The sequence below is a fragment of the Onychomys torridus genome, chromosome 5 (genome assembly GCF_903995425.1).
Source record: "Onychomys torridus chromosome 5, mOncTor1.1, whole genome shotgun sequence".
NCBI lineage: Eukaryota > Metazoa > Chordata > Mammalia > Rodentia > Cricetidae > Onychomys > Onychomys torridus.
Window position 1 is genome coordinate 21,818,053 of NC_050447.1, and position 69,747 is coordinate 21,887,799.

General features: G+C 50.4%; 2 protein-coding genes and 1 pseudogene across 7 annotated transcripts; 2 read left to right on the top strand and 1 right to left on the bottom strand.

Moving 5' to 3' along the window:
• The first annotated feature begins 4,852 nt into the window (after positions 1 to 4,852).
• Positions 4,853 to 39,864, top strand: Slc12a3 (solute carrier family 12 member 3). Of its 5 annotated transcripts, none has more exons than XM_036188422.1 (26): positions 4,876 to 5,151; positions 6,017 to 6,163; positions 7,398 to 7,473; positions 8,962 to 9,057; positions 9,267 to 9,406; positions 9,741 to 9,851; positions 10,728 to 10,839; positions 11,041 to 11,171; positions 14,653 to 14,737; positions 15,393 to 15,547; positions 15,777 to 15,884; positions 16,197 to 16,320; positions 18,422 to 18,523; positions 19,387 to 19,542; positions 20,141 to 20,240; positions 21,094 to 21,205; positions 21,602 to 21,742; positions 23,221 to 23,327; positions 24,497 to 24,579; positions 25,734 to 25,787; positions 26,413 to 26,544; positions 27,853 to 27,964; positions 31,238 to 31,324; positions 31,957 to 32,092; positions 33,189 to 33,256; positions 39,486 to 39,627. In XM_036188422.1, exons 1-26 carry the CDS (start codon positions 4,876 to 4,878, stop codon positions 39,625 to 39,627), a joined length of 3,093 nt encoding a protein of 1,030 aa, XP_036044315.1. The 5 variants fall into 5 exon arrangements, with proteins under 5 accessions (XP_036044318.1, XP_036044319.1, XP_036044315.1 ...); XM_036188424.1 differs by having other exon boundaries at positions 26,446 to 26,544; XM_036188423.1 differs by having other exon boundaries at positions 6,020 to 6,163.
• Positions 39,865 to 50,400: 10,536 nt separating this feature from the next.
• LOC118583601 lies at positions 50,401 to 50,870 on the bottom strand (annotated as a pseudogene).
• Positions 50,871 to 57,820: 6,950 nt separating this feature from the next.
• Herpud1 (homocysteine inducible ER protein with ubiquitin like domain 1) lies at positions 57,821 to 68,043 on the top strand. Of its 2 annotated transcripts, none has more exons than XM_036189113.1 (8): positions 57,821 to 58,149; positions 61,042 to 61,119; positions 61,207 to 61,281; positions 62,474 to 62,604; positions 63,881 to 64,003; positions 64,638 to 64,988; positions 66,507 to 66,612; positions 67,276 to 68,043. In XM_036189113.1, the coding sequence occupies exons 1-8, from the start codon at positions 57,979 to 57,981 to the stop codon at positions 67,438 to 67,440; spliced, it is 1,200 nt and encodes a 399-aa protein (XP_036045006.1). In that variant the 5' UTR covers positions 57,821 to 57,978; the 3' UTR covers positions 67,441 to 68,043. The 2 variants fall into 2 exon arrangements, with proteins under 2 accessions (XP_036045006.1, XP_036045007.1); XM_036189114.1 differs by having other exon boundaries at positions 61,210 to 61,281.
• Positions 68,044 to 69,747: the final 1,704 nt, after the last annotated feature.

The window sequence follows — 69,747 nt, forward strand, 5'->3', positions numbered from 1 at the left end:
CCCTCCCTGTCAAAGATTCCTATCCAGGAACATTCTCCCATGGAACTCTCCCATCATTGTGTGCACACACACACACACACACAGGCCTCATACAGTTCCACATAAATGCCAATGCTATCATCTGTCTTCAGGACACCTACCATCTTACTATCCTGAATTTCCTTCCAGGCCTGGCTGCCATCACTGCATCTTGAGACAGCCCCTGTCTGGTCTCCTCCCTTAGTCCATTCTTTATATCATGTGATCTATAGAAAGTCCAGATCTGACCATCACATTGCAACTTGTAAGCTGGTCTATGAGATCTGAGTTCCCTCTTCTATGTACACACCCTGTCTGCTTGGTCCTAACACCCAGGCCTCCCTGTTCTGTTGGAAGCCCAAGCTGCATTTTGTTCTGGGGCCGTTGCTGTCTTCTTGCCTAGCTCCCCACATCTTGCAGATCCTGCTCACATATGGGTGGCCAATCTCCAGGTTTGCATCCTCAGAGAGACCTATTGGCCTGACCTAAGAAAAAGCTTTACTTTTCTTCATAGCACGTTCTTTACTAGGTATATCCTGACAGTTGCTTGTGTGTTTGTTGTCTGTCTCTCCCTCTAGAATGTGAGCTCCCCGAGGGCAGGACTTTGTCTTGTTTGGGGAAGGGGGCCTTGCTCAGCACAGAAAATAATATGTGGTAGTTGCCTAATAAATGTGATGGAATGGAGAAATGCCCCTGCAGCCTGGATTCCCACCATTTCTTCCCTGTCTTTCCAACCCATCCACCTCTTCCCCTGTCCCTACCTGCCTTTCCTTTCCCCCTCATCTCCTGTGAGGTCCCCTCTGCTGATGGCTGCATGCTCTGGACTTCCAGGAGGTCTTAATAGAGATTCCGAGGGCCCTCTGTGGCCCTGAAGATAGCAGGCCCAGAGTTAGGAGCCTGCAGCCTGCCCTCTTGTCCTTGTGGCTCAGCCCCTAAGGAGAGGAGTTTTTTCCTTATGTCTTGAGCCTCTCTGGTCCTTGGCTGCCCCATTCCTCCTGAGAGCCAGGCTGAGGCTAGGCAGGAGAGATCTGCCTGGCTCTGGTACAGGTGAAGCTCCCGCCTTGCTGCTGTAGTAGCTAAGGCTCACTCAATGGGAAGACTTGCTTAAAGGCCCCCGAAAACAAACAGAATAGAAACTCCTTAAGGCCCAGTCCTAGGACTGTGCTCAGAGTAGGGGTCCTTTGTCCGCTCAGAAGCTGAATCCAGGAGGGTGGGAACCATGTGTCCCTATCAGGAGGAGCCCCCCCTCCCCAAGGGTTGATCAGATGGACTGCGTTCTATATTAGTCACAAGCCTTACCTTCTCAGGGTCTGTGCTTTGGCACAAGGTGCTAAACAGTCACTAGCTATCCTGATAATTGAGCCCCTCAAGGGATCCTGCCTAAACCTCATCCTACTCCAGAGAGTGCAGTGGGGCAGAAGGTTCTAGAAATAGCCTCACACCCCTTCCAGCTGGCACAGGTGTTTGGAGAAAGGAAGAAGTGAGAAGCCAAGGTCACTAGGCAATTTCACAGCCTCTTACTCCTGGCCCTTTCTATCCCGAGATCTTTATCGGAACTTTCCACAGCTGCCAGGGCACCGGAGTGTTGGAATGATGTGGGGAGGTTAGGTGACTGTGATTTTTGCCAAATAGCTGGCAGTTTAAAACCCAGAGGATAAGATCTGCCCCGAGGGTTGGTGGACCTGTTGGGAGGGAGTGGGAGGTTTCACAAATCTCACAGTCCCTGGCAAGAAGGCAGAAAACTGACCCGGAGGGGTCCTTGGCCTGAATCCTTTCTTCAAGCCTTCAACCCTGCTGGGAGTTGGCAGAGAAAAGGGGCACATGTGTCCGTCTTTGTATGCTCTCCTCTGCTCACGTTAATATCCCATAGAGGCATGATCTGTGCTGTGGGGATCCCCAAAGAGCCCTTGCACACCTCTCTCAGGGAGGTCCTGCCAGCCAAGGATTGTCCTCCTGGATTAGCCCTCCCAGGCTCTAGTCAGCCGTGTTCATTCACTATACAAACAAGCATTTATTGAGCACCTGTCTGCTATTCTGGTTGCTTGAGATAGTTGCTGAACAATGGGGCAAGGTCCCTTTGTGGCTTCCATTCCAAGAAATTGGAGGGAGCATGTGCCCCCTTCACAAAAAAGAGCACGGAGTCTGAAAACTTCTCCAGCTCATAGGGTGACTCTGTGACTGTCTCTAACTGGCCTCAGCAACCTCTTTCTGACCCTCCAGCCGGTCACACCTGTCCTAGTCTCTCTGGCCCAGAGCAGCAGCAGCCAGCTAGGCCTCTTGAAAGCACCCACCAACTAGTGTTCACTTCCTGTTGGAGGTCCCAGAGTCTGGATGCCTTGGGCAGGTCCTCAAGGGAACATGGGTAGGCTCTGAGAGGCCAGGCCGAGTGGGAGGGAGTTGGGAGTACTTCCAGTTTCCTCTGGAAGATGTTGGAGCCTGAGCTGAACCAAGGTGGAGCCCCAGTGCAAGAGCAGACAGCAGCCTTCTGGCCTCCAACTCATCCCAGGCCTGCAGGAAGAACAAGGCAGTTAAAAGGCCTCCTCCAAGAAGCCCTCCCTGGCTGGCCAGGCCTTGACCCTTCTCCAGAGGCCCACTCCTATAGTTATCTGCTAAATCATAGCTGGTCTGCTCTGTTTCTAGGTTTAGCTTTCTGAGAGCCCTGCCCCACTATGAGTAGAGACAGGGCTTCTCTAAATCCCTGGCTCCACTACCACACAGTATAGGGCAGGGGCTGGGGGTGGGGCCAGTAAAGGTCTGTTGGACAGAGACAAGAGACCTCCAATCTTATTTTTAATTTTTATAAACTTTATTATAAACATCTTGCAGTCAGGCAGTGGTGGCTACCTTTAATCTCAGCACTTAAGAGACAGAGGCAGGCGGATCTCTGAGTTCAAGGCCAGCCTGGTCTACTAAATGAGTTCCAGGACAGCCAGAGCTACACAGTGAAACTGTCTCAAAAAAAAAAAAAAAAAAATTAATTAAAAAAAACCCAAAATGAATAAATTCTTGCAAGTAAATAAAAAACATTGCACACCCAAATTGACCATAACAGAAGTTGATACAACCTAATGAACGTCTGTACAGTTAGAATTGGTATAGAAACAGAAGCTGTGGAAGGTCACATTAACTTTTACTCCTTTAGTGTTGAATATATTTTTTGCACTTATCTGCCACCAAAACCAAAAAAATCTGTGACAGAGTTAGAACTAGAAAAACATTAGCCAGGGGTTGGGGATTTAGCTCAGTGGTAGAGTGCTTGCCTAGCAAGCACAAGGCCCTGGGTTCGATCTTCAGCCCTGAAAAAAAAAGAAAAGAAAAGAAAAGAAAAAAATTAGAAAAAAACATTAGCTTTCCCCCTACCCCCGCCTTTCATATCCTGTGTCCTTACCTGCAGTCAGTCCTTCCTCACTCCCTTATATTAGTTTTTCCTGTTCTTTCATCGTGTTATAGTGTACCCACAAGTACTTTTGTCTCTACATGTACATATATTTTTGGCTAAGTTCCACATGAGGTAGAATATGTTATATCTGAGACTGTGGCTCTCACCTAATATTCATTCTAAGGCCATCCATTTTCCTAAAAAAAATTTAACTTCATTTTTTTTCTTTAGAGCTGAGTAGTATGCATGCACATACATGCACACACACAATTTATGCACATATATATGTTATATATGCATATAACAATTTTTGTTATCCATTTGTTGACAGACGAGGTTGATTTCAATTCTTTGTTATAATGAATAAAGCAACAATAAACATGTGAAGTCTTTTTCAGTTCTTGTAAGGGGCTGGGTCACCTCACTACAGAAGCAGACTGAGAAGTGAGCATTCAGGGCATATGTCTGGGAGGGCAGAGGGAAGCAGGCTTTGGTGGAGGCCCTAAGCCTCAGATGATCCAGGGCAGGATGTCAAGCTTCTATGCCTCACATCCATCAGTCATTAAACACCCAACCTCTTGAGGAAAAGACGACTGTCGGGCTATCCGTGGAGGAGCTGATGCCGAGAGCCTTCACAGCCATATGCCCACTGTTTCTTTAGGAGATAGAGCATCCACTAATTCGTGTCTCAAAACTCAGGGTCCCTTTCACACATGAGGGCACTATTCCTGCAATGGCTTAGGAGCCTTCAGTGACTAGACCTTCTACTACATGGAAACACTACAGGGCGCCAGGGAGGGAAGGTACAGTTGCTCTGGCCCCTGTAGGCCAAGCCTACGGATGTGTAGCTCAGGTGTGACATTATGCCTGCCCTAGAGGCCTGCACCAAGCCCTCCAGATTTGTAAGCCAAGAGATGGCTGCAGGTCTGGCTTGAAGTCACCCATACACTCATATAAGCCATAATCATAATGGCTTATATATTGAGATGTATCAGGAAAGACACCGAGGGACAGAGATCAGAAGACAGACTCCTTTTTTTATATGCATGTGCTAAAATGACTTCCATTCAAAATAGTAAATATATGGAAAGAAATACACTATGGCCCAATGAGAGAGGGCTGTTAACCTGCGATGTTGGCCGTCTCTGGGTCCTTTCTAATGACTGCTGCTTCCTGGGACCTAGCTGCAGAACCTCTGCTACCCTAGACTCAGAAGAGCCAATGCAGGATGCTCAGCGGTGTGGCTCTGGCTAGCCCAGCCCTCCTGCTCCAGAGTGACCCCTATGTCAAAGATGAAAGAAATGGGGGCAGAGCCGCTGCTAAGCTCCGCCTCCCACCCCTGGCAGAGACCCTGCTCACTAGCCATGGGCGGTCTTGGCCCGGCTCCTGCCTTCTCCCAGCTGCTGCCCAGCCAGCCTATAAAGCCACCCTCGGCGTCCTTGCCTACTCTGTCCCCTCCCTTGATACCCAGAGTCATCATGGCGGAGCTACCTGGGACAGAGATGCCTGGAGATGCTCTGTGCAGCGGGCGCTTCACCATCAGCACACTGCTGGGGGGTGACGAGCCCCCACCAGCTACCTGTGACAGCAGCCACCCCAGCCACTTGACCCATGGCAGCACCTTGTACATGCGCACCTTCGGTTACAACACCATCGACGTAGTGCCTGCCTATGAACACTATGCTAACAGTGCTCTGCCCGGCGAGCCCCGGAAGGTGCGGCCCACCCTGGCTGACCTGCATTCATTTCTCAAGGTAAGCACCAGTTCAAAGACTGGCTACTTCCCGGGCCTGCGACATTGGCCTTGATTACCCAACGTGTTCTGTTACCTGTGTTGTGAAGATGGCTAGGCATCTTCCTCAAGGATCAAGATATCTAAATGAAACAGCCGACTGAGGTGCCCTGAAGCTCAGGGCACACCTAGTACTCAATGCCCAGGCACTGGCAACCCAAAGATAACATGGCTGCTCATGTAAATGCAGGTTGCTCACCCCTGAGAGAGACTGAGCAGGGGGCATGGTAGGCTCTCTCAGATGTCAGCCTGTTGGCTTTGCTGTCTGGGAAGCCGGGTAGCCCAATCCTTGTGACCTCACTTTCTCACTGACAGTTGGACAGAATTATGCTAGGTTCAGGAGCTGGGACTGATCTAACTCTCAGGTCTCTCGTCTCTGCTTCCAAACAACCCTCTGAAGGGGCCAACAAACAGGGATGCTGAGATGAGGTGCTGGGAAGAAAGGGCAGAAAGCCCCAGAGTGGGCTGCAGGGACTAGGGATGTGAACCAGAAGACCTGTATTATTGGGGTAGAATCCTGGGTTCAAGTCCATCTGTACCAGAGAGCCAGTGTGTGGCCTGGATCAAACCGCCTCACCTCTCAAGGGTCAAATAACCCTGTCTCCCTTCTCAGACGGAGTGCTTGTCAGTTCCCAGCCTTCTGCCCAAGACCGGGAGGAGCACTCTGAATGCTCAGCTTGCTCTCCGTGGTGTCCTTCAAGCTTCCAGCGGCATTGTGCCCACGAAGCTGTCCACGGGCTGCCTGTGTGTCAAACCCCGGGCTGGCAGGGCTGAACAGACACCAAGCCCCCAACTCCCATTTCCCGACTCCTGCTGCTCTTCCCTAGCAGGAAGGTAGCCACCTGCATGCCCTGGCCTTTGATGGACGGCCAGGCCGCGAGCTGACTGATGGACTTGTGGAGGATGAAACAGGCACTGACATCGAGAAGAGCCCTGGGGAGCCTGTGCGCTTCGGCTGGGTCAAGGGGGTGATGGTGAGTGGGTGTGGACTGGAGCTTGATGTGTAGAAAAGGTGGAGGTAGAGCCCCGTTCAGCCCCAGCTTTGACTCTCAGACGCTAGTGGGCAGGTTCGACCTGGGGCTCAGTTTGGGCCTCCATTTCCCCAACAGCACAGTACCCTCCAATTGTATTTGGTGTAGGCGTCCCAAACTTGGGAAGATCTCTGCTTAGCTACTCACTGATCTTGTAACCTTAGGAAAGTTCTTAGCTACTTCCTGCCTCAGTTTCCCTACCTGTAAAATTGAGCATCAAATTAGTTTATAGCTGTGAAAATTCTTGGATCAATGACCGCTGGGGAATTATTAGAAAAAATTCCCCACAGGGCCACCAGAGGGCAGCACTAACACACAAATCTACAATCTCCCCCCCCCCCCACCACCACGCGCCCACGCCCGAGTGCATCCTAATGGAAAAGGAGTGTTTGCTAACACTTGGAACATAAATAAGCCTTCAGACAGTAAAGAATCAAGTGACTTTGACTTTGAAAGATGCTATAGGTCTCTACAAAGGTGATGGGATGGGGTGTAGGAGAAAGCTTCAATTCTACCCTGGGAGGCAGGAGGCTAGCTTCTGGTCCTAATTCTGCAAACCCATTATGGTTGTTTCTCAGAACCAGAGCTTTCACCCGCCCCTGGGGGTTCAGTCAGGGTTGGAGCATGCCCTGATCTGTGTTGTCCAGAACCAGACACGTGCTGGTCTTCATCTCTGCAGATGAGAGAAATCTCATGGGTGTGAAGGACACATGTCCTTACCTGGCCCTTGTACTCGACAGAGCCAAAGTCCACAGCAGGCACTCCCACTTGGAATTTCAGCCCCAGTGATGGCCTCTGGCTTTGCCTTTAATATGGAGCAACCTGGGCTTTGACTTCTGCTCTCTGTGGGGCGCTGCTGACACTCCCATAGTACCATGCCCTGGGCCAATAGCTGCCCAAGGCAATGGCTGGGACCTGGCAGACACGGAGTCTTGGGCTTGGAACAGGGTGAATGATAGGAAGGCTGAAACCCATTCCAGGCCTCCCTGGCAAGGTGGGAGGAGGTGGGATGAAAAGATGTCCTCCCCTCCCCCTTCCCCTAAGTCAGGCAGTCTGAGCCCACAGGAGGGAGAGCACACAAAGCATCAGGTGTTCCCCAGGCCTGGGAACAAGCACTTGAAGGTTTGTGCTTGGGCATGTGACCTTCAGGAAACCTCTCACACCACCCTCCTCCCAGATCCGATGCATGCTCAACATCTGGGGTGTGATCCTCTACCTTCGACTGCCTTGGATTACGGCACAGGCGGGCATTGGTGAGTAGACCTGGCACCAAGCTGGGTAGCCTTGTGGAGGTTCCTAACCTTCTCTGAGCCTTGGTTTCTTCCTGAGTAAAATGGGTCTGGTAATAGTACCTGCCTCACAGAGCCTTTTCGAAGTTTACAGGGCTCAGGAAAACAGCATAGGCCTTGGTACCTAACAGTACTGAGGACATGGCAACTGTTGCTTCGACTCTATTGTCAAAGATGAGCGCCTTCACTCCCATGTCCGGAAACCATTCACACGTTGGCAGCTTGCCGCAGGAGGCAGATAGACCCACTTAACTCCATCTGGGCAAGTGTGTGTGTGTGTGTGTGTGTGTGTGTGTGTGTGTGTGTGTGTGTGTACTCATGCACACATTTGTATTTGAATGTGCAGAGGGCAGAGGATAACCTCAGCTATCCGCCTCAGGAACCATCCACCTCCTTTGAGTCAGGTCTTCCGTTGGTCTGGATCTCACTACTTAGATAGATTAGACAGACTGATGGGTCAGCAAGCCCCAGGCATCCTCCTGTCTCTGCCTCCTCAGTTCAGCTAGAGTGAGGACTCACAGGAGCCACCACACCTAGGACTTTGTGTGGATTGTGGAGATCAGACTTAGATATTTGTGCTTGTAAGCCAAGCACTTTCCTGAGTGCTTCGCTATCTCCTAGGTGTCCTGGCTTTTTGTTTTCATTTTGAGACAGAGTCCTCTATATCCCAGGTCTCAAACTCACTCTGTAACCATGGATGACCTTAGATTTCTGGCTGCCACATCCCAAGTGCTAAGATTAAAGGTGTGTGCCATCAGGCCTGGATTATGTGGTACCAGGGCTCAAACCCAGGCCTTGTGCTAGGCAGGCCCTCTCCCAACTGAGCTACCTTCTAATCCTTATTACTGGTTCTTTGTTTTTCAAGACAGGGTTTCTCTGTGTACCCCTGGTTGTCCTGGACCTGGAACTTGCTCTGTAGACCAGGCTGGCCTCGAACTCAGAGATCCACCTGCCTCTGCCTCACGATTGCTGGGATTAAAGGCGTGTGCCACCATACCTGGCTCTTATTACTGTATCTTATTACTTATTACATAGGTATCTCTATGTAAACTTGGCTTATTCTAGAACCCTCTCTGTAGACCAGGCTAGCCTTGATCTCCCAGAGATCTGCCTACCTCTGCCTCCCGAGTCCTGAAATTAAAGATGTGTCACCATGCTCAGCCCCTGTGTCTGTCTTGACACAGGGCCTCCTGCTATACTGCCCAGGCTGTCCTTGAACTCTCCACCTCCCAAATGCTGGGACGACAGGTCTGCACCTTGGCCTCTGGCTGAGACCCATTTTTTTCAGGAGGCAAAACAGGCTCAGAGAAGGAAAGGGACAAAGGTCACATGGGGGCCTGGGGGGCTCAGGTCACATGGGGATCTAGGGGGCTGACTCAGGTTTCTCCATGGATTCTCACCTAAGAAATGTGTTGATTGAGTTTTGGGGTGTTCACATTCACCCCTACACAGTGCTGACTTGGCTCATCATCCTGCTGTCCGTCATGGTGACATCCATCACAGGCCTCTCCATCTCGGCCATCTCCACCAATGGCAAGGTCAAGTCAGGTGTGTTCTCCTGGGGGTCATCGTCACCTGGATCTCTGGGCTGCCACCCTACCCCTGTCATACCCCGTGATGCCCATGTAGTCCAGACAGGGACTTGTGGGAGCTCTCTACCTCTCAAGTTGGTTTGGGTTACCCGCTCTGTGGCCCTTTGTCCTGCCTCCCCTGCAGTACACTGTTCTTTCTCTGGCTCCCTGCTCTGGCCCTGCTAGGTGGCACCTATTTCCTTATCTCCCGGAGTCTGGGCCCAGAGCTGGGGGGCTCCATTGGCCTCATCTTCGCCTTTGCCAATGCTGTGGGTGTGGCCATGCACACTGTGGGCTTTGCAGAGACCGTACGGGACCTCCTTCAGGTGAGGGGCCAGGCCTGGGGCAGAGAAAGCCGGGCAACCTCCCCATACTGCTCCTCACACTGGACTAGGCCTTCCTTCTGCTGCCTAATCTAATTACTATTGACCAAAGCTATGTCTGGTCACTTTGGGTGAAAATAAAATTCTCATTAAGCACATACCATCCCTATAAGACCCCTTTTAGGGTACATGTTACCTTTGGGCCATGATGTCCAGGCCCATGTGGTAGTCCTTTGGGGGAGGTGGAGCATCATCGAAAGGTATGCCCTAAGTAAATGGAGGGGGGTCTGGAGGAGAACAGGTGAATACGAACACGCAGCTAGCCTGCTCCCCGCAGGAGTACGGCACACCCATCGTAGACCCCGTCAATGACATCCGGATCATCGGCGTGGTCACTGTCACCGTGCTGCTGGCCATCTCACTGGCTGGAATGGAGTGGGAGTCCAAGGTGAGGAGGACGTGGCGGGAGCGAGAAGGTGGGCCTGGGTCTGGTTTTGCCTCTTCTTTATGTATCAACCAGGACTGGAGTGCTGCTGCTGCTAGGACAAGTAGACCCTAAGACAGGCTTTGTTCTGTCTCCTGCAGCCGTCCAGAGTGTGGGTTCAGGCTAGCATGGTGGTTTACATGGGGGTGGGGAGAGACATGCAGATTCCTTCCAGCCTGTGACCTTCCATCCCTGAGTGTGGCCCTTGTTCACCTGGTCCACAGTGGCCGGCATCATCACTCCTGAGATCCAGGCAGAGGGAAAGGAGAAGGCTGAAAGGAAGGCAGGGGATTCCCTACCCCATACTCTTAGGCTAAAGCCAGAAGTTGAACATATCACTCCTGCTCACACCCCATTGGCCAGAACCTGGTCTTATAGCCGCACATAGCTGCAAGGGAGGCAGGGAAATGTGCTCTTCAGTCCTGCTGACTCTTGTATCCACGTATGCAGCCAAATGTCAGAGGTTTCGTACCATGAAACAAGAGAAGAATTGCTAGACTACAGCCAGCAGACTGGACCAGAAGGGCGCCTTCAATTTGGGAGGGTTGTGGCCCTGTTGCCTCTCTTCTCCATGTTGCTCTCTGGCCTCCTGGCTCAGGTGGTTTTGTGGTTCACTCATCCTCCTCTTTAAGAGTCTGCTGCTGGGAAATACTGCTCCAGATTACCTTGCTAATGTAGCCCCCAACCTGTTTCTAATCTCAGGCCATCCTTCACTGTCATATCCCTGACTCCTCACTGTCTGACCTAGGGGAGGAAACAGTTGTATGGCTAGAGTGAAGGATCACAGCAGGCCCCTGAAGGCTGGCATTGCCATCTGACCTCTGGTGTCTTTTGCTCTAGGCCCAGGTGCTATTCTTTCTTGTCATCATGGTGTCCTTTGCCAACTATCTGGTGGGGACACTGATCCCGGCTTCTGAAGACAAGGCCTCCAAAGGCTTCTACAGCTACCATGGTATGTGAGGTCAGGAGCCCTGATGGTGGTTCTGTGGATGAGGACAGTTGGTCTGTGTATTTGACTCATTCAATGGGCACAAGAGGCTGGGATCTTCTCCCGTGGCCAAAGGCTTCGTTTGGGGAGCTCACTGCAGGTTTGACAGGGCCCCCAGGTGGCCAACCTTCCGGGGTGACTCTGACTTAGGCATTGGTTTTCCAGGGGACATTTTTGTTCAGAACTTAGTGCCAGACTGGAGAGGCGTCGATGGCAGCTTCTTTGGGATGTTCTCCATCTTCTTCCCTTCAGCCACAGGCATTCTGGCAGGAGCCAATATCTCTGGGGACCTTAAGGTGAGCAAGCCTATCCTCACTGTCTGGCACCGTAGAGGACATACATGCTTGAACCCTGATGCCATCCCCAGGACCCCAGCTCTGCCCTGAAGACAGACTCATTTGTTCACAACAGGCCTTTAACTAAGAGACTTACTATGCCCTGTTGTTGTTACTTTGCAAGTTCTGAGCCTCTTTCAAATCCCTCCTGCAACACATCTTCCTGGCCTTCCACCCCCCCCCCTGGTGTGTTCCCAGTGTCAGGTGTGGGCCCAATGTCTCTATCTCTATTTCCTGCTTAGAGTCAGACACAAGCTAGGTACTGGGTGTGTTTGTTGATTGACTGGTAGTGAAATGGGCTCAAAGCAGCAGTGTGGACTCAAATGTGCAATGCGCTCTGCAGCGAGGCAATGGGATGGCTCTTGCCAGCAGAAACCAAAGAGATGGTGGCGTGCCAGGCAGGGAGCCAATGAAGTGCCTGGCCTGGCAGTGAACTCATAGCCGACCTTGGTCTCCTTCCTTTGGGGGTGTTCCTCAAGTCATGCTTCTCACAGAATTAAGAATTGGGCAAGCTGGGCATGGAGGCCCAGGTCTGGAACCCCAGCACTCATAAAGCTGAGACAGGAGGATCAGGAAAACTGAAGAACATTCTTGCCAGCCTGGGCAAAGCCAAGAGCAAGCCAGGTTGTTCCTGGGGGACAACACAGAAAGCAGCCTGCTCAGCTGGCTAGACATGGATCTCCCAGTGAGGCTCGGGGATCAGAATGCTTGCTTACCCTATTGCTTTCAAGAGAGCAGCTGGCAGATGCCTGGGGTGCCTACCCTCAGGGGTGCCTACCCTCAGGTCGTTAGGTCTTGTCTGTGTTTAGACAGTCTGAATCCTCTTCAAGCCCTGTTAACTGTCACTGTCACTGTTACCAAGCTTTGGTCCCCAGTGTTCAATGTCAGGGCCAGCATGTATCTGAGATCTGGGTCGGGTGGAGCCTTTGCTGTGTCCTGGGTCCTCAGGCCTTAAGTTGGCTTTTGGACTTGGCTGTGCCCTTCCTGTGGAATTGTGCTCAACAGCAGAGCCCCCACTATGAGACTCTGGGTAGTCTCTGCAAGCCTCAGTTTCCCCTACTGTAGAGTAGTGTGTAGAGCAGGTGTAGACTCAGGGAGCTGATTCACATAAAGTGCTTAGAGCAGAGAATGTGCAAGCGGGAAGCTGGCTGTCGTCTCTGTCCAGTTATCATCATGTAGACTAATAAGCCAAGCATAGAGAGGGGCAGGGGCTGGCTATAGCCACACCATGGAAGCTTATAGACTAGAGAGATCTCACTTAAACAGCTATTTACAGCTTGAAAAATTATTACTGTGTGTGCTTGTATGTAGGAGGTGTGCGTGCATCAGTGCAAGTGTGCACGTAGCACAGCACACATGCAGAAGTCAGAGGATAACTTTCAAAACTTTGTTCTCCCTTTCCAGAGTGAGATCTGGGGATCAAACCCAGGTCATTAGGTCTGTACAAGGGCTTTTACCCACTGAACTGTATCACCAATCCCAGTTTATGAACCTTCACATATTTTGTGTGTATATGATGTGTGTGCATGTGTGTATATGTGTGCACACTCATATGTGTAAGCTTAAGCATGCACATACAAGGTGTACGTATTATATTCAGGGGATGACCTTGTGTGTTGGTCTTTCTATCTTGCTGGAGACGGCTTATTCACTGTCTACCCTTGCACACACTGGGCTAACTGGCTCATAACCTGGACATTCTCCTGTCTCTACTTCCCATTGACTGTCTCTGCTTGGGTCCTGGAACCTGACTAGGGGCGGGGAGAGAATGAAGGAAGGATGGACACAGACACACATACAGGAAAGCTGGGTCTGGTGGAGGTCTGCACTCCATTGGAGGTCACCTTCCGTCAGCAGCAGCCCAGAACGTGTTCATTAGGTACAGCACACAGGAGGGGTTACTAGATTTGGTAGATGTCTCTGAAGGTGAGCAGTCTCAGGCTATAAACATCCCGGAGGAGGAAGAAGCTGCAGATGCAAGCTAGTCTTTGTACACACTGGTCACTCACTTGCACTTAGACTCTCAAGACAAACTTTGCCATCACGCTTGAGCCTCACCCACGGAAGGCTTTGCCACTCCCAGGAGGCTGAGGCATCGGAGTCCTTGGCACATTCACTCAAGACTCCACTCACTAAGGGCTTCCTCCACTCCCTACAAAAATGGCCTTACCTCTATTCCAGACACCTCCAAGGACCTCTTCCCCAATAAGGGCACATTCTGAGGTTCTGGGTGGATATGGATTGAGGGGGATAGAGGATGCTCATCACCATAGTTACTGGGTTAAGACTATAGCTGAGGCCTGGGAAATCCTTATGGGTGAGAAACCCCAACAGCTCCACACTCAGGCGGCCATGGCCTGTTGGAATTGGGGCCAGGGCTTCACTGTGTACAACTCAGATTATTGTAAGGCTAGGGTCATAGGATCCCCTAACAGAGACCCCAGCTGATTCAAGTCTCCCCAAACTGCAGCCTCCTTCCATTTGTTACCTCTATTCTCTTTTCGCCAGCCGCCTGCCACCCCCTTTCCACAATGTCATCTGTCTACTGGGCCTCACAGAGCGCTGGGAGGTTTGCAGACAGTTATTTCATGGCAGACTTGGCCTCCCCCCTGGGTTGGCGTCTGTGCCTCCTGGGTGGGGCAGTTATGGCTTTTCTACAGGCCTACTGTGGAAAAGTAGCTGGTGCAGCTGCTCTGGTTCCAGCTCCTGGAGTCCAAGGCTGTGGGTGTGTGGGTCAGGCACCAGAAGCTCTGTAACCCTGCCCTCCTCAGGCCCTACCACCCTCAGTTCCTCACTAGCTGGGCAGAAGTTCTGTTTGAAAAAGTGCCTAGGAGGAGGCTATGACCTGTGTGTGGGTGGATGGAGTGGGGGTGTGGAGTAAGGAATGTCATTGTTGTTGGGAAAAAATCTCCTTCTTGGAGCAGGAGAATGTTTAGGGAATGTCTTCTGTGACTTTATTGCTGGAGAGCCAGACAAATTAATCAGTTAATGGTGATTTACTGTGACACTTTGTGAGGTGAACAGGGTCCAGGTCTGGGTGATTGATTCATTCATCAATTTCCAGCTGTAGGTGGCTGCTGCCTCTGCTCACAGATGAGTCTGAGGTGGTGAGCCAGGCATAGGTTTACACACACACACACACACACACACACATACACACACACACACACCCAAGCCCAAGTGAGCCTTGCTAAGGGTCCCCTGCGGGTGGGCTATGGAGCTGATGAGGTTTCTCACCTTCATTGGTTTCAGCCCTGGGACCACAAGCTGATGGCTATCTCGTAGGTCCTCAGTCATGGGCCCTCTTCTTCCGGGACTGGACAGGTTCTGAGGGTCCAAGCTCAGGGTCTGCTGCTTACCCCACCCCTGCCCAGCCTTTGCCAAGGCACCGAGGCCCAAAAGAATCCCACAGGCTCCCTGATAATACCATGCCTTCCCTCAGGACCCTGCTGTAGCCATCCCCAAAGGAACACTCATGGCCATTTTCTGGACCACCATCTCCTACCTTGCCATCTCGGCTACCATTGGTGAGTAGCCAGACTGCATAGATGGTGGGAAAGAGAAAAATGGATGTGCTCTGTAGTCAGGCTGGAGGAAACTGCTGTGTGGGGCTGGCTTCTAACTAGGCAGGGAAGCCCTTGAACCCTGATTCTTGGGCCTCTGTCACCTCCACAGTGGTAGAGCATCTTCATGGTGAGGGAGGCCAGACCAGGTTGACATCTTCCTTGCATCTCTGGGTACTCTGGCTTCCAGCGTTCACCTTGGAGGCAAGCTGTTCACAAGTGGCCAGGGGACTTGAACTATTTTATAGGCGCACGGGGCTTAAGAGCCAGGTCTCTTCTTTAAGGACATTGGGCAGGCCGCTTCAGCTCTTTCTGCCTTGGTTAAAATTGCCCAGATTGTCAGGTAAACCGAAAACAGTCCCATACTTGCCGCTATCATTAATACTGTCAGGTAATAAAGGAGGAGCCAGCCCGTCCGCAGTGACCCACCCTCTGCAGAGGAGGCCAGCCTTTGGGGATGGAAGAGGAGGAGGGCAAAGCAAAGGACAGAAGGGAAGAAAAGAGGCAGGCAGGCAGGCAGGCAGGCAGGCATGCACGCATGCACGCACGCACGCGCGCGCGCACACACACACACACACACACACACACACACCTTCAACACACACCTTCCTCCTCTCAGGCTCCTGTGTGGTAAGAGATGCCTCTGGGGACCTGAATGACACAGTGGCTCCTGGCTCAGGCACCTGTGAAGGGCTGGCCTGTGGTTATGGTTGGAACTTCACAGAATGCTCCCAGCAGCGCAGCTGCCGCTACGGTCTCATCAACTACTACCAGGTATAAGCGGTGGGCCTGGCTACGGGACACCCAAGGCTGGAGAGGTAGGAGACCATGGAAAGTTATTGCCCAAGCCTGGGGCAGGGCCTCCTGCCCAGGTGGGGCTCTCGTCCCCACCTCCTGCCTATGAGTAGGCCTTGGGTCCCCACTGGGGGTTGAGATGTCAGGACCACAGTGGGGAAGGGGTGCACAGTAGGGTTTCTAGCTCAGCCCCCTGCGGTTCCCACAGACCATGAGCATGGTGTCCGCCTTTGCGCCCCTGATCACAGCGGGTATCTTCGGAGCCACGCTGTCCTCTGCCTTGGCCTGTCTTGTCTCTGCCGCCAAGGTCTTCCAGGTAAGGGTGCAGGAAGGGGCCACTGCGAGTGGGCTGTGGGTTGTGACTGGGGAGCACCGAGTAGAAAGATTCCTCACGTGATATGGGTCATGTGATATGGGTCTGGGTGGAGGGAAAGGGAACAGGCTAGCAAACTCTTAAAGGAAACAGCCCTGTCTCCAGGTGAAGAAAGGTCTGGGTTTTACCCTGTTCCCAGAATAGAAACTTGCTGAGGTCAGAGAGGGACCACACAGGGTCAAGAGCATAAGGCCCTGGGATAGGGAAAGGGTCAGGTCCCAGCCAGAGCTTGAGAGTGGTGTGCACTGTCCACAGTGCCTTTGCGAAGACCAGCTGTACCCGCTGATTGGCTTCTTCGGCAAGGGTTATGGCAAGAACAAGGAGCCTGTGCGCGGCTACCTGCTGGCCTACGCCATCGCAGTGGCCTTTATCATCATTGGTAAGAGGCTCCTTCCCCGGCCTTCTGTGCAGGTCCTAGGGCCCGCTTCTCTTAGCCCAGCTGTCACAGGGCACTCTGTGAATGGTACTTGTTTGTGTTGGGGATGGAACTAACCAGGGCCAGGCACATACTGAACAATTGCTTTGCCACTAAGGCGAACTCCAAACACCACTTGAGTATCTCTTGAGTGGGTGAAGGCCTACCTTGAAGGGCCTTTGGAAAGGCCTCATGATCCGTTCCCACCTCCAGACAGGTAGTAGACCATTCTGCTGATAGGCCTCTCCTGCCTCTGCATTCCAGTGTCCTGACAGCTGGGACACCATCCCACCCCTAGGACACCTGTGGGCATGGGCCAAGCTGAAACAAATGGCTAGCTCAATCAGTACCTTTGCAGATGCATTGAGAAAGCCAGCCTCTCACCCAGTCAGGACCCTCCCAAGGAGAAAGTGCCCAGACAACAGGGCAACCTAACAGGTTGACTGGCTTTTGCTGGCTTTACCCTGTTCTTGCTGTGTGGCTATGTTAAATCATTTCTCTGAGTCACAGTTTGCTTATCTGCAGAGTAGGGGGCATCCCCTGCCCTGCTCCCAATGCAGAATCCAGGCCATATAAGCTGTGGAAAGCCCATTCAGAGGCATCTTCCTGTTACAGCCAGGTGTCTGCTGCTCAGGCTGGCCCCAGCAGTCAACCACTCATTAGACTTGCTCTAACAGTCTGGTTGCTGTCAGCCAAGGGAAGATTCTAGACACTAGATCCTGCATTGTATGAGGAGGTGTCTCACCTAGGGGATAGAGAAGTCTAGTCAGTTGGCCTCAAGATCCACCCCTATCTCCTGCTGCCCAGGTCCAGTCCTGTTCCTTGTAACTGCAGGCTCATGGGTGGTACCTTTGCGCTGGGGGCTCTGACTTGGCCAATCTGAGGACTATGATCCTAGATACTCAAAGGGACCCAATGGGGCTATGTGCAGAAGTACCTGGTCCAAAAGAGCTGTTTGTCTTTCTTTGGGCCCCTAGGAGACCCTAAGAACACACACAAGTTTATCTGGGTGTACTGGGGTGAGGGAGACAGGGAAGATAGGAGGGAAGAACTGCAAAACAGTCTCAGGCAGTGGTTCTCAACCTGTGGGCTGTAGCCCCTTGGGCCGAAAGACCCTTTCACAAGGGTTGCATATCAGATATCCTGCATATCAGATACTTACATTGCAATTCATAACAGTAGCATATTGGTGAAACTATTAAGGCCACTCCACGTAGTTAAAAGGGAGGTTTATTTTGTGGGGTAACTTACAAATGAAGGGGTAGGTTGCAGGGTCTGGCAAAGGTATAGCACAGTCCGGCGGTGTTCTCTGGAGAACTCTGCTCGGTCTACCTCCTGCGTCCAGCGTCCCCGAACCAAGAGAGCGACCTCCTCTGGATCCTCGGTCTTCCGCTCCCCCCTCTGCCCTGCCTTGTGGGTGTGATCATTACTGAAGCCTCAATGGGGGTTGGAACTTCCAGGCCAATGCTGGGATGGCTACCCACTACAGTAGCAGGATTACAGTTATGAAGTAGAAACAAGAATAATTTTATGGTTGGGGGGTCACCACAACAGAAGGGACTGTATTAAAGGGTCACAACATTAGGAAGGTTGAGGGCCACTCTCGGGGTCCTGGCTCACATTGCCAGATGTATTCCTTATATTAATTTGTGTCCCCAAAGAGTCATAACCACTGCCCTTGGTCACCCAGTCGCCTGACAGAGTCCATCCCCACTGTCTTTCACCTTCTAAATATTTTTGTAATTACATTTGGGGGAGGGGCACATGTGAGGTCAGAGGACAACTTATAGGAGTTCTCTCCTTCCACCACGTGGGTTCCAAAGCTCTAGCTCCAGCCCGCAAGCTTGGTGGCAAGTGTCTTTCCCAGCTGAGTGATCTTGCCGGTGCCCTCGCTTTTCTAAGACACTGACCCTTTGAACTTCGAGGGAGAAAGGACTCACTTCCCGATGAGGAGGTTGAGCTGACTGAGTGGCAAGGCCTGGCTGTGCCAGGGGCTGCTGTAGGTGCCAGGCAGCCGCTGTGGTGGAGTCCAACATGCTGCCCCTTTCTCCCTGGGTTTTTGAAGCTGAGCTCAACACCATCGCCCCCATCATTTCCAACTTCTTCCTCTGCTCCTACGCCCTCATCAATTTCAGCTGCTTTCACGCCTCCATCACCAACTCACCCGGTAAGCAGAACCGCCTCCTCCCCCCCAACCCCAGGAAGAGGTGCAGAGGGGCAGTGGGCCTGGTGGGTGGAGGCGGACAGTCCAAAGACGCCTTAATTTAAACCCACATTTGTTAGGGCAGTCCGTACCCTAACAGAGTCAGCCATCCTTTACCGAGCACGGTGCATCCTTGACAGGACATGGAGGTTGTTCTAGTTCCACCCGTTCATTTCTCGGGAGTCAGAAGGCTGCCCAGAAAGGGATGAATTTCCCAGTCACAGAAGGTGCAGCCCTTGGTGCACAGCTCACCTCTAGGGGGAGCCGTTCAGACTGCAGCAATTCAATTTCACAGATCTCTGGGCTGCTGCTGAAAGCCTTCTAGCAGATGGCAGCAAGGAACGTAGAGGAAGAGTTTTGCTACTGAATCCCAGATCGTCAATGGGCCTGCTATCCCAACACTTTCCATACAGGCCACAATGTGCCTGGCACTCTCAGAGATGTGCCATGGTACAGTGGTCACTAGGGATGGCCCTAATCTGGCACAAAGCCAGGCAGACTCAAGTCTGCCACCATCCTTTCAATCCCCTGGGCTCTTCAGAACTGTTGCTGATGTTGGAGCTATGCTTGGCCTGGGCTGGAAGTTCCCTTTCTGGTGTAGCTTGTCACCATGGTGACATAAATGCCCAACAGGCAAGGTTGTGGGAGGTATGCCTTAGGGCCTCCCTAACCCACCCCTGGAGTTTAGGCTGGGGGAGCCCTAGGGATTCCTGGCTGGTGGGTTCAGGCCAGGACCACAGCCCTGGGTATGGAGACATGGGCATTGCTGCAGCTCTGGGAAGAAGTCTCCTGAGCATGGGCATGTGCACTGACCTGGTCCCACCCAGGGTGGAGACCCTCCTTCCAATACTACAGCAAGTGGGCAGCGCTGTTTGGGGCGGTGATCTCCGTGGTCATCATGTTCCTGCTTACCTGGTGGGCGGCTCTCATTGCCATTGGAGTTGTCCTGTTCCTCCTGCTCTATGTGATCTACAAGAAGCCAGGTGTGTGGCCGTGGTCCCCCTGGGGCTCAACTCCCTGCCTGGGCAGCCACGCAGTCAGACCAGCCCCTCATCCCAGCTGGAGCCTTAAGTGACACTCAGACTAGCCTCCACCTCAGCCTTCCTGAGCCAGAGGCTCAAAGGAATATGCTCACTCTGGGCCAGACTCCTGTCAGATTCCAAAGAGGGGCTACCTTCTAGTGTGTACATGCAGGCCAGGGTGGCCAAGGGTGGCTGTGTGAAAGTGGGTACTGAGCAAGATGGTCTACCTGCATGTAGCAGGGTCCTGGACTGACTTCAGTCTGAGGGAGGCAACCTTAGAACTCTACATCTGAGCCTGGCCTCCTAGGTGGTCTCGGAGGCCTGCTCTTTGAGTGGGAGTTCAAGACCTCGCTACATAACCTTAATCACGTGGCCATGTGTGCAGCGCTTGGTTCTAGACCTGCACATATTAGGTAGGAACAGAGCTGCCAGCTGTCTGTCTGTCCGTGCCTTGCTCCCGGGGTGCTCTGGGCCTAGGAAAGGTAGACACTCCCTCTTCCCCCACATGACTGGTTGCTCCCTGCAAGTTTGAGTCTTGCTTTCTCCTTTTTGCCCTCAGAGGTGAACTGGGGCTCCTCGGTGCAGGCCCACTCCTACAACCTTGCCCTGAGCTACTCCATGGGCCTCAATGAGGTGGAAGACCACATCAAAAACTACCGGTGAGCAAGGCCACCCGGGAGCCTGGAGCTAGCCATGGTCCTCTGCTCTGATAGATCCATTGATGGTAGAGAGCAGCTGACCGCCGGAGGGCTCGACTTGGCATTGCCCAAGGGGGACAAAGCAAGGGAGGGGTCCTTGTGCCTCAGTTTCCACTGTGGAAGCTGTTCTGTTGTCAGGGTCTCTTGGACCAATTATTGTGATACAATACTGGGGTGCTGGCAGTGACCAACCTGCCCAGGGTGCTCCTCAAAGCTGGTGCCCAGCGGTGAGGGGGGTCATTCACCTCCGTGCTTCTCCCACCTGACTGTATTATAATCTCTAAGATTTATTCATGCCCTGTGTACTGTGACTCAGACACTCATGACAAACTCCTGAGATCTGCAACAGCACTAACCTCAGACACAGGCAAAGATAGATGAGGCTTGGAGATGTTAACTAGCCCTGTTTGCCCAGCTGGTAAAGGAACCAGTGGGTCTGGCTCTGACTGGCAGGGGTGCTTAAAGACAGTCCTGTGCTGCCTCTCAACACAAAGGTACAGGGAGTTTGTAAACAATGGTTTCCTTATGACTGACCTTTACTCTGCTTTCACCATGCTGGGCTTGGCAGGGCAAAGGAAGTTTGTAGGCTGGTGAGTCTGATGGTCGGTCGACGCCAGAAGAACAGGGAGACTTAGTATCATGACCTCAAAAATACCTGAAAGACCCCCAGAGTCACAGCTGGAAAAATGTGTCCCAGTGCACACAGCCTCACCCAGGGCCATCGAGAGTCAGGAGTCCAGGACCACCTACCTTGAGCACGGAAGCCCTGAGGGCTCTCTCCTGACACCTCATGCTGTGTTCCCTCTTTTCCTAGCCCCCAGTGCCTGGTGCTTACGGGACCCCCCAACTTCCGGCCAGCGCTGGTGGACTTTGTGAGCACATTTACCCAGAACCTAAGCCTGATGATCTGTGGCCATGTGCTCATTGTGAGTGCTTCTGGGGGAGTGAGGAGTGGGAGGGACGTCTGTACACTGATGGGAATTGGGGTGGGGGAGACGGGGGTATGGGAATTGGGGAGACAGGGGACCTGGATGCAATGTCTGCCAGGGGATAGGAAGGGCAGGGAAAGGGGATCCAGCAGAGCCAGGTCCCTCTTTCAGGAAGCCCAGGCTGGCTCAAGTTCACCATGTAGCTGAGGCTGACCCTACCTCCACCACCCAATGCCATAGCGCTTCGCTTCGATTCCTCTTTTTCTGTCTTTCCTCTAATCAAGAACACCTCTAGGTGCTTCTGAGTCTCAGGGGAGCCTCTAGGGTGGGAGGAAGGCTGAGTCAGGCTGCTTGGTGGGGACAACCCCGATACCACCTGCCCCTCACCCACAGGGACCCGGAAAGCAGAGAGTGCCTGAGCTCCAGCACATTGCCAGTGGGCACACCAAGTGGCTGAACAAGCGGAGGATCAAGGCCTTCTACTCAGACGTCATCGCTGAGGACCTCCGCAGTGGCGTCCAGATTCTCATGCAGGTGCACTGGCAGGCTTCCCAGGGGCTGCCTCAGTGAGGCAGCGTGCAAGGCCCAACGTCCTGGGACTCTACCACCAAGTTACATCCACAGACCCCTTTTTACTTAGAAAATAGTGTTTGAGACTGAGTCTCACTAAATTGTCCAGGCTGGCCTTGAGCTCACTCTGCAGTCCAGGCGGGCTGGGGCGTGCAATCCTCCTGCCTCACCCCCCTAGGTAGCTGGAAGTCTCGGCCTATGTGACTCTTCCCTCTTACTTCTTCAGATATAGTTTTCATTTAGTGAAGTAAAAACTACACAAATGTTTGTGTATGTGGACGCCACACAGTGGTGTGTAACCATCCCTCAGATTAACATCCAGAATGTTCCACTGGGCAATGAATTTACTCCTCCACGTTTTCATGTGAAACGTCTGAGAACCCTTTTCAATGGTTTTAACTGTTTCTCAACATGAAAAAAAATGTGTGAGGTCTCTTTGGGGGAGGGGTTCAGAAAACTTAGATTTTAGAAGCAGATAGAGAGGATGACAGTGAAGCATACACTTGGTTTTCTTTCTTTCTGTTTGGTCGTTTTGTGGGTTTCTTTGTTTTGTTTTGTTTGAGACAAGTAACTACTATGCAGAGCATACAAGCTTCTGACTCATGTTGCCTGGTATGCCCCAGATTCTGTGGGCTCAAGCAAAGATCCTCTTGCTTTAGCTTTGGGGAGTGGGGGGATGGGGATAGTGGTATTTGGGGATCAGGTACAGGGCCTCCTGAGTGCTAGGCAAGTGCTCTACCATTGAGCAGACCCCTTGTCTGCCTCAGACTCTTGGTAGCTGTTACTAAAGGCATGTATACCTCTCTCTCTCCCTCTCCTTCCCTCTCTCTCTCTCTCTCTCTCTCTCTCTCATATACAGGTATATATGAATTTGCATTTATTTGTTTTGAATTGTTCACTTTGAAATGATTAATTTCTTTTGGAGACAAGGTCTCACTGTGCAGCCCTAGCTAACTGGAACTATCTATGTAGACCTCCATGCTATCCTCAAATTCACAGAGATCTGCCTGTCTCTGCCTCTCTGGTGTTGGGGTTAAAGGCGTGCACCACCATACCCTACCCTTAAATGGTCAGTTTGTTATATTGATTTCACTCCAAATCTTTTAAAGAATCTTGTCATGAGGGTGTGGGGAGAGAGGTGGAGAGAGAGCCTGTTAGGATGTGAACTCCTGTAATCCCCACACATTGGAGACAGAGACAGGAAGACCAACAAAAGAGAGAGAAGGGGGAGAGAGGATATATAGACTAGGTGGCCCAAGAGTCCTCTGACTTGACACGCTTTCTGGCTGGACAGAACTCTGAGCTCCTGAAGCATGGGAGGTAAAGGTGGCTGGGATGAACAATAGCCCCATGCTGGTGATTTGTCATAGAACAGAGCCCTTGCTGATCCCAGGGCCTGAGTACCAGATCATCTGACTGATTCTCCACCCCTATTCCGGCAGGCCTCGGGGCTGGGGCGAATGAAACCCAACATTTTGGTGGTTGGATTCAAGAAAAATTGGCAGTCTGCTCACCCGGCCACAGTGGAGGACTACATTGGCATCCTGCAGTGAGTGAGCGTGAAGGTGCAGCCTATGAGCTGTTGGTTTGGGCCACTGGGGCTCCCTGGGCCTGGGGAAGCAGAGCAGAGGCAGTGTAGACAGACACCTGTAGTCACCTGGTGAAGGCTGAGGTGGAACTGACAGAGGGTGCCTCACCTTGGCCTTCACAGACACTGAAGTGAGCAGGCAGCACAGAGTGGAGTGGGCCAGATTTGGGACTCTAGGGAGCAGTGGAGACTGTGGCAAGCTCTGGGCAAGCATGCCCCTCAGAATGCAGGCCCAGGGTTGCTGGACCAGTCAGCTTTCCAGAGTAGCTGAGAATAGTGGTTGTTAAACAGAAATAAATCCTTGAAGGCTCACAGTTCCCCACTCGCGAGCTCTTGGGTGGGACGCAAGCAGAGGTGGGAAACCGGCCCAAGGAGAGTCCTTGAGGGCTTCGAACATGAACTCTGAGCCTCAGCACCTCCAGCTCTTTCCTTTGGAGTGTAGGGAACACCCGTCTGGATTGCTTTTCCACTGCTCTGCCACACAGAGGGAAAGTACCATCAAAACACAAGCTGAGCCTTGAGGCTCTGGGACCTACATCTGGGCCTGCTGTTAACCCTCTATGGGACTCAGCTGTCACCCCAGCTGCTTGACACAATTGTGATATGGGGTTGAAAATCTGGCCCCCAGGCTCACTGCTGCTCCAGTGTCCAAGGCAGTCCAGAGATGTGTAATTGGAGGAATCTGTTGAGGGAGCTTAGCCCTGTGGGCCAGACGACCCTCGGGGAGGCCTCAGTATTGTCACGTGAGGGAGGCTATTCCTGTGTGCACATCTGTCCATCAGTTTACAGTTCCGGCCATATAACCCTAGTGCCAGCTACTCAGTTCTTTACTGTCTGACTATGAGGAGGTTGCTCTCACCCCAGGACAGGTTTTCCTGTGTAAGTGGAAGTTAGAGTCCCCAAGCCTCACTCGTGGCAGCGAGGTTGACAAAGTCAACTGATAAGAAGGAATGGGTGTGACATGAAGTAGGCCCAACTTGATTTCCCCAGGAGTGTCACAGATGACTCTCCAGTTTTGCCTGTATACAATACACATAGGGAAACTGAGGCCCACAGACCAACACTAGACATTGGGTCTCCTGGGAGCCAGGTCACAGGGCCAGCAGCTTGATCCCACATCTCCTTTCCAGTGATGCCTTTGACTTCAACTATGGTGTGTGTGTCATGAGGATGCGTGAGGGCCTCAACGTCTCTGAGGTGACGCAGATGCACAGTGAGTACACGCTGCACCTAATCTGCTCCTGTCAAAAACCAATGGCTCTTTTAAGCAGTGCAAGGAAGAGAGGGAGAAATTAGTGAAGTCACCAACTTGTAGATAGCCAGTCCTTTATGGTTCTTTGGAGCCCATTTGTTTCCAAACAGAAATGAGACCCAGTATAGGGAAGCGACCAGGTCAAGGTCATGCTTCCAGCTAGGGGCAGACAGGGAACTAGAACTCCCCCACGTCACTGTCGTGCTCGGATAACCATGTGGGTGAAGAGGATCTGAGAGAAAAAAGGCGAAGAGGAGGAGGCCACCCATATAGAGACACCACAAGGAAAATACGTAAAGGCCATGGGCACTGGGCCTCCTCGAGATCTCCGTATGTCCTTGGGGCTCAGAAGAGGAACACGTTTTCAGCATTTGGAAGCTGTACCTGGCTGTGGAGAGTCTCAGTTAGTGATGGTTAGATGTGGGAAAGACAAAGAGAGGTCCGGACCGGCAGACACGCAGGCAAGACTCTGTTCTTTGCTGGCAGGGACATTGTCGCCAGGGGCCAAGGACATGCCTTCCCACAGCATCTAAAGAGTAAATATTTATGTAGTCACTGCCAGAGTCAGCAGCCAAGCTACTGTGACTGCTCTAGGCAGGTAACCAGCGAAGCCTCTCCCCACCCAGGGTGCTGCCTCTGGGGACAAAGCCGGTGCTTGTCATGGTGGGCACACAGGTCACCTCAGACAGGAAAGTGTCCTGAGGAGATGGATGCAGGGTGCTCAGAGGCCTCTCTGAGGACAAGACCTGCCTGCTGCTGAGGAGGGTGGAGCTGGAGAGAGTGGCTCAGGTGGAGCACCCTCCACCCTGAGGTGATGTGACTGCGGAGGAGCAGAAGTCAAAACAGCTGGCTTGGGGGGGGGCGGCGGCAGGTGGAAGCCAGGGCAAAGGGAAACAAGCAGCGGTCAGTTACCCCAGGGAAGAGTGAGGGGGACTTACTTTTAGCGTTAGAGGAACTCCAGGAGGTGAGGGTCCCAGCATCCCAGGCAGGAGTACCTGTAGCCCAGCTATCCCCAGCTATTTTTTTTTTTCAGCTGAGGATCGAACCCAGGGCCTTGTGCTTGCTAGGCAAGCGCTCTTCCACTGAGCTAAATCCCCAACCCCATCTTTTTACAGTTAAAAAAAAGTTTGACCCAGCAGAGGAAGGCATGGGAGCCAGTGGGCAGCAGGGCTAGGCCATCTGTGTCTGTCACGGGTCAGTTCCCTGACTCAGAGGATCAGGGTTCTCTTGTGCTAGGGGGATGCTAGCGTCAGAACATCTGGGCACTTGGCCAAGAGTAAATGGCTTTCTCTTGTGACAGCAGTGTCCTAATAAGTGAGGCTGGGATACTGTGGGTTTTGAGTTTCCGTTGAAGATGGCCAGCCCAGTGATGACTCTGGGGCTGTGGGCTCAAGGTCCAGCTCTCTCTCCTCTCAATCATCTGCAGAGAGGACTGCATGTTGCCCCCTTCTTTCAGGGGCACCTGCACTGAGGGAAACTGGCAGCAGGTGCAAGGATGTCCTGCTGCATTTGTGAGGGGGAGAAGAAGGGCAGGTTCCATCTGAACAGGGATGCTGCAAAGAAGGAAGAGCGTTCTCCAAACAGTAGTCCCCCAGGGTCCTCAGGTTCCGGGGGAGTGGATCTGGGAGCTGGCAATGGGCTCACACAATACTCTAAGAAGCATGGGAAAGGACATTAGCTGTGTCCGGCCAGGCCTGCAGAATGCCTCTGGCCACTGCACGCCCACCTTGGTGACAGTGGCCAGCCCACCTCACTGGGAAAGCCGGCTGTTTTCAGGGAGGTCCTGGAAGTGAGCCTGCTGGCCCAGACCTGCCCCTTCTTCAGCAGCCCCCGAGGCATTGGTACAGGAGGAGCAGGCCAGCACCATCTTCCAGTCGGAGCAAGGCAAGAAGACCATCGACATCTACTGGCTGTTTGATGATGGAGGTCAGGTCCCCCCAGACCCGTCCCTGTCCCCTGGGAGTTTCTGTCTTCCAGGTCTCTGCATCTTATGACCTGCCCTTCTAGGCTGTACTTGCCGAGGCCTCTGGTAGGACCCAGACGCCAGCAAAGTGGACAGAGGCCTTAGCCTGTCCTGATTTAAAAACAAAACCCTCGGCTTTAATGATGCTACCTTTGATAGAGTCAGCAAGAGACCACAGGCCTACCCCCAACTGAACGTATCAGCCATCTGTGTCTGTGGGTTCCAGGTCAGTCCTGGAACCCATTCTAATATAGATCAAAATAAGGAAGAAGGGAAAAAAGCCAATTATGTCTGCATCAAATATATACAAACTAACTTCCTGTCGCCATTTCCTTCACAATAAAACCCAGGAGCGATTTTCACGGTACAAGGTTTGAGGCAGGTGTGATAGGAGGTGACCTAAGGGATATGCAAGGCCACGTGTAGGTTCCACATAGATTCTGCACCACACTGTAGAAGGTCCTAGAGCTAATTCCCCTGTGGATATCCAAGAGCACCTGTGTAGTTCATTGCTGAATGACACTCAGGCAGGCTGGAATGTATGAATCTATGCCCGGCAGCAAGTGTTCTTGTGGGCTAGCCCAATGCAGCCTTTTTCTCCAAAATAGGGAAACTGAGGCACAGAGTAGCATATGCTGACCGCATGGTGGCTGGGCCTTGGCCAAGTATGGAGAGATGACAGGAAGCACCGGCTCCTACTCACGGGTCGGATGTTCAGTTTTCAGGAAATAGACCGTTCGGATGTTCCCAGGCGAACTCATCACCCTCATGCACCAAGTGCTCTGTGACAGCTTGCTATTTAAAACTACCTCATTGGTTGGATGTGGTATCACATACCTACAATCCCAGCACTTGGGAGGTAGAGGCAGGAGGATCAAGAGTTCAAAGCCGGCCTCAGCTGCATTATAAAACCTTGTCTCAAAAAGGCCAAATAACCAGGAGGCAGAGGCAGGCAGATCTCTGAGTTCAAGGCCAACCTGGTCTGCAGAATGAGTTTCAGGACAGCTAGAGCTACCTACACAAAGAAACTATCTATCTATCTATCTATCTATCTATCTATCTATCTATCTATCTATCGCCTCCCACATTAGCCAAATAAACCCCAGCCCCACTGAGCGCCATGGTCAGTGGGTTTAGTCTGGTGAGTTCCTCCACTGTGAGGAGCTAAGGTCCAGAGTGGGGAGGGTTTCGCTGCGGCAATGTGGGGTGGAAACACACAAAGCTCTATCCTGAGTCTGCTCCTCTTGGCTCCTGGGGATTGTCCCTGACAGGCCTCACCCTCCTCATCCCCTATCTCCTGCACCGCAAGAAGAGATGGGGCAAATGCAAGATCCGGGTGTTTGTTGGGGGCCAGATCAACAGGATGGATGAAGAGAGAAAGGCGTAAGTGGGGACCACGGGGCTGTACTGACCTGCCATCTTGCCTCCCTGAGGCTGCCTGACTCCCTATCCCTGTACCCTCTACCTGTGCCCCTGGGTGGCCCTGAGATTGTCCCAAAGCCCAGGCCAGCTCTCTCCAGCCCACAGCAATGGTGTCTGGGGCTCAGGCAGGAGCTCTCTCCATTTCCAAAATGCTTGGTTTCCTATGCCACCTTGAGATGACCCAGGTGCCCTGGTGCTTGCTATGATAGGGGCAGGTGGTAAGTACTGAAACCACGAGACTTTTTACGGACAGACTCACGTGCAAGGCAGGACAGAGGTAAGTGAAGCAAGATTAGAACCCTTTCTGACACTGTCCCCTGAGTAGGGTGTAGGCTCACAGAGAGACATGAGATGGCCAGGAGATGCAGTAACAAATAATGGGGATCACACTCAGTCTCTTGGAGAGAAGGGACTTTTAATTTCCTCTCGGGTCTCTGGCTGATTTGGCAGGAGATTTTGGTGTAAAGCTAGCCTATCCTTGAACTCATTTGCTCTGTTTAAGCAAACAGAGCAAGCCTGACTCATTGGCCTGGCAGGCAATGCCATCACATGGCCAGAATTTGGTGACACTGTCACCTTTATTTCAGTGTTACTTCTTTCTGGCAACAAGTGTTGTTTTCTGTTTTAGTTAAGATAAAATTTGCTTCTGAAATGTATCTTACTTTACCCTTTTTTAATGACTGTAACAAAACACCCGAGGCAGGCTGTCTTATAAAGAAAAGAGGTTCCCTTGGTTCACGGTTCTGAGGTTCAGTCAAAGGGCTGCATCTGGTGATGGCCTTCTTGCTGGCAACGACTTGAGGTGTTGGTGACAAAGGACATCACATGGCAAGATACAGGCAGGGTGTGTGTGTGTGTATGTGTGTCCCCCTTTTTCTCAAGAAGCCACCAAAGTTCAGTTCAATCATGAGATGCAAACCCAACAACCTGGTCCAATCCTAAACACCAGAACAGGATTCTGTTTCATGATCTCACCCCCACACACTGAGGATTAAATCTTAACCTGAGCTCCTGGGGTAAACAGTATGCAAATCACAGCACTAAGGCAGACTGTGACTTGTCTTAAATAGACACAGAAGTACACAGAGGTGTGGCCGCGGAGGTGTCCAGCTGGCATGAGATGTAGGGAGGGGCTGGGCGACGCTGACTTTCCAGCGAGGGGAATTGAGATTAAAGGTCGTACACGAGACCTGCTCAGGCAAATCCAGGCAGTTTGCCCAAAGAGAAGAGCCTGCTGCAGGCTCTAGCACAGGTCCACATGCCCCAAGGACAGGATGGAAGGCGACCCCTGACCTGCACCACTCCTCCTGCACCAAGACTCCACCTCTGTCCTTTCTTCTTCTAGTCCCCCTCTGAGTTTGGGGGGCCCAGCAGTACGGTACTTGTCTCCTCCCTCCTCCCCCTACACTCAGTGAGAACTTTACCAATGAAATATCCTTCCTTGGCAAGGCCAAGAGCAGTGTTGAGGACAGCAGCACCTGGCTTTCAGGACCTATAAAGAGTAAACAGACCAGAAGGCTCTGCAGCAGTCTTGGCTTCCTGTCCCAGCTCTGGGTGGCAGCTGGGTTCCGTGAGGTTGGCTTAGCTCAAGGTGGCCCTGTCAGGTAACAGCAGGTCCCTCTCACAGCGGTGATAAAAACCCTTCTGTCCCAACTGCCACTTATGGGTTATGCGATCTGCTGTCTCTATGACCCCAGGCCTGCTGGGCCCCTGATGTGTACCAGGATGAGGCTACACAGCTCAGCTTTTACAACCCTACTTCTGGGAATGTAGCGCAGCTGGCTATGTTTGCTGAATGTGTGCAAAGCCTTGAATGCAACACTCAGAAAGTGTGCTGCGAAGTGCTGGGGAAGCAGAGGCAGAAGAGTCAGAAGTTCACGGTCATCCTTGGCTATAGTGAGTTGTAAGCCAGCCTGAGCAACAGGAGACTTAGTCTCAAAACCTAAACCAAGTTGGGCAGTGGTGACACACGCCTTTAATCCCAGCACTCTGGAGGCAGAAGTACATGGACCTCTGAGTTTGAGGCCAGCCTGGTCTACAGATCCAGTTCTAGGACAGCCAGGGCTAACAAAGAAACTCTGTCTCAAAAAACAAAACAAACAAACAACAAACAAACAAACAAACAAAAAAAGGCCTAGCGGGCTGAGGGGGCTGGAGAGATGGTTCAGCAGTTTATAGTACTCACTGCTTTTATGCAGTACCCAAGTTGGAGTCCCAGCACCCACACAGGCAACTCGCACTGCCTATAACTTTAGTTCCAGGGGATCAGACATCTTCTGGCCTTCTTGGACACCCTGACACACATGGCATACACACACAGAAAGACACATGTAGATGTGTAAATAAAAAATGAATCTAGAAAAGAAATGTAAAGTCCCACTCCGCAGTTCAAGAGCCAGCAGGGGTCATGGTGTAGGGGTCCCAGCCTGGGCCTTTAGACTCCCCCTTCCTGGGATGTTCCATACTCTCCCAGTCATTTCATCCACCGCATTTGCTCACTGGCTTCCCCCTCCAGTGAGTCCAGCAGGCCTCAGCTTGGTGGACACATCACATCTTGGGGGCATCACCCAGTCCATGCTTTGCCTAGAGGTTGTGACCCAGAACTGGGCTGGAGTTCACAGGTGTGTTCTGCAAGATACTCCAAGATACGCCAATGTCCCCACCAAGAACAGCATGGAGATCCATGATGTTACAGTTCAGCCCTCTCATGTGACCCAAGGACATCTCCATGTGATTCCAATGTGGACACTGCTCCGTTCCAGCTCCCTGGGCCTATCCCAACCTTCACCATGCACCAGGCAGCCAGACGTGAAGTCGTTTCTGACTGCATAGACCTCAGGGGGCTTCTCCACCAGATGCCACCCTGGTGCCATACAGCATGTAGCTCTTGGTTTTCTTCTTAGCTCTTGTGTGTGTTGTGGTCTTGGTCCCTCCCACCTCCCTTCAGTTCCCCTCTTCATCTTCCTCCACCTTTGCCCTTCAGTTCTCAAAGTGTGGTCTGGGACCTAGCAGCATCCTAGACTTCTCCTGACCAGAGGACACTTGGGAAATCCCGATCAAATATTTTTCATGTTGCTTGTCACTCTCTGACTTACTCCACCCACATTTCTGTCTGGCCACCTTGCCTCCTGTGCGAGCCTCAGCTCTTCTGCTCACTGCTACACAGACATCAGGTGCGTAATGAACATCAGAACGAGCAGATACTGGTTCTAAAGTTCTGCATCCCTCTTCCAGGATCATTTCTCTTCTGAGCAAGTTCAGACTGGGATTTCATGAAGTTCACGTCCTTCCGGACATCAATCAGAAGCCTCAGGCTGAGCAGTGAGTTCCGTGTTGGGAGTTCCAGACAGAAGGGCCGGCTCTGGCCCTGTAGATCCCTCTGCTTGACCTCCCTTCTTCCAGCCCCGCTGGTTCCTGTGCTGCTTTTCACATGGGCCAGACACACCGTGCCTCAGGACCTTTGCACGTTTGTTTTTCCACCCAGCGCCTTCTGTCTTGTGTATACAACTGGCTTCAGAAGGACACATTTCCTTCAGCTAGCTGAGAGGCCTTCCTTACCCGCTATTGCCTGTTGCAGGACTCAGGGCACATCTTCCTAAAACAGCTGCTTATTTGCGTTTATTCGCTTACTACCCACCAGCTGACCAGGAGTTCAGTGAGGACGGGCTTCAGTCTTTCTTGCTGACAGTGGGGTAGCAGTACGTGGTGCTGAGTAGGGTCAGGAGGGGAGGGTCCAGGTTAGTGGACGACGTGTGAAAATTTGCTGAATGCCAGGCCTAAGTGTCAAGGGCTGAGGCCACATATAGGCCGTGCACTATACATGACAAAGTTGGATGGTGCGGCTTGGGGAGTATGTCCGTGGGTGGTATCCCTACCTTGAGCTTCCTCCAGGTTCCTGGCTCCCCCGGAAACAAAGCCCTGTTGCCCAGCCTCACCTGTACTTTCCTTTCTAGCACCAAGCGGTTTGAGGACATGGTCGCACCCTTCCGCCTGAATGACGGCTTCAAGGAGGAGGCCGCTGTGGCTGGGATGAGGAGGGACTGTCCCTGGAAGATCTCAGACGAGGAGATTAACAAGAACAGAATTAAGGTGCAAGAGAGGAAAGGGGCTCACCAGGCTCATTCCGTGAGCTTCGGGAATCCCCACTTGGCCCACCCCTGCCATCCCTCCCCCGTGTCTGAGATGTCCTTGGGTCACATGAGAGGGCTGAACCGTAACATCATGGGTCCCCATGCTGTCCTTGGTGGGGAGATTGGTCCTCCCAGTGTGTAAATGGTGCTGGGTCAGAGTCCTTCTTCCAGAGCTGTGTATACGGCCGGGGGAGGCTCTTTTGTCATTGGCTGCAGTGGCATTTTTAGGCGGGATGAATAGATGGAAGGGCCAGGCACCCAGGGGCAGATCTCTTTTCCTCTCAGTACTCTACATCAGTGGTCCTGAATCGGGGGCCCTTTGCCACCCTCCCCCAGGTGGGGACATTTGTCAATACTCTAGAGATATTTTTGGAGGTCACAACTCAAGGGATGCATGCTACAGCTATTACATATTCCATAGAAACCAGGAGCACTGAGAAATGCCTATAAGGCACAGGGCAGCCCTCACAACAAAGAATTGGGCATCCGTGATGTCCACAGTGAGACGGTGTGAGCCCCAGACCGGGCCAACTCACTCGCCTCGGGTCCCTTTCTCTACACTGAGTATCCATCCTCTTTCAGGTCCCAGGTGTTGACCTCATTTCTGAGGGACCCAAGATGGCCTTAGGTTTAGGTGTGTCCCCCAGCCAGCCCCACACACCCAGGGACTTTGGAGATTTTCCCAGCCTGGCACCAGCTGGCTCTTCAGAAAGTATTGAATAAGCAAGGTGTCTAAAGCTGGTGCTCTCAAAGTCTGTCACTGGGGGCCTACACCTGCTCTAAAAAGTCCCCTGGTCTCTATAAAGTGGGTCTTTGGTGTACATGCCCTTTGCCTGGTACTGAGCCAAGAGTTAGCTCATTTGATCTCCTCCACATACCCCCGGGGTGCACATGATCATACCCATTTTTCAGAGGGCCACAGCTGAAGCTCAGGGAGGCTCTCCTGGGGCTGGGGAGTCAGGAATTGTTTAGGGGAGTAATCCTGCATGCAGTTGATCTGGGGTTGGGGTGCTGTTGAAGAGGTAGGAAGTGACCTTGGCTTTCTTTGGCCCCAGTCCCTTCGGCAGGTGAGGCTGAATGAGATTTTGCTGGACTACTCTCGGGATGCCGCTCTGATCATCCTGTAAGTCACATCTGGCTGGCGGGAGGAGTGGCCTGTTGGGATGAGGGTAGTGGCCCAAAGGGGCCCAGAATGCTGCAGACTCAGCCTGGTGGATTCTCAGAAAACATGGCCAGTCCAACGTCTGACTCACGGCACTGGCCCGAGTGTCTGCTGGCAGGTCACAGGCCTCATGTGTCCCAGGCATTGCTGATCTTCCTTGCTGTCTCCTGTGTGCTCCTTTTCCTGCCAAACAGGCTTGGCAAATGGAGGCAGGTCATCCCAGAAGCCAGTGAGTGTGTCTCCCAGTTTGGAAATTGCCCAACCCTTATTAGCTATTTGCCATCCCTTAATGATTGGAGTGTCCAATCTGGACAACAGGAATGGAAGCTTCTCTGGCCACACTGTTCCCCCTGGACCCACACTCAGCCTGCGCGGCCCTCTGATGTTAGCCAGGGCTGAGCATGTGGACAGGGACAGTGGCAAGGAGGGGTCTCCATGTGGCTCTAATCTCCCTGAGGCCGGTAATAAGAACATGGCCAGCCAAGGCCTTCACATCTGTAGCTTAGGGTAACACAGACTATGATAAGGCTTTTCCCACACTTGCTGGGGGCCAAGCACTCTGTTTGCTCAGACAGGACATTTCATTTGTAGGGGCTTCTACCACATGAGAACATAAAGCCCCAGCCTAACATAGGGAGCTTGTGTTGAAACCCCAGATGGGACTCACAGCAGGGATCCTTCTACCTCTGCCTCCCTGGCAGTTAGCAACAATGGACTTGTCAAGAGGTGGCCTTCTTTTCAAGGTGTGTTCTGATATGGGAACTTATTCCTAGAACCCTGAGGTGTGTTAAGGAGGAAGGCCAGATAATGAGATGGTCACTGTCATGCACAGATGATGGGTGCCTGAACTTTCAACAGTGTGCATGAGTCTAAACATCCTGGCAAACCTGCCAAGTGTTATCTGCCCTGGAGAGCAAGCCCGTATCTGCTAATACACGTGCTACAATAGGGTTTCTATTGCTGTGATAAACACCACAACCAAAAGCAAGTTGGAGAAAAAAATGTTTATTTCGACCCACAGCTTATAAGTCTGTAGGGAAGTCAGGGCAGGAACTCAAAAGCAGGAACCTAGAGGCAGGAGCTGATGCAGAGACCGTGGAGGAGTACTGCTTACTGGCTTGCTCTTCCTGGCTTACTCACTTTGCTTTCTTATAGTACCCCTGACTACCAGCCCAGGGATGGCACTGCCCACATGGCCTAGGCCCTCCCACATCAATTATTAATCAAGAAAATGCCTTGCCTGCTCACAGGCCAGTCTATGGAGGACATTTTCTCAATTGTGCTCATCTCAAAAAACCGACTCTACTTTGTGTCAAGTTGACCAAAGACTAACCAGGACAAGCAGTACGAGTGTGGCAAAGGATGTTTATCTCCTGCAGAGAGGCCTCAAACTTAGCACTCTATTGCATTTAGAATGCACAAGACTCGGGAGTGGTCCATTCCCAACCTGGTTGCCCCCTAGACTCCATAGGCCATATCTGACATTGGATCCACAAGAAGACACTGCCACCAAGGAGCCCCTTGAAGGTGACATGAGGAGATGGAGTCTCTACTTCAGACAGAAATACTCCCTTTTCAGGAGACACCAGCATTGTTCCCTGCAGAAGTGTAAGTGCCCCTTTGAGAAGATCAACGTGGCAAATGGGCAAGGACCAAAAATGCCCCAGCCTTCTAGCAGATAAACAGAAGAGTGACAGGCGAGGGCCGAGGGCAAACACTGTGGGACCAGGATTAAGCATGCCATCAGAACCCCGATTCCCGAGAGTCTGGCCCTTCAGCCTTGTCTGCAGGCCCACAGGGGTCAAACGGCACCAGCCAGTTCCTTAGCATGGAAGGCAGTGGTGCTCTATTTAACTCTACCACAGAGTTTGGTCAGCAACTAAAGGTTAGAGTGATGAGAAACCCGCTGAGTATGATGTCCCAGGCCAGACTGTGGGGACAAGGGTCTGTCTTCTTGGATGGTACTCAAACTGTAGTTCTAGACACTCCCTCAACCGAGGTTCAGGAATCATGTCTGTCCTTGACTTGGAACTGTAACAAAATACCACACACCGGGTCTCTTGTAAGCAACAGGAGCTGGTTTCTTGTAGTTCTTAAGGATGGGAGGTCCAATACTAGAAAATTTGGTATCTGGTAAGGCCAGCCTTCTGGTCATAGACTCACAGGTCACTGTGAGACCCTTGTACTTGTGTCCTCACATGACAGAACTCTCTAGAGCCATGTTGTAAAGAGAGCACTAACCCCTTGGCCTAATCACCTCCCTAAACCCCCAGCTCCTAAACCTCTCACCCATTGTCCTCTATGTGCAGAGGAAAGCATGTCTATGGGGTGAATTTTAGCTGCTCATGCCTATTCAGACCACAGCAAATGGCTTACTGACTTTGTTCCTGCAAGTTACTTCATATGTATCCAAGGACAGAGAGGCATGAAGAATCCTTAGTGATTCATGGTGTCAGACAGATTAGCACCAAAGCACAGAGATCTGAGCTGAAGCAATTGCCAGTCCTTCCCTGGGCCACCCCAGAGGACACCAGAGCCCACACATGCTTTTCCTCAAGGGCTGGCTCCCTGTATTCAGCTCTCAGCCAGCCAGTGAATGGGGTCCTACACAGGAAGTTTCCAAGCTGAACTCTGCCTTGAAATGCCCTCCTGTGTGGCTCATAGCATTGAAAAGGAGTCCAGACTGTGACACCCAGTGTGGACCAGGTGTGGACCCCCCCTCATGTGGGGCCCTATGTGACAACACTCCTGGTCCGGTGACACCCATTGTGTACCAGCACTACCCAGGCCTGCAGGAGATTGTTTTTTTGAGAAATCGCTGAGGAGGAGATTTGCTTTGTCACCAACACCTCTCAGAGAATGTTCCTAAGGCAATTGGGCCCAGGGTGTAGCCCAAGTCAGAGTACAAGGCGGTGGAGGTGGCTTTATTCCCAAAGCTCCAAGACCTCTATCCAGGTGGGGATGTGGGGTGTGAACTCTCCAGAGTGCAAGGATGGGACAAGCTGCAGCTTCCCCAGGGCTTTAAAGATGCAGGCTTGCAGTTATAACCAGCTGTTAAGTCCCTGTGTAACCTTGGGAAGGACGCCCATGTCTCTCTAACCTTGGTTTCCCTAATGACCACTGAAGCATGGTGCTGTGACCCCACATTTATTTGCTATTAAAAGGAACCTATCTCTCAGGGGCCCCGTGGTGATAAAGTTTACCCAAGAGGCACCTCTCCCTGCCTTTCCCTTCTACCCCAAAATTACAGAAGTCAAACATCCACCAGCCAGTCTTAGCAGGATTAGCTGAGAGCAACAATGGTGTATCCAGTCACCCTGGAGATGACACCTGGACAAACCCCACCCTAGCCAGCAGCTGCAGCTGTCAACAGGGCCCCAGCTCTTGGACCAACTCCATGGGGCGGACAGAGAGCTGTATGTGTGTGTGTGTGTGTGTGTGTGTGTGTGTGTGTGTGTGAGAGAGAGAGAGAGAGAGAGAGAGAGAGAGAGAGAGAGAGAGAGAGAGAGAGACAACTCTCCAAGCTGGAGACCAGCCCAGATTTCTCAAGGTGTAGTTGAGGTCAGCCCCTTTAGACCTGGGAACCCTAGAAATGCAAATTATACAGTCTCTCCCAGAAGGGGACTGGGAAAGGGTTCACCACCTCTGTCACCAGATATTCTAAGGACAACAAACGGCAGCAATCCTTTCTGGGACCAGGTGCAATGGACATCTAGTCTAGTGTTGGTTGCAGGCAGAACCTGGCTGTCTATCTAGTCATCAGTGGTTTATCTGATCAAGCACCCCCACACCTCCACCCATGTGTGAGCATTGAGCTGGTACAGGAACCAGCCCCTCAGCCTCTGCACCTGTGGAGACCAGATATACCCTTTCCCTGTAGGGGTTCCCTCCTCAATGCCAAAGAGTAATTGCTCACCACCAGTGGATGTGCGAGCATACTGTAGGTATGGGTCTTGCTGCTTTCAAGAATCATCACTAACTGTTCCTTGAGACGAGGACACTGCCATAAGAACTGAGTCCTCTGCTCAGGACCTTCCAGATGGGGAGCGGATGGGCACTCAGCCGGTCACCATTGGCTCTCTTCAGGCACTTAACTTCTGGCTCTCACATTGACCTAACATTGCCTTGCGATTTCGAACAGAAGTTGTTTTGTCCCCCGTTTTTGTTCTAAAGATAAGGAGAGCATATCCTGTTGGCAAGAGCCAGCGTGACATTGGTTAGTGCTTGAGTGAGCTGTCCCTGGGACAGGGCCACAGGCTCCACTGAGGGAGAGAACTTCATGCCCAGGCATACTGTAGGAACCCTGAGTGTTTCTGGGCTCTGAAATGGCAGGCACCTGTGCCCTGTGGCCTTTAAAGTTGGTAAATTGGTTCCCAAAGATAATGTAGCATTAGCAGTGTTCCCAGCCTCAGGAGTACCTGCGAAGTCTAAACTTGGCCTTCTCCTCTCCCATGTCCTCCCACAGACTGTCACCAAACACTTTGAAGGAAGATGACAGTTGTTTAGGACGCAGACGTCCTTGTTCCCACGCACCTTTCCTGCTCCTTGGGTCCTCGCTTTTTAAACACAGGGCAGTGGCCGTCCCACTGGTGTTGTGACCCTGCATTTTAGTTAGTGACCGCAGGTGCTTAGTGGGCATGTGAGGCTGTAGCAAGCAGATGCCGCTGGTAGAAAGGTCTAGAGACCTGGCTGGGGGCCCAGCTCTAGCACCTGCACCCTGTGTGTGCCCACAGACAGCCCATGAGGGTCGTACCTCTCACTTTAAAGAACCCTGAGGCTCAGGGCCAGTCGGGCAAGACAGCTTCTGTGGGGTCAGATTCTGAACTCTGAACCACAGTTCAAATCTGCCTGGCTGGCTGCTCCAGCTGGCCTGGCGTACCACTGGGCCACCGTCCGCTGCCGGGCTAGGCTAATGCTCAGATGAAACAGTGCCTATGGAGGGACTGGTAGATTTCCAAGTCCCATGTAAGCACTGGTATCCCAACTTCACGCACCACAGCTGGTTCTGTGGGAGGCTGTATTTCCCAGAAGCCGAACCCTAGGCACTGGTACACACTCCCAGTGCATCATTAGAATCGTTAAGATGGTAGAAAAGTCACTTTCTGATCTAAACAGCCAAACATGACTGAACAGCATTCTAGGACATCTTGTTATTTGCCTGATGTTGTGCAATTGGGACAATGGGGCCTCAAGAGGCCATGCTGGAATCTGTCCTGACACCTCCCTTGGCCAGGGGGCAGGACCAGGGCATGTAGCTCCAGCACACAAGCACATCCTACTGTGGTGCTGGAAAGGCAAGCCTGCCATGGTGCTAGTGACCTCGTGGGGTGGCCTCTCCTACTCAGCAAACATCTTCTGAACCTGCCTCTCTCAGAGTGTATTCTAGGCACAGAAGGAAGAGGCCAGGTAAACTGAACCTGCAGGTGGATATATTGGGGCACATATTCTAACGGGGGACTCAGACAACAAAGAAATACAACTAAAGACACCTTTAAGATTGGGAAGAGCCAGGCAGTGGTGGCCCACGCCTGTAATCCCAGCACTAGGGAGGCAGAGGCAGGTGGATCTCTGTGAGTTCGAGGCCAGCCTGGGCTACAGAGCTAGTCCAGGAAAGGCTCCAAAAGCTACAGAGAAACCCTGTCTCGACCCCCCCCCCCCCCCAAAAAAAAAAAGATTGGTAAGGGCTGTGAAAACAGCCAAATGGGGATTGGATGGGAAGGTGTGGTCAATCAGAAGAGCTACCATCAAGCAAAAACCTGGATGATTCAAAGGAGCCTCCCAGAGCAGGGCATGATCATTTCCCAAGTGTCAAGAGCATCAACTGCCAAGGTTTGTGACTCTAGGTATTCTGAGGAACTCTGAAGGACAGCATCGAGGTCTTAGAGTGAGTGGGAAGGAGGCCGGGCAATGGTGGCACACGCCTTTAGTCCCAGCACTCGAGAGGCAGAGGCAGGTGGATCTCTGTGAGTTCAAGGCCAGCCTGGTCTACAAAGTGAGTTCCAGGACAGGCACCAAAAAAGCTACACAGAGAAACCCTGTCTGGAAGAACCGGAAAAGAAATAAAAATAAAAAAGTGGGAAGGAACCATGAACAAGCAGGAAGCTGATGGACTGTTCAGAGAACAAGGCGTGGGCCGGGCTGTGTGGGGAAGCCCTGGGTAATTTCTCTGCCACTCCTCTTCCTCCTACAGCACCTTGCCCATCGGAAGGAAGGGGAAGTGCCCCAGTTCGCTGTACATGGCCTGGCTGGAGACCCTGTCCCAGGACCTCAGACCTCCCGTCATCCTTATACGAGGCAACCAGGAGAATGTGCTCACCTTTTATTGCCAGTGATACCCAGTGCAGCGGTTCCTGACCAGAGCCGAGGGTGTGGGGGTGGAGTCCGAACTCACCCTCTCCAGCTCCGCGTCCTGCTTCATACTGATTCATTATATCTGCTGGTCCCCTGAAGAAGATTGTGTGTTTCCAAACTGGCTGAACGCCGACAGATACACCTTCTGGGCCTTGAAGTTGCATGGAAGTCTCTGGAAGATTCTATCTCCTTTTAAAAAGCTTTTTCTTGATGACCAAGCGGTAAACTGCAGTCTTTGATTTGTAAGCGAATTGAGTCCCAGCACTGGGTGCACATCTTAGCAGTCTCTCCAGACCATTGGGGCAACCATGCCCAAACCCTTCTCCTTCCCCCAGACAGGAGAGTGGGAGCCCACCCTGGGGACGACAGGATCCTCTGAGCCTGCACCGTAATGCACGTTTCTTCAGCTCTCACTCCTGTTGCTTTTCATTGATGGCGCCTAGGTGTTCTCAGTGGTTTTTAGAACCAGGGTCGCTAAGGTTCTTTGATTATACAGTCCATGGTTTTCCTGGGGACTCCGGAACAACTGACAGGAAGCATCCAATCGCAAAGCAGTATTCTCACTCTAGGGGGCACCCTCCAGCATTCTCTCCCTCCCTTCCTCCCTCCCTCCCTCCCTCCCTCCCTTCCTCCCTTCCCCCTTCCCTTCTTCCTTCCCTCCCTCCCTCCCTCCCCCTTCCCTTCTTCCTTCCCTCCCTCCCTCCCTTCCCCCTTCCCTTCTTCCTTCCCTCCCTCCCTCCCTTCCCCCTTCCCTTCTTCCTTCCCTCCCTCCCTCCCTCTTTCCCTCCCTCCCTTCCCTCCTTCCCTCCTTCCCTCCCTCCTTCCCTCCCTCTCTCTTTCCTTCCTTCTGACAGAGTCTCATGTAGTCCAGGCTGGACTTGAACTTGCTCTGTAACCAAGAACTGATTCGAACTTCTGATTCTCCTGCCTCTACTCCAGAGTGCTGGGATTCCAGGCACATGCCTGGAGTTTTATGTGGTGCTAGGGATCAAACCTAGCTTTATGGCTACCAGGCAAGTACTCTACCAGCTACACTGCCCCACCCAGTCTCAATTCTGCTTCTTTTTAAGGTTGGTTATAATCTACTAGATGATTTCCAGACCCACTCATGGGCAGTGATCGATGATTTGAGAAATGGGTTTCATTTCTGCAGGTTGTAAGTAGGGCCTGTGCTGGATAGTTTCTTTGTTGTTTGGTGTTTTGTCTTGTTTGTCAGCTTGGCACAGGCTAGGGCCATCTAGGAAGAAAGTGCAATTTGAGAAAATGCCTCCCTCTGACTGGCCTGTAGTGTCTGATGTGGGTGGGTCTAGTTGTACATGCTGCATTATCACCCCAGGGCAGGTGGACCTGGGTTGTATAGGAAAGCAAGCTGAGCAAGCCTCAGGGAACAAGCCAGTAAGAAGTGTTCCTCCGTGGCTTCTGCTTCAGTTCCTGCCTTGAGTTCCCGCCCTGACTTCACTTCACGATGAACTGTAAGCTGGAAGATGAAATAAACCTTTTTCTCCCCAAGTTGCTTTTGGTCATGGTGTTTACCACAGCGACAGAGACCCTGACTCAGCCGTGATGCTGCTTCTGTCCCTGCCCTGAGTGACAGGAGTGCCCAGAAAGACAGACAAGAAGGTCAAGATTCAAGGACACTAGTGGTTTAAAGGGGGAAGCAGAGGGGACATGGAGATGGCAAGGTGGGTCAAGGAAGAAAGGAAGGAACAGATCCTACCCAGCCCAGAGCTGGAGGGGTCCACCCGCCCAAGTGAGAGGAGCAGGTTGGCAGAAGGCCAGGTGTGCCAAGGTGAGGTAGGGCAGTGGTGGGAGCTGGGCAGGTGGTAAAAAGACTTACACCTGGCTCCAGGGAGTGTGTGGAGCCGCTGCAGGTTCGGTCCCTAAGAATGGTGGCAGCTGAGGTGGACGCGTGGGACAAACGAGATCACGCACGGAGCGTAGGGCACAGGGACAGGTGTTGAGACACCAAATCAAAATGCAGTGGGCTTTGCTCTCTTGGCAGAGAGAGGCAGAAGTCGAGTCGTTTGGTGAGGTCAGATGGTCAGTTGGCGTAGGAATGTTTGTTTGCACCCTGCCTCTCCCACACCCACCTGTAGTCAGTCCATGGGGAGCACACAGGCCTCAGCCTCCTGACGCCATCCAGCATGTGGGAGCTCTCCTCCACTGAAAAGGAGGCTGCGCACAAAGATCCACGATGCGGCCGCCTGAGAACTTGGATCTGAGTTTCCGATACTCTCCATTGTGTGTGTTTTTAGTCCTAACCTCTCTGGGACTCTGTTTACAAAGTGGAAGAACTGGGCCACAGGAGGTGTCCCCAGACAGTTTATCAAAGAGTTTCTAGAGCAGGGATGGGCAGGTGGGGGATGGGGTAGACATTCCTTAGTCCCCACCTCCCCTCCACGCCCACTTCCTCCTGCTTCCTTGCTGTGGAGCTTTGGGTCAGGTCTCCCAGTCCCCTGTGAGACAGCGGGAGAGGGGAGTCCAGTGCCCATCACATTATTCTTTCTGCCTGTGGGTAACAAAATGCTTCACACTTTTCTTTAAAAAAAAAGATTTTAATTTTTGTTTTTAACTATGTGTATGTATGTGTATCACTGTGTGGGTATGTACAAAGGAGTGCAGGTGTCGTCAGAGGCTAGAGGTGAAGAGTCCCCTGGAACTGGAGTTACAGACCATTGTAAACTAGCTGCCTGAATATGTTTGTTGGGAACCAAACGTGGGTCTTCTGGAAGAGCAATCCATGCTCCTAATGACGGGGCCATCCCACTAACCCGTTACTACATTTTAGAGCCAGGAGCTACTGCCCCTGATCAAGGCTTTTAAAGATGCTTTTGATGTGATGCTGCCCCAGGGGGATCAATAGCGACTCCAGCTCTAGCCTGAGCATGCAGGAGCTTTCACTCCCCTCCCCCACGCCCAGGTCACTGCTCCACTACATAGTTCTCAATTTCCGCCCCCAGCATTTTAGCCTCCAGAGTGGCGGTGCCTTCCTTCCACTCCCAGACAGATTTCTTGTGGCTTTGAAGTAAGTATAGCCCACTTTCCACTCTGTAGCCCTGCCACTTCCCGGTCCAAGGCTTTGCCTCATCAGCCCATAGGGAGTCCCATTCAGAACTGAATTCCTTTTCAAGCATCTGCCTGACCACCCCACAGTGGACAGGCTGAGGTGGATTTCACAGAAATGAGACCCGCTGGAATGTTCCAGAAGAACCACCTGCCTGGGAAGCCCCTAACACAGATGCAAAGCAGCCAGATTGACCTCACACAGCTCAGGCAGTCAGCAAACAATGCTTCAGGAATGTTCTCTGAACAAGGAAGCCCAGACACTGGCCGGATTGCTAAAAACCCAACTTGTGGGATGTTTAATCTTGAGGCTGAAGACACAGATGCCAAGGAAGGACCTGCTTCCTGAAGCACACGATAGCAATTCACTTTTGGAAAATGCAGAGGAGAGCCCCTGGCTGGGTGGCCTGCAAAGGGAAGTCCTCTGGGTGAAGGCAGCGTCGCATGGTTTAAAGAAAAAGAAAAAAAAAGCAAGATCTTCTGAGAGTTGCAAAGAAAATGTTCTGGTAGCAAAAGATACTGGGGTGTTTAGGTAACAGCGCCAAGCAAGGGAGATTTGATATTGAAAGAGACTTGGAGAGCCCAGTGGGTTGGCCCATGCTGTAAGCCCAGCTCTTGGGAGGCTGAGGCAGGAGAATTGCCAAGACTTTAAGGCCAACAGGGACTATAGAAGGAGACCTTGTCTCAATACCCGCTCCCCCGACCCCCCCACAAAAGAGTCTTAAAAGATGGGTAGGATCATCAGAAGGAGTGAGAGCTGGGGTTGGGAGGAGCATGCTAGCAGAAAAAGTGTGAGCAAGGGCCAGCAAAAGAATAACTCTAGAGATGCTGGAAGGACCGGAATTAACCAGTTTTCCTAGAGTATGAGAACCATACACATGAGAGACTAAGAATGGGAAGGCCAGCATGTACAGGCCCCAGGTATAATGCTGGGCACGGGGTCCCAGATGCTGAGGTTCAGTGGGAACATGGGGGCAGGGGACAGCTTAACGCAGAAGGAGACTGAACAGACCTGGCTGCGCTGCTGTATTGGATGCTTTTCTTGGCGACTTGACAAAATGTCCGATGGAGACAACTGAGGAAGGAAACGTGTATGCTGGCTGAGTGGATAGTCCATCTTGGCCAGGGAGGTGTGTGAGCAGGAGCCTGAGGCAGCTGGTCAGGAAGCAGAGATAAATGACAGGCAGGCTTTGTTCTTCTCGGTCAGCCTGGGAGCCCAGCCTAGCATGGAAGGGAGCACGTTCCAAGTGGGTCTTCCTGCTTCGGTGAACTGTGTCTGGAGACACCCTCCCAGACCTGCCCAGAGCTTTGTCTTGTAGGTGATTCTTATTTGCGTCAAATTGATGGTCAAGATAAGCCACCCCAGGTATTTTATGTGTGAGCACAGACAAATCTGTCAGAACTATGACCCAGGAGCTCTGGAGGAACTCGGGGGAACTTCATCATTGGCTGGAAGCCCTTGGAAACAGTGAGCAGAAACAGACCTGAGAGACACACTCGTGATCAGGATTCGGAAAGCACAGCCAGGCACATAAGCCACATCTTAAATGAGATTAAGAGAGAACATGGGGAACAGAGAGCAGAGGCCAGACCTTGGGAAGGGCTCCATTAGCAGGCAGGAGGAAAGGGCGGCAGCTGTCGGGGGAGGTGCCTCAGTGCTCAAGAGCATTGGCTGCTCTTCCGTAGGACCCTAGTTGGGTTTCCAGCACCCACATGGTGGCTCACAACTGCCTGTAACTCATGAACATGACACACATACATACATGCAGACAGTTATACATACTTAAAATGGTTAATAAATTTGAAAAATTAAAAACCCAAAGAGCACTGGTGGAGCCTCAGGAGGCTCCAAAGGCGATGAGGAGGGAGGCCCACCCCACAGCTGCCAGACAGTGCTGCTCATCTGCGCTCCCTGGGTGTCTGTCCTACAGGGAATGGTTTGGCGAGGTGGCAGGCTGGGAGGGGACTGAGGAATGGAAATGCCTATCTCCGTGCCTGCTTTGCCAGTTCTGTGGCTGGAAGCATGTCATCGTGGTCTTCACATTTACCTCCTTATGTGGTACTCAGGAGCCCTGCCAGGGTGGATCTCTCAAGACCGACCCGGCTGGTGTGTGACTTTGAACGACGCGTGCCATCTCTGCCTTTCCCAGACTCGCCGTTTTTTGGCTCACCCTTCCCCTTCTCTTCCTGCATTCAGCCTCTTTTCTCCTCTGTCGCTCCCTGGTATCTCGGCTCTCTCTCCCCTCTGACTTCAACACCCTCTGGCCTCTTCTACTCACCTCCACTCTGAAACAGAGACCTGTGATTTAATGACTGTACACCCCCAGACTGCCCCAGCCCCCTTGCCGTTGGGCGGAGCCACGTGGCCTACTCGGATGATGGACTCTGAGAAAAACCAAGTGGAAAGTGCCTGAGCACAGCTCTCTAAGCTCTCACCTTTTCCAGTGAGCAGGAAGCTGCTGGTTAAGTTGGACTTAAAAGATGACAGCAGCTTTGATCCTGGAGCGTAAAGGGGCCCGAAGAGCTGCCTGACCCACATACCAATATTTGGAAAAGAGAAACAAATGTTGTGCAGACCACAGACACTTGGTGGTCTGCTTGTTACTGCAGCAGAGCCTACCATTATCCTAACTCATATGCCCCCTAAGACAACAGCAACTCAGACACTCCCTGGGAAGGGAGAAACTCCTTTGCGTTTTTCTACCTCAGTTTCCTTCATCTCTCCATTGATGGTTTATGTGAATATAAAGCTGTACCCGTGTCTTCTGTTTGTCTTTTCTTTCCACGCTTTCATTTCTCCACACAGGTAGACTTTCAATAAACATTGGTACAGTGAATGAATGAATGAATGAATGAATGAATGAATGAATGAACAGTGAGTGCATTACACTTGTAGGGGTGGGGATAGATATCAACTGAATGAAGGTCCACAGAGCAGTGCATTGTAGGAGCAAATGAGTAAGTGGGTGCCTGGAAAAGAGTCCTGGAGGTTAATAGAGCATGTAGAGCATGCCTACAGAAGGATGAACCTTCAGGGAAAGATACACGGCACCAGCCAAGAGGCGTGAGTGTGTGTAGGTGTGTGGAGCCTCCTTTAGTGGGGAACGCTCAGGGGTTTCTTTTTGAAGGAAAGCATGGTTGGTTAAGATGAGAAGGTTTGGCATAATAATAGCTCAAATGTACTAGTCAGCTTTTCACCTCTGACCAAACACCTGAGACCACGAACTTATAAATGAACTTGACCCATGGTTTCAGAGGTCCTAGTCCATGACCACGTGGCTCCACTGCTTCTGAGCCTACGGTGAAATAGAAACATGGTGAGCAGAGTGTGGTACAGCAGAGCTGGGAAGCTGGGAAGACGATTAGAGGGGTCACACCTCCAGTGACCCTGCTTCCTCTCACTAGGTCCCACCTCCTGAAGGATGCAACACCCATTGGAGCACAATAGGTCATGACCAAATTTTTTGTACATGGCCTTTGAGGGACATTTAAGACTCAAACCATAACAGCAAGGTATAGAGGGAGGGGAGCCGAGCCTATTCACAAAGAATTAGACCCAGGGTTAAATCCTAAGGACCGAGTAGCTAGCATGGGCCTGAGAAGAAAAAAACAAAAAACAAAACCCTGCCCTGACCAGACCAGCAGTGAAAGATGGAGATCAGGCAGAGGCCTTTGTGTGGGCCGGCATGACCAGAGGGAGAGCCTGGAGTTAAGAGCCAGAGTCGAGCAAGCAGAAATAGACCGAGGGAGCGTTCTGAAAGGTCGTGCCATTTTAACAAGGATGGATGGTGTTTAAGCTATGTCTGTGCTTTCTAGTCTTGGCTGAAATGCTGGGTCTAGTGTGAAACTGATTTCAGGAAGGTAGGATCTCTTCCTTGTTTGTGCGTTCACCACACATGCTAAGCGTGTGTTCTGTCACGGGGTTCCAGCCCCAGCTGGAGATGGGATTTCACTGGGGTAGAGGTGGGGGTCAGGGGGAAGGAAACCAATGTGCAAACTTCTATTAGGGGTACAGAAAAAACTGTACTGGAAAAGACTCGTGGTATTGCAAACAGCTTTTGTCCCTGTCTCTTTAAAGTAAAATGTGGACGGCAATCGAATATTTAGGCAGGGATGGATGGGAGGTTGTGATATCACGAACTTCTGTGATCACCTGGGGTTGATGTTCAGCTGTGACCCCTCCCTGGTTACTGGCTGGAAGGAAGGCTGTGTCCACATGATTCTTACGTGTCTCGGAGCCAAACTTAGGCAGCCAGGGAGAACCATAAACCTGAACATTCCTGCAGCCTGAGCTGAGCCAGAGGCTACTCTGAGGGACAGACAGTCTGATCAGGCACACTTCCTGCTACCACCCACCCGCCACGGTCTCCTGCAGGGGGAATCCATAAGCCTTTCTATGTGGCAGCTATTATTTTATTTGTCTTAGGTTGGGAACTCACATCCAACAGAACAGTCCAAGGAGTTTTGTTTTATTTTTCCACTGTGGTAAGAAAGAGAAAGAAAAATTCCCCGTTTCCACTACATCCCAGTGGACTCAAGGGTTTCATCACCTTAAAAGAAGTTCTGGATGGGTGAGGCACCCATTCCCAAACCACTCCCTGGCAACCACTCATCTGCTCTCTGTCTCTGTGGGCTTGCCTGTTCTGAATATTTCATATAAATAGACACAACATGTGCCTTTTTGTGTCTTGCCTTTCTCTTACCCCACTGTTCTCCAGGGTCACCCACATCACAGCATACATTCACGTTATTCCTGGTGATGGCTGGTTAGCTTTGCCTTGTGTGGACCGAACACATTTTACCCTTTCATAGGTTGAGAAATACACAAATTGTTTCCACTTTAAGAGCTATTGGAAATCACGCTGTCATGAATATTCAAAAGCAAATCTCTCTTTTCTTAAACTGTTTCCAGTTGTTTTGTTTGGTTTTTTGGATGTAAACCTAAAAGCGAAATTGTTAGGTTAGATGGTAATGTTATGTTTGACTTAAAGGGAATACTGGCTACCTTTTTAAACAATGTAAGGGTGGAGGGTTTTTTTTTGGAGGGGGGCTTAGCATGTGTGTATTCATTTATGTGTAGGTGTTCGTGTGTGCGTATAGGCCAGAGGTCAACTTCAGAATCATTCCTCAGGAGCTGCACACCTTGATTTTTGAGGCAAGCTCTCTCGTTGGGGTCTGGGGCTCTCCAATCAGGCTCTGCTGGCTGGCCAGTGAGTCCCAGGAAGCTGCCTGTGTCCGCTCCCTGCCCCCCATGACTAGCTTTATGGATGCTGGGGGTGGAACACAGGTTTTCATGCTTGCTTGGCAAGCCCTTTAGTCTCTGAGCTACCTCCCAGTGCAAAGGTAGGGTTTAATACTTTAACGCTTTTTTTCAGTACTGGGGGTCCAACCCCAGAGCCTTGCATATCCTAAGGCAATTACTACTGCTGAGCTACACCCTCAGCTCCTGGGGTGAAGTTTAAAAGTGCATTAACAGTCAGGCCCTGTGCTAGGCTAGTGTAACTTGCCCTCCTGTGTCAATCTTAACTGGCTCCACTCCTTAGCTGGGGGGCTCCCCCATATACACGGAAACAATAAAGTAATGGTTTCCAAAAACCAATTCAATGCAAGTTTTCTTTAGTTTATAAAAGGTGTAAAACAATCACTTTTAAGAGATGAGCAGCACTGCCATGAAATGACAGAGACATGGGTATCACAAGTCCTCTGAGGTTGAGATTGTCCCCTTTAAAAAATGACTCTATTGTTTTTATTATTATTATTGTTATTATTATTATTATTATTATTATTATTATTAGTGTGTGTGTGTGTGTGTGTGTGTGTGTGTGTGTGTGTGTGTAGGAGTCAGTTCTCTGGAGCTAGAGTAACAGGCATTTGTGAGCTGCTTCATGTGGGTCCTGAGATCTGAACTCTGGTTCTCATGATAAAGCAGCAAGTGTCCGTAACCACCAAGCCACCCTTCCTCTCTCTCAAGTGGAACAGTTGCTTAGCACTGGCCACAGTTGTAAGGGGAAGTGGATCTGACTCCCGGGCAGTTTCTGGTAAGACAAGAAAACCTCTCTGGTTGAGCGTGGGCAGGAGGGCCGCAGAAAGACGGATTTCAAGAGCAGGGAATAGGACACCCTGTTTCTGGGCTACGAAGACGGCTTTTGCATATGGATCAGCTGACCTCAGAAATGACCATAAAAGGCAATGTTCTTGGTATTTGGATTGTTTAGGGGATTTCTAGAAACCAAATAAAAATAAGAGTTCCAAAAATGAAATGCAGAAGTTGAACCAGGACTGTGACACCAGATGGTTTGAAATACAACACGCACATGCTCAGCCATTTTCTTCCAGCTCTGGTTTTGTGAAGATCTCTTCTCGGTCTCCGACCTGACCATGAGCGAGACAGCCCTGGGTTCCTTAGCGCTTTTCATGTGTATTTAGAATATAAACCAGAACTAGTCCTCAGAACAGAGAGAGCACCACCATCGCAGAGCCCCGCGGTCGAATTCTAACAGGTCACAGCCCTTTCGTTTGCACAGACTCCATAAAAAAGAATAGATTTCTCCTCAGCTCGCCGCCTTTCTTTCCTTGATCCACTTGAACTGCCATCTCTGAGGGGTGCAAAGGAATACAGACAGATTTCATTTGTACGTGACCCACTGGAGTAGCCAGAAACCAGGAATAATGTCTGGGGGTGGGGGGAGCAGCAGGAACCAGGAGATTGGCTGGAAAGGGACACGGGAGTTTGGATGTGATGGGAATGTTCTGTCTTAAGAGGGCAGGATGGGTTACATAGGCAAACCCACTTGCCACGATGTCTGTCAATCACACCTCAGACCTAGTTAAACACCGAGTTTAAAAGAGCTTCTAGTGTTCTCAGTGCTTGGTGTGCCTAGCTGCAGGGTGGAAATACCATACTCTCTGAGGCAGTTTTGGGAGAGTGAATGGTGAGGTCAGGCGTGGTCCCTGAGGCTCTGCTTCAGCTGTCAAGACCTTGTTCCTTGTCTCAGCTTTGCAGGGTCCCCCCCCCCACCCCGCCTCCTGCCCCCCCCCACCCCGCCTCCTGCCCGTGGTGTTAATCCACCCTATTGTAGATCCGTACATCTTCTTACATTGACAAGTAGGGGCATCCAAACCTCAAGTCTGTCCCCCAAACTCCCTACTGCTCACACTTCCTAGAAAGACTACAATCTTTGCTGAGCTGGTCCCAAGACATCTTTCCATTCCTAGTCTCACTGATGTTAACAAGACAGTTATTATTAGTATCTAAAAATAAACTCTGTGCTCGTCACAATTGACCAGTAGGGCCTTTGAATGTCTATACAGTTGAGCACATCAGGCCCTGCCTGGCAGGTCTGAGACGCTTCACAAACACTTGCCCTTTAGGAGGGCAGTGCACAGGGTCATATTTTGTAGCCCAGGCTGACCTAGACTTAAGATCATCCTGTGTTCAGTGCACCACTATAGCTAACTCATCTGTCCTTGGTAAAGTATGCACTCTTTTTAAATTGAAGTTGCATATAAATGAAATAAAATACACAATTTTTTAAAGAAAATGTATTTGTTCCTCTACAGCAGCAATAGGGAAGTGGAATAAGTCTGTGCAAAGTGGATGTCTCTGAAGGGGATCTCATATCACATCCTTTCTAATGCAGGCTTGTTATTACGACCTTACTCTCAGAGTTTCCAAATCCAGCACAAATATTTCATTCTGTTTTGGCCTTCATGGCTGCCTCCTCTCTCAGGCGGCCTTTCCTTTCTAGGTGCAAGCTTGTTAAAGACTCACGTGTTTTCGCAGCCTTCTTGCCCTCGATAACCATATAGCGGCCCCCCACCCCCCTACCATCAGGACAATCATTCAACACCTGGCCTTCATCCAGATCCTGGTTTTTGCAGCATCAAGCATCTCAGAAGAGATTATCTCCATTATTTCTTCCTCATTTTTGAAGCACCTTGACCCTGACAGTATTTTGTTGAAGTCCATGGGTGTGTGCAATGGCACTCTGTATCTAAGAGTGGGTAGGAGCTTTGGGACTTTCCTGTGGCTTGGTGCAAAATCCACTGAGACCCTCTTCAAGTCAGTGTTTCTGGTAAACCTTAGAGATGTCGAAGCATTTCTTTTAAGTAACCTGAGACAATGTCCAGTTGTCAAGGGCAAACCGAGGAGGCTTCCCATGGCCTCCTGCTCTGAGGCACAGCAGCCCTCGGTAGCCATGGGGCTAGCTTTCAATTAAAATACACAAATCTTAAACACACAATTTGATTGGTATATATTTTTAATTTGTGTGCAGTGCTAAGGATGGCATCAGGCCAATGCTCTACCACTGAGCCACACCCCCAGCCCCAATTTGATCAGTTTTGACAAACTTATATGCCAGTGTACGCCGAATTCTGATCAAGGCAGAATGTGTGTCCTCCCCTAGACATGTCCCCGGTGTCTTGTAGTATGCTGGCAGAATCACAGCACAGGCTCCATGGAGAAATACCACAACGATCTGACCACAACGATCTGACCACAACGATCTCCAGTGGTTGTTGACCTCACTTGTTCTCACGCTCTGCCATCGTCAATCTCCAGCTATCGATGTGGAATGACTGAGTCAGAAGTGGGCAGAGAGACCCACAGTGAGTCTTTGCACACTGTGCCCCACCCAAGTCCACCTCTGCTGCCTCATTCCCTCCCCAGACAGCTGCCATTTCCTGTCACCTAGCGTTTCTTTTGAATGGAATGAGGTAGCATACCTATGTTATCCATTGGTGCCCATGGGGAATTGGTTCCATGATCCTCTGTACTGAAATGTGTAGCTGTTCAGGTCCTTTACACAAACTGACAGATACCTGCACAGAACAGTTAACAATGTGAGGAGGAGGAGGTCACAGCAATCTTTTAGGGAATGATGAAAAAAGAGTTCTTTCTGTACAGTTCAGTACAGACATAAGATATTTTGGGTTTGTTTTTATTTTGGAAACATTTTGGTGTTATTTTGTAGCCAAATTGGCCTTGGATGTGTGATCTTCTTCCTTCAGCTTCTCAAATGCTGGGATTGCAGGCGTGTACTACTACGCTTGGCTCCAGACACAACTTTTTAAAGAGCTGTTTTTTGCTGGTCACTCCTGGTCCCTCTGTCCAGTGACCTGCTGTCCCCATACTAAGACAGACCAGTCCGGTCTGGCTGGTGCTTGGGTCATCTCTGGTTGCCCCAGTGTCAAAGTGTCTTGCCACGAAAAGGATAGTTTGGCAGCTCCAGCTGGAGGCTTCCTATGTACTTGCAGACTTGCAACAGCCTTGTCTTCAGAATGCTCAGCATGACACTCCGCTGACTGGGCTGTCTCCAAGTACAGGTCCCCAGATCCCAGGAAGGCTGCTCATTTTTGTAGTCACATCTTTCAGAGGTTTCTCAAATCACTTTTCATGAACCAGTGAATATTCAAGAGAACTAAATTTGAAGCCTGTGTACAAAAGCTTTCCTGTAACATATGCGGCATGAAATATAATCTTCTCTCAGTCCTTAGCCTCTCAGAATTTTCATGGATTTCTGGTTCACTAGATTTCACTATTTTATTACACTGGTGTTGCACACAAAACAATGTAGCATGCAAAAAGGCATAGAAAGGTTTTTGTTGAAGTTGGTTGGATCCATGAATGCAAAATTCATAAACTCTAAGGGCTGACCAGATACGTTGTATCGGATTCATTCATTCAACATGGTTTCAAGGTTTGTTCATGTTGCTGATGTTGTCAGTCATCCATTCCTTTTTGTTACTGAGTAATATCACATGTATAAAAATATCATCATTTATGTGGCTTCTTGGAACTATATTGTCAGTGCTGTAAAACAAACTGTCAAAACATTCTTGGGCAAGTTTCAGTACAGACATTAAGTTTTTCTTTCCCCTGGGTCAGTTCCTGCTACTGTAATGGCTAAGCCTGAGGGTGTGTGTGTGTGTGTGTGTGTGTGTGTGTGTGTGTGTGTGTGTGTGTGACTTTATAAGAAAATTGCTAGGCCAAATTCCACAGGCTGTACTATTTTGTACTTTTACTAGCTACAGATGAGGACTCTGTTTGCTCCACATCCCTTCCAGGATCTCCATGTCCTGTCCATTTTAAGCTGCCACTATAACAAATGCATCATAGTCAGATCGATTTATAATGAACAGAAGTTTCTTGGCTCACAGTCCTCAGAGCCAGCAAGTCCAATATCAACGTAACATTGTAGCCGGAAGTTGTCCTGTCCCGCTGGTCCTGCAGCCATTGGGTCCCAAGTAAACACATAGAGGCTTATATTGATTACACACTGTTGGGTCTATAGCTCAGGCTTCTTGCTAGCTAGGTCTTTCATCTTGAATTAACCCATTTCTATAAACCTGTGTATTGCCACATGGCCACAGTGTCACCAATCTGCTGGCATGTTGCTCCTTGGGTGGCGGGTGGTGGTAGAATCGACTCTGACTCTACCCTTCTTCATCTCCGTCTTCAGTTTGAATGTACTGCCTAACCTTATTCTTCCTCACCATTGGCCAAACAAATTTATTTATCAACCAATGAGCATGGTGATATTTTATTTGTGCTTTAACAAACTTATCTGGGGATCAGAAGACAGAGCCAGCCACTAAATTAGACATAGAAGTCAGGCAGTGGTGGCATACACCTTTAATCCCAGCACTTGAGATCTCATGTCTTTGCTTGGGAAGGACACATGCCTTTAATCCCAGGAAATAATATGGTGGGACACAGAAAGGTATATAAGGTGTGAGGAAACAGGAACTCATGCTCTGGAGGCTGAGGAGTTAGCAAGGTGAGGTTGGTTGTGGCCTGTTCTGTTTCTCTGATCTTTCAGCATTCACCCCAATATCTGGCTCTAGGTTTTTTATTAATAAGACCCTTTAGCAATTCGTGTTACAAATGAGAGCAACACATATTCACAGCATACAGAGAGACCATCCCACAGCATGGTGGTATCTGGCTAGAGTCTTCTCTCAGTATCATAACCTGGAAGAAAGCCTCACATGATATAAGAGATGAGAGAACAATGGTGGGAGCATGGGCATGGGATGATGGGAGCATGGGCATGGGATGGTGGGAGCATGGGCATGGGATGTTGGGAGCCCACCACAAGATAAGGAACCGACTCCTGTGATCATCCCATTGGCCAGTTCTTCACATCACAGCATAGCCAGTTCTTAAAGGCCCCACCTCTCAATATTCTCCAATGGCAATTAAGTTTCAAGATGAGTTTGGAGGAGGCAAAATTTTGGATCCTGTCACTTTGCATTGAAGAAGAGTCCATTGGGTGACTTTGGTTTCAGAGCCTGTGGGCCCCACGGACCCTACAGAAGCTTATACTAATTAAAACTGCTCGGCCATTAGCTCAGGCCTACCACTGACTAGCTCTTACAACTAAACTCAGCACATTTCTGTTCATCTATATGTTGCCACGTGTTCGTGGCTTTACCTGTGTGCCGTTACATGCTGCTCCCTGGACGGCAGGCTGGCGTCCACTGACTCAGCCTTCCACTGCCCAGAATTTTCCTTGTCTGTTTATCCCACCTATACTTTCTGCCTGGCTACTGGCCAATCAGGGTTTTATTTATCAACCAATCAGAGCAACACATTCACAGCATACAGAACATCCCACAGCAATGGCTATTATTTATTGAGCACTCACTAAATGTCTGACTCTGTCTTGAGAGTTTGAATAATGTCATCCTGCTTGAGCCCCACAATAATGCCATAAAATATTAATATATTATATTTTAACAATAAAAATTAATATAGCTAAGAAAAGCTAGGTACAGAGAGGCTAGGTAACTTTAAGGTCATACACTTAAGAGGTGTCAAAAGCTGGGGTTGAAGATAGGCAGTTTGGCTCATTTGTTTAACCACAGAGCTACACCCACCCCTCCACACACACACAAATTCTGTATACAAAGTTCACTGGCCCTGTTGTTAATCATTAATATTATCATCATTATTTCCATTCAGATACACTCTTCCTTCTCTCTCCTGCCCTCATCTCAATGGAATCATACCCCCTCCAAAAAATGAGCTGGGGGCTGGAGATGGCTCAGTGGGGACAGCATTTGTGTCTCAAACATAGGGACCTGAGTGTCAATCCTTAGAATGCACACAGAGCCAGATGCTGTATCTGTGACCCCAGTGTTCCTGTGGAGGCAGGAAAATGGAGACGGAAGAATCTCTAGAAGCTCACCCACCAGCTAGCCTGGCATATGCATCAGAGAACAAAACAAAACAAAACAAAAAACAAGAGGTGCTGTCTCAAAAGAGATGGAAGTCGAGGACCACCATCCGAGGTTGGCCTCTGGCCTCCACAGAAGTGCCGAGGCATGCACATGTCCACATTCACACACGAGTTCACTTTCGAGAGAGAGAGAGAGCACACACACACACACACACACACTGATAATAATGGTGGCACATACTTGTAAACCCTAAGAAGCCAAAGCTCAAGGAATACAAGTTCAAGACCAGCCTGGGCACATGGCAAGTCCCTGCATCCAAAACAAAAAGTATGAGGCTTTTACATTCTCTTTTGTATTTCTGTTACCACTGTCCCACAGCTGCTGCCCCTTAGATTTGTAAGGCCAGGAAGAGCAGGGTCACATTGTGTTTATCTTTCTATCCTTGGCAATTTATTGAGCTAAACTCAGTGTTTTTCTAAACACACTATAAGCAGAATCACCAATGTCCTTCAGTGGGGGGGTTACTTCATAGGGAGATAATTCAAGACAGAAACAAACTGGATGTGTTTTTCTCCTTAGAGTGAGGGTGTAACATCAACAACACGGATATCCACCCCCCCACAAACACACACTACTTAGGATCAAACCAAGAACCTCATGCATTTTAGACGATCATGTTACTACCAAGAAACAGCATCCCAAGCCCACCCTTTCCTTATGTAGTATGGAGTGGAAATGGACAAGCTGTCTTAGGGACCCTGAAGACAAGAGGAAAGCCTTTCGTTTGCCAATGAGGCCCTTATCTCTTGCCTGGCTGTCTGTCTCCCCAAGGCATCTGCTTGTCCTATTTGCTCTTTCCCACTGGTAGTTTTCCAGCTAGCAAGCCTACCACCTCATATTCAGTTATGGTTTCCATCCAGAAGAGGTAGGAAAAAGCTCTATAACTTGTGGGGCTCAGTGCAGAATAAAAATATAATGCTTACCAGGCGTTGGTGGCGCACGCCTGTAATCCCAGCACTTGGGAGGCAGAGGCAGGTGGATCTCTGTGAGTTCGAGGCCAGCCTGGTCTACAGAGCTAGTCCAGGACAGGCTCCAAAGCTACAGAGAACCCTGTCTCGAAAAACAAAACAAACAAACAAACAAACAAAAAGCTTATGAAGAGCTGTAAGAGGGCGGGCCTGGAGAGATGGTGCAGAGATCAAGATCATTTCTTCAAATCGGGTGGTGGTGGATTAACATTGCACCACCACTGGCCTCAGTGTCCTTCCTTCCATTCATCCTTCCTTCCTTCCTTCCTTCCTTCCTTCCTCCCTCCCTCCCTCCCTTCCTTTTCTTCTTTTTTGTTTTTTGTTTTTGTTTTTGTTTTCCAAGACAGGGTTTCACTGTGTTGTGTAGCCCTGGATGTACTGGATCTCACCCTGTAGACCAGGCTAGCCTCCAACTAGCAGAGATCTGTCTGCCTCTGCCTCCCGAGTTCTGGGATTAATGTTGCACCACCACACCTGGCCTCAATGATCCTTCTTAACACAAAAACAGAGAGGGAAAGCGTCTAGTGTTCTGTGGCATGTTCCTGGTGGATCCCTGGCAGATGCCTTGCTGTGGTGAGATACAGTGTGAATCCTCCAGAGAGACGCTGTAGTCTCAGTCCCAGGAATGTGATGGCATGTAGGACTACCGTCTTTGTGGAAGATAATTGTTAAGATGAGGTCATTATCCACAACAATATGACTGGTATCCTTATGAAAAGGGGAAAATTGGACAGATACATGCATGAAGATGATAGATATATTCACACACGTGTGAATGCCATGAGAATAGAAAGGTCGAAATTGGAACAACACACCCGGAAGCCAAGAAGTGCCAAGGACAGCTGGCAAACTTGCAGACGTTCCGAGTGGTGAAAACAGATTCTCTCCCCAAAACAAGCAATATTGCCCTACACTCTGGTCTCAGACTTCCAGCCTCTCCGGCTGCGAAAGAAATTTCGGTTTCTTGAGCCCCCGGTTTACAGCACTTCCTCTGGTTATGTTGCAAACTCACATCACCATCCCTAAATAGGCTCCTCAAGCTGTTACCTTCTGAACTCTGCAAGCTCCCGACAGGGCTGAAAGCCCAGGTGTCCCAACAGGATTGGGACAAAGATGGGGTCAGGACATGCCAGTTCTGTTTTTCAAGCTTAGAGGGAACAGCGGAGTGCTGATAACACTAGAGGGCCCTGGTCAGGTTTCAGGAATCTGAGATCACTGCTGTCCTCATCTCAACCCCAATTTGAAAACAGCAGATGTTGTTAGTCTGTAATTGATGCCGCTTTCCAGTGTCTCCTAGAGTGCTTGTCAATCATTAGGAAGAAGCCCTACACTTGGTGCCGTTCATAATAGGGGGCAAGTTCCTCACTTGGTGCAATGTTAAAAGCCCAGAAGTGCAGGCAAATTGGCAGGTGCCTGAACCCCTCATCCTCCAAGTTCAGGGCGGCACGGGTCTGCTTTCTCTTGGCCTCTAAGGAGCCAGCTCAGCCAGGTTTGTCCGGGAGGAAAGGCGTCCCTGGATACCAGGATTACCGGGGAAATGCAAGAGGACGCGCGTGCCCAGCGCCTGGGGTCAGAAAGGCAGGAGGGCCGCTTTGTGAGGAAACAATTTGCAGAGCTGGCAAAAGTGGGAGTCAGGCGGGCCGCCCGGGCTCAGGCACCGCAAGCACCCCGCGCTAGCGCCCCTGAACAGGACCAGCGCCCCGGAGCGCACCCCGACATGGCCGCCGAAGCCCGGCTCCCGCGCCGCAGCGGGGACTCGGGATGACGCAACGGCGGCGGGTTGCATCAGCCCGCACCCTCGCGCTCAGCCCGCCCCATCGCCGCCCTGCCCCGGGCGCTGATTGGGCCACGTTGGGCACTGACCTCTGTCTCAGCCAATGGTCGGCAGCCACAGAGAGCGCAGTCTGTGGCGCCCTGGCGCGGGGCGCCCATAAAAGGTACCCGAGACGGGGGCGCGCGTCCCAAAGACGCCGAGTGTCGTTGTGGAGTCTCAGACGGCTGCGTCGCCGCCCGCTCGGCATCCTTGAGCGCAGCCGAGTCGCCAACGCCGCAGACATGGAGCCCGAGCCGCAGCCCGAGCCGCAGTCTGAGCCGCAGCCCGAGCAGGTCACGCTGCTGGTGAAGAGCCCCAACCAGCGCCACCGCGACTTGGAGCTGAGCGGCGACCGCAGTTGGAGTGTGAGCCGCCTTAAGGCCCACCTGAGCCGAGTCTACCCCGAGCGCCCGGTGAGTGGGGGGTCCCGGGGTGCCACACCCGGCAGGGCTGCCTGAACTCCACTGTCACGCCTCGCAGGGCGCGGGTCCCCTAACTGCCCGACTGTCCCCGGTGCCACTCCTGCTTGCCCGGCGTCTGTCATCTGTTCTGGGCCTCCACCCCTCGGCGCCTGCCTCCTGCCACTTTGCTTCCCTGTGTCTTCTTACTCCCAAGGCTGTCGCACATCAGCCCCACGACCCTGTACTCCTTCCTCGTCCTCCCAGGTGGCATATAGCCCTCGTCAAGCCAGGGAAACAGTAATTTGACCTTGGATAAGTCATTTCCCCATCTAAACCTTAGTGGAACTCCCCCCCCCCCCCAAAAAAAAAAAAAAAAAACCAAACAACTAAGTGACTAGGTGTTCCCAATTCGGCTTGCATCTAGTGGGTAGAAATAAGAAATGTGGATGCTGCCACACGAGACTTCTGGGTGCAGCGAGGACGGAAGAGTGCCAGCATGGGTCAGTGGCTGGAGGGCGGGGGTGCGTGCCCAGTCACTAACTTCTGAAGGTCCTACGCCCAGAAGCTAGACATGGATCTTCTCCGGCCACCTTCCCTTGGCTGCCCCTCCCTGTCTGTCGCTCAGCGCTCCAGAAGCACGACTTAGTCCGGGGAGGAGCCCCCTTAACTTTCTAGCAAAGGCTGATTGAGAAAGGGAGCCGCAGCTGGAGTCGCCCAGAGTCTGGTTGGACGACTTCCGTGGGTCAGTTAGGAGTCTTTCTTTTTTAGTTGACACATCTGTCAACAGTTCCCTTAGCCCCGCCCACCCCTCCCGGTCCCTGCCACGTGACGGAGGCTGTGCTGGACCTTCCTGTATTTACTTTGTACTCTGGGGTTATGTAAGTGTCCACGAGTGCAGTTCTGGATCAAACGGGAGAGGGCAATCGGGTGGCTACAGATGGGCACTGCGAGCCTTAGAGCTCCAACGGGCCGTGGCGCGTGGGTTTCGGTTTGTTTTTGTTGCACATTGTCGGGAATGTAGACCAGACTTTTCCCTTTTGAGTCGTTAGGAACTTTATTACTTTGGGTGTAAGCTTCCAATCCAGTGCCCTCTGGAAGGTCTGGGCGGCCTGTAATATCTCCATGGCCGTTCCCATGAAACCAGCTGTCCTTGTTGGGAGATGGGTTGGGAGATGGCAGTGAGGCGCAAGAATGATGCTCTTGTGGTCTCCGGTTGCATCATTTGTGGAAGAAGACTGTGTTTTGAGGCCTGTTTTCCTCAGGCAAGGAACATTGGGCCTCTTGGATTTGAAGCCCTAAGATGGTAAACACAGGTCTCCTGGGTATACAAACCTGTGCCTTAAAAATGACTGCGAGGGGTTGGGGATTTAGCTCAGTGGTAGAGCACAAGGCCCTGGGTTCGATACTCAGCTTAAAAAAAAAAAAAAAAAAGACCGGGAATGGGTGCAATGGTGCCCTTCAGTAACCCGGCACTGGAAAGACCAACACAGGAGGATTGTGTTCTCCTGGACTATACATAGTGAGAGCCTCTCTCAGAAATTAAGGAAGAAAGCATGATCATATTTTTCTGTAGTAAAATCGGGTGAGAACCCTGCCTTTATAATAGTTATTTACTTAACATTTAATTTTCAAACTGCCCTTGAGGACAGAGTGTCAGTTTGAGCTGTTAAAGGAGAAAACCAAAACAATTTAAATCTACAGGCAACTGTTTTTTTTTTCTTTTTTCTTTTCTTCCAGCTTTTGCTGGTGGTTGACTTGACATTTAAAATAGTATTTTGCAAATTGATGTAGATAGCATTTACCAGCAAAGCCAGTCAGAACAACAATGAATACAACATCCAATATGGTGTTTGTTCTAGGTATAGGGTCAAAAAGTCCTTATGGATATGGATAAGTAGATGCGGGTTTTGTTGTTGTTTTGGGTTTGAGGCCAGACTTCTTAGTCCAGGCTAGCCTGAGCTTGTTATGTATCTGAGGCTGGCCTCATCTTGAGCTTTCTGCCTCTAGCTCTCAAGTACTGGGCTTGTAGGCATTTGCTACCAGACCTAGGTGGGTGCAGTTTTTCTGGTCTTTTGGGGGCAGCATTTGGAGATAGGGTCTCTCTAGCAGAAGCTCCAGGTTGTTTGGAAAGAACAGCTTTATGCCAAGTTTTGCTTAATGGGTTATTCTGAGAGGCAGCTGGTAACCTTTGGGGTGGTACCCTGGAGTCCATTTCTTTTAAGTACATACTTTTAAAAATATGGTTTAAGCCAGGCGGTGGTGGCGCACACCTTTAAATCCCAGTACTCGGGAGGCAGAGCCAGGCAGATCTCGGTGAGTTCAAGGCCAGCCTGGTCTACAGAGCAAGATTCAGGATAGGCACCAAAACTACGCAGAGAAACCCTGTCTTGAAAAACAAAACAAACAAACAAACAAACAAACAAAAAGATAAAGAAATGGTTGAAGAGAAATTTAAAAATAGATTTTAGAAATGAGAATTCTATAAAAGTGTGTGGACTCTTGGTGTCTTTAAAATCACTGGTATGGAGGAGAACATGGGTTAGAATCTTGATTCTAGCAGCAAGTGACCTCTGGTGCTATGGGCAAAGTCTGACCAAGAGTTTTCTCTGGGGCCAAACCAGGTTTTAAAGTTTATTGCTGCTGAGACCCTAAATACAGTTTGTGTTTTTAGTAGCAGGAAGCAGTTTCCTTCTGAGTAAGAAGTAAGGCGCATGACCCCAGTTCTTATAGACTAGGGGATCATTTGCCTCCCAAATTTATTTACATATATATTTGAAATTAAAGTCAATCACTTTCTAAATGAAAGTTTTGCATGTGAGAACTTAAAAGGAAAGTCTTGGGTGGTGCTGGGGCACACACTTGAGATCTGTGCTGATCTGTGCTTTTCCTTCTGTTTTGGGTCAGCGCCCGGAGGACCAGAGGTTAATTTATTCTGGGAAGATGCTGCTGGATCACCAGTGTCTCCGAGACTTGCTTCCAAAGGTACTTTGTGGTACTTAGAATCTTTGGGGTGTTGTCAAATGCTTGCAGGTTGAGCCCAGGTCCTAAGGTGTCTCTTATTATACTCAGCAGGAAAAACGACATGTTTTGCACCTCGTGTGCAATGTGAAGAATCCCTCAAAAATGCCAGAAGCCAGCACAAAGGTATGTTGCCCTTTTATGCTAAACCTATTTGTGTCTCAGATATTCAAAAGAAGTAGGAAGGAAGTTGAATGAAACTTGGGAGAGATTTTTATAGTGCTCCCCGCCCCGTCACACCAGGACTTAGAGGCTGTGTTCTCAGTGCGGTGAAGGTTGGTGTAGTGTGGCAGACTGCAGAATGCCTGCCGTGTGCAAAGGCGAAGTCACATCTCTGATTCAAGGTCACTGTCCTGAATACAGCACCAGAATGGCCCTTGAAAGTGGTGTTTATAGAAATGAATACATTTCTCTAAGGAACATTTTTGTTTCTCTGTGTAGCCCTGGCTGACCTGGAACTCACAGTGATCTACCTGCCTCTGCCTCCTAAATACTGGGATTAGAGGCAGGCACCCCACTGCCAGGCTAGGAACATTACTTTTTATAAAGAGTAAAGAGGTAAATATATTTCCTGTAGAAATTTCTGTCTTGGTTATTTGGGTAGAAAAAGGCCATCATAGTCTTCATCATATGATCTCTAAAGACTTTGATTTGATAATTCAACTAATTGGTTTTTCCACTCCACAATGTTTGTTTAAGTATACACCAAAGTATTCTCGTGTGGCAATGGACTTAAATTTGTATTTCCTGCAACATCTGAATGTCACACAGGAAATCCTCTTCCCTTTACAGTGCTACCTACCTGTGTGTGTCATCTTGCCAGTCACATTTAATGTCTAGACTTTACAGTTTAGCACCACACATTTTAACATCAGCAGGAAGCTTTCTCACTAATGATAGTTGCGTTTGGAAGATGAGACTACAGTAGTTATTCTTAGGGAAACAAAAATGTGGATAATCTTTTTTTAGTTTTTATGCGTGCATGCGTGCATGCACATGTGGGTGCGTGTGTGCGTGTGTGTCTAGATATTAGATAATGATATCTACATAGTTTTTTGCTCTGGCTTGAACCCAGGGCCTCATGTGGGCGAGGCAAGAACTCTACCACTGAGCTACATTCCTCAGCCCTGGTATCTATATATTCAAAATTGTTGCAATGAACAAATGTAGATTTTTTTAAATGACATTGTACTTAGTTTTGCTAAGTTGAGGGGTGAGGGTAAGCATATAAGCCACTTGTAGCAAGACAGTTCTTTAGGCTCGATTGCAGACAATTGCATCAGGCCCTTCGTGCTGACGATTATGTTACTTAACTTAGGGTGCTGAATCCACAGAGCAGCCGGCTAACACTAATCAGGCACAGCATCCCGGGGACTCCACGAGTGAGGGTTTAAGGCAACGGGAAGTTCTTCGGAACCTTTCTCCCTCCGGATGGGAAAACATCTCAAGGTGAGTGTTCATGAAGAAGGAGAAGGTGTGTTTACACAGGTACAGTCAGAGCTCCAGGATTGCATAATGGCTTCATGTTAAAGACCTCATGGCTTTATGTTTCTTAAATTAGTCTCTCAATGTATATTTTTAAAAGTAGGTGCATAGATGAAAACGCAGGCCCTTGAGCCCCTAAGTGGGCATGCTTCCCAATGGCTGCCACCTGCCCGCGGCCCAGTTCTGTGGCTTCTTAAGTTACGTCACTCAAAGGACAGAATTTGTGCCAAGATTAAAAGATAAAGGTGAAGCAAATTTTAAAAATTAAATGAAAATACACACATTTTATTTACTTTCCTGGATGAAATATGCTTTTTGAGGTACATTGTTAGATTTAGGGAGAAGAGGGGACTACTAATAAGCTAAACTCCAGGTTAGGAACATTCTGGCTCTAAGCAAGATGGTTTCTTCTTCTAGACATTCTTGTTTGGGACAGAAGCATTTATCTCTATGCAATTTTTATTTTGTCAGTTTTTTTATGAGGTTTCTTGACTCCTGCCCTACAAGGAGGGTAACAGGAGTGTGGGGGCTTCTTCCCTCATGACCTTTTCTGTCCTGTCTTAGTTGTAGTTCAGAAGCGCACAGCTCTTGTGTGCTTGCTTTGGCCAAGGGAAGGCTGCTGTCTGCTGAGTCTGGCACAGCACAAACCGTGTCTGAAAGTCTAGGTCTGATCCTTTAGCTCACGAGCTTGTGCAAGTCCCTAATTTTCTGAGCTGCACATGAGCTTTCTGTAATTAGGGTGCAACTCCTCTATAAGGTTGTTGGGTAGCCACCCAGCTGCGTGGGATACCAGGTGACCAGTAAGCCTGCAGGGAGGGTGTCACCTGCGCTCGCTCGCTGCCATGGTGTAGATCCTGACCTGGGGTCCAGGAGGGCAAGAGGTTTCTTTCAGGAAGGGCTTGGGATGTAGCTTGGGTGCGCCCCTCTAAAGCATGATCAGTGGATTTAATCCTGGGTGAGTCTTGTGAGGAAAAGCATCAGCTTGTCTGCACAGCTGTGCAGAAAGCTGTAGCATCTCCCTACTGAGATGATGAGAACCATGGCCGACAGGGCTCTTGTTCCCAGGGGATCTGATGAGCCACAGTGGGGAGCTGTCATCAAGCTACTCTGCTCCAGGGACAGGGTGCATCATACAGTTGGCATGGTGAAGCCTGTCCGGTCTCTTTGACTTTAATATCTTAGTATTAAGCTCTTCATCCCAACCCACTCAAAACGTGCTTTTGTTTGACTCCGCATACAGGCCTGAAGCTGTCCAGCAGGCATTCCAAGGCCTTGGGCCTGGCTTCTCTGGCTATACAACCTATGGGTGGCTGCAGCTCTCCTGGTTCCAGCAGATCTATGCAAGACAGTACTATATGCAATAGTAAGTCCCACTGTGCTGGGTGTGGCCATGGCTCCTGGGACAGGAGAGAAATCCCAACGGTGCTCTAAGTGCAGGAGGAGAGAGGGCGGTGTTTCTCTGTCCTCCAGAGTCCTATTCTTTGTGATTCTTGGTGTAGTAGAGTGGAAACAACAGCTTCCTGGTTTGTGTACTGATGCAGAATTAGTTCCAGATAAGCTCTTCTCAGACATTCTAAAGACATGTATTTAATAGACATGGTGCTGGGTTCTTTTGGTGGCTCTTAGTTCTTCACTTTAATCCCAGCATCCGGGAGGCAGAGGCAGGTGGATCTCTGTGAGTTCGAGGCCACCCTGGTCTACATAACAAGTTCCAGGCCAGACAGAGATCAGAGGAGACATATAATGAATTTCAAACCCCTCTCTCCTATGCACACACACACACACACACACACACACACACACACACACACACACACACACACACACACCCTACACACGCACACACAATTTATAGAAGATTCTTCTCTAACGTGAAGAAAAACTAGGTGTATACATTCCTAGTCATAATTGTTAACTGTGAAGACCCCTTGGGCTGAGAGAGCCCTGTCCTTACAGTGCCTCGTTTTCAGCAGTGTCTGCTTCTGTTTTTATTTTAGCTTAGCTGCCACAGCGGCATCAGGAGCTTTTGTCCCAACACCAAGTGCACAAGAAATACCTGTGGTCTCTGCGCAGGCTCCAGCCCCTATTCACAACCAGTTTCCGGCCGAAAACCAGCCAGCCAATCAGAATGCAGCTGCTCAAGTGGTTGTTAATCCTGGAGCCAATCAGAACTTGCGGATGAATGCCCAAGGTGGCCCTCTTGTAGAAGAAGATGATGAGATAAACAGAGACTGGTTGGATTGGACCTACTCAGCGGCGACCTTTTCCGTGTTCCTCAGCATCCTTTACTTCTACTCCTCCTTGAGCAGATTCCTCATGGTCATGGGCGCCACCGTCGTCATGTACCTGTGAGCAGATGGCTCCTTTTCCTTTACTGATGTCATGTACCTGTGAGCAGATGGCTCCCTCTTTTCCTTTACTGATGTCATGTACCTGTGAGCAGATGGCTCCTTTTCCTTTACTGATGTCATGTACCTGTGAGCAGATGGCTCTCTCTTTTCCTTTACTGAAAATGACACTGTGTGGTGACTTAGTACAGATATCTTGTTTCAGTCTGTGGTCCTTGAAGGAGGTGTACTGAAATTCTATCATTCTGGCACTTTCAGTATAAGAAGTCCACAGTCAATCAGAATGCCAAGGTCCTGGGTTAGTGCAAGACGAATATTTTCATCTTCCAGATAAGTGAATAAATGGCCCTTCAGGCTGGTGGGCTTATGAAGCTCATACAGAGCCACAGTGCAGCTCGAGAGAGCTTGTATTTGTTTCCAAGACAGAGTGGTTCTTAGCAGGCTGTAGCTGCCTTGCAGGACGAAGGCCAGACAGTGACTATTGTCTCAGCCGTGAAGGGCCAGTGACCCTTTGCACAAACGCTGTTTGCTTCAGCTGTTTGTGTGCTGGGGCAGCAGTGCCGGCTGGAGAGGGCTCTGTATCTTCTCAGGGGACATTTGGCAGTGTCTGGAGGATGTCACAGCTAGAGGCCTAGTCTGTGGTTGAGGAAGTGGCAGCAGGGACACTTGTAAGTTCCCAGAAGTGTACAGGAGAGTTCACACTGTGAGGATCCAGCCCAAGAGAGCTTGGCCTACAGGGGTAGGTCTCTGGTTAAAATGGAAGGGGAAAGTTTTGCTTTACAGTAAAAATGGGTTTTTAGTTTAGGTTTTAAAAATGTAAGAAGCACAACCATTCCTAATATTTTATCTTGAAAGTTGAATTTTACTAGATTTTCCAATTAGAGCCTTTTATCAAATATATAGTCCCTAGAATCAAGCATCTATGTGACCAAACTCAGGTTATTATTGCATTATATATATGTATATCATTATAATTCTACATATGAATATATTTCCTGTCAAGTTTGGTTTGTTTTTATTTCTGTGATGCTGGGGTAAGGACCCTGGGCCTCCTCCATCCAGGCCAGCAAGCATACTTTCTCTAACATAGAGTCTCAGCTTGTTCCTTTTTTCTTTTTTAAATTTTGAGACAGGGTCTCGCTGAGTTGACCAGACTGGCATTGAACTCGCTCTGTAGCCAAGGCAGGCTTTGAACTTTGAATCCTCCTCCTGTAGCCTCCCAGCGAGCTGGGATTACAGGATTACCAGGCTCATGCCACTGCATGCTGGTGGCTCTGTTGAGGTTTTCAAGTGTCAGGTTTAGTTCATATTACAAAGTATTTATTAACACACACTGCATGCCAGATGTTTATTGCTGGTGAGTAAAATCCAACTCCTGCCTTTGAGGACTGGAGCCTGACCGCATTTAGCAGACTGATAAACTGGCTGCACAGGTGCCATCGGGGCTTCTGCTCCTTAGACTCTTGTGTGTATCCTGCATGGCTTAACTAAAGTGCATCTGTTTGTGCTTTCTTAAAGGCATCACGTTGGGTGGTTTCCATTCAGACAGCGGCCAGTTCAGAATTTCCCTGATGGTGGTCCTCCTCAGGAAGCTGCAAACCAGGATCCCAACAATAACCTCCAGGTACAGGCCTCCTTGCCCTGCCACAGGCTCCAGTCCTTAGCCTTCAGCCTTTCAGACTCAAACCTTTCCATTTTTAAGGCTTTGACTATTCTACATAGGCATATGGCAATTGGAATTTTTGCATATGTAATGTTGGGGAGGTTGGCCCACATTTTGAGAATAAGAGCTACATAACAGCACATTTAATTATGGAAAGTGCCGATGGGTAGTCATTCTAATTGACTAGGCACATTACCACATCTCAGAATAGATTTCCTGAAAAATAACACGTAGAAACAGAATCTTCATAAAGCATGTTAAGGCATAACCCTAAAGGATATACTTTATAACAAAGATCACCTCTGTAGTCTGGCAACACTGAGCTGCCTTGGTTGGTTGTTTAGCTCAGGGCACTGCCCAAATCTGAGGGCTGGTTAGTGTGTGGCCAAGTTAATTACTATTTGAAGGTCAGGGTACTTCGGTTCCTCTGACACTGGCCAAGAGGAATGTTGGAGAACTGTGGAAGGTCAGCTGCAGGTGTGCTGTGGATGCCGAAAGGTGCCTCCTGCAGCCAAGGACTCATCCCCCAGGGACAGTCCGCCTGCCGGGCTTTGCCCTGACCTGTCCTCAGGATAGGTGTCCTCTAGACCCTAATCATCTTTCTCATTGTGGTTTTGTCTTTAGGAAGGCACGGATCCTGAAACGGAAGACCCCAACCGCCTTCCCCCAGATCGTGACGTGCTGGACCCTGAGCAGACCAGCCCTTCGCTTATGAGCACAGCATGGTTAGTCTTCAAGACGTTCTTTGCCTCTCTTCTTCCAGAAGGCCCACCAGCCATAGCAAACTGATGGCACTTGTGCTGTCTCTGGAGGCTTCGACAGCTCAGACTGGATCATCTGGCTCCAGCTCACTGTCCTCACCTGGTGTGACTCAGCAGGTCACTGAAAACCCACAGGATGGTGACGTGCTTTTGTGCCAAGCAGAAGCACAAGCTAAGACATGAAGCCGTGATACAAACTGAACAGGGCCCCTCATGTCTTTATTCTGAAGAGCTTTAATGTATACTGTATGTAGTTTCATAGGCACTGTAAGCAGAAGGCCCAGGGTTGCATGTTCTGCCTGAGCACCTCCCCAGATGTGTGTGCATGTGTGCTGTACATGGAAGTCACAGACGTGTGTGCATGTGTGCTCTACATGGAAGTCAGATGCAGAAGTGGTTCTGCTGGTTCGATTTGATTCCTGTTGGAATGTTCAAATTACACTAAGTGTACTACTTTATATAATCAGTGAATTGCTAGACATGTTAGCAGGACTTTTCTAGGAGAGACTTATGTATACTTGCTTTTTAAAATGCAGTGCTTTACTTTAAACCGAGGGTGACCTGGCAGAGGTGAAGCCTTTGCCGGGTTTTCTGTTCAATAAAGTTTTGCTATGAATGACTGTGGCCGAGACTCCCATTGTCCTGGCCATTTGCTGTGCCCTTCTCACTGGAGAATCAGGAGTTCAGCTGCTGGTTCTTAAGTAACCCGAATGCTGCTTTTCCTAAAGGGCTGTTTGTACCAGCAAGGGATGAGACAATGAGGCTACAGAGGTTCTTGTTAACTAGGGCTGTGCCTGTATGTGTCCCATTTCCTGCCCAAATGTCAGCGGATTATGTAGGAACCCACCAAAGTTGCCCCCAAATTCAAGGCCAGTGGCATTAAGTGATGGGCCTGATTATTTCTTCCTCTGAGAAACTTCAGTTTCAACTGAGAAAGGAAAATCTGAGACTAGAGCTTCTCATTCACCAACCCAGGTTCCTCAGGAGAGGCTTGGAAGCTGTATTCCCCCTGAAAACGGTCCTTACGTCTGTGTAGCTGTGGTCAGAGGCTGCCAAAATCCAAGACAAGAGTCTCATCTTGGAAGCACATGACTCACAATGCATGGTGTTCTCTGGATGTGAAAGAGATGAGGTTATGATGGCAAGGATGCCAAGGGGGCGAAGCAGAGATTTGGAGTCAGTGCTCTGGCAAAAGGGGTCAGGAAGGGCTCTAACATGGGCCCAAAGGTGGCGTTTACCAAATGAATTAGAATTGCTGGGGCTGCCTTAGTATATTACAGAGGAAGGATCCCTAAACCTTAGGGAAGCTGCAGTGTTGGAGAGGAAGTGGTATGTATGTATATGATGGGGTCCCAGACTGGTCCTCACCTCTGAGAAATGCCCCTCTTTCTCAGTCTGCACCTAAGGCCTCATGCAAATTCCCTGTATTGGCTGACAGAGGAAGAGACCACAGACCTGATTCAATGACAGTTCTGCATGAGATGTAGGCAGCGCCTGGAAAAGGATGGCTTGTAGCTTTCTGGGACATCCAAAGGGCAGTGGTATAGGGAACTGTCCCCTGTGGGCAGAACTTTAGGAAGTGGCATCATGTGCTTATGTATGAAGAGAAATGGCCAGAGCCACAAATATATACTGATTGGACCATTTCGGAATTACACTGTGGTGTATACTAATTGTATTGTGTTATTCTGCCAGTTATTCTGTATATACTAGTTATGGGCTATGGTTGAGCTGGTGGGGCAGGGACTTGGAAGAAACAAGATTGAGAAGCTGGTGAAGGCCTGGGAAAGAGGCATGTAAGCAGACCTCTGAACAGGCAAAGATCCAACGGTATATGTGCCCCGTGTGAACTCTCACGAAAGGGCGATCTCAACAGAAAGGGCTTTTGGAAGTGGATAGGAGGACCCGTTTGTAGACACCAGCCAGTCTCCTTCCCCTGCCACCCACATCATTGTTCCATAGGCTCACGAATAAAGTGTCAGGGTGACAGGGATGGAGGTCTAGGTGCAGCAACATGAACTTCCACTCATGGTGAACCTGCTCACAGCCACTACTGCGTGCTCAGTCTGCCGGTCACAAAGATGGTTGGTATCAAGTCCTTTGCTTCTGCGGATGTGGAGCTGTCTTTCCTGCTTTGTCTTCATGGTATTCCATACAGCAAGCGCTGCTTCTGATCACGGGACCTCCTTCTCAGTACACGCATGGGGCAGTGGGTCTGTCTACACTCAGTGGGATTTGCTGCCTTATCATGTTCCCCATTATACTGGACCAAATCAAAACACATCCACATGTGACCTGCTGTATTAACAGATAATCTAGTTAAGATGAAGTCATA

Coding starts and splice junctions, on each gene's coding strand:
- Slc12a3 (XM_036188422.1), top strand. CDS start 4,876: ATGGCGGAGCTACCTGGGACAGAGATGCCTGGAGATGCTCTGTGCAGC. Junction 24,580..25,733: donor TGAGGTGACGCAGATGCACA/GTGAGTACACGC, acceptor ATCTTTTTACAG/TTAAAAAAAAGTTTGACCCA. Junction 33,257..39,485: donor GATGCCGCTCTGATCATCCT/GTAAGTCACATC, acceptor TTCCTCCTACAG/CACCTTGCCCATCGGAAGGA.
- Herpud1 (XM_036189113.1), top strand. CDS start 57,979: ATGGAGCCCGAGCCGCAGCCCGAGCCGCAGTCTGAGCCGCAGCCCGAG. Junction 61,120..61,206: donor TCCGAGACTTGCTTCCAAAG/GTACTTTGTGGT, acceptor TATTATACTCAG/CAGGAAAAACGACATGTTTT. Junction 61,282..62,473: donor TGCCAGAAGCCAGCACAAAG/GTATGTTGCCCT, acceptor TACTTAACTTAG/GGTGCTGAATCCACAGAGCA.